Source organism: Copadichromis virginalis, linkage group LG12 (assembly GCF_057382275.1).
Source record: "Copadichromis virginalis isolate Kocher_CV1m ecotype Utaka linkage group LG12, C_Virginalis_male_GT1.1, whole genome shotgun sequence".
Lineage (NCBI taxonomy): Eukaryota > Metazoa > Chordata > Actinopteri > Cichliformes > Cichlidae > Copadichromis > Copadichromis virginalis.
Window position 1 is genome coordinate 39990059 of NC_140629.1, and position 71126 is coordinate 40061184.

General features: G+C 46.9%; 4 protein-coding genes across 8 annotated transcripts in view; all 4 read left to right on the top strand.

Annotated features, from left to right (window-relative positions):
* The first annotated feature begins 5064 nt into the window (after positions 1 to 5064).
* On the top strand, positions 5065 to 41175 carry LOC146697674 (uncharacterized). Of its 2 annotated transcripts, XM_085476522.1 has the most exons (6): positions 5065 to 5144; positions 19492 to 19574; positions 25687 to 25801; positions 27965 to 28009; positions 30757 to 30844; positions 33670 to 41175. In XM_085476522.1, exons 2-6 carry the CDS (start codon positions 19496 to 19498, stop codon positions 40540 to 40542), a joined length of 7200 nt encoding a protein of 2399 aa, XP_085332648.1. In that variant the 5' UTR covers positions 5065 to 5144; positions 19492 to 19495; the 3' UTR covers positions 40543 to 41175. The 2 variants fall into 2 exon arrangements, with proteins under 2 accessions (XP_085332648.1, XP_085332647.1); XM_085476521.1 differs by lacking the exon at positions 5065 to 5144 and having other exon boundaries at positions 19326 to 19574.
* Positions 41176 to 44749: 3574 nt separating this feature from the next.
* On the top strand, positions 44750 to 47946 carry srp19 (signal recognition particle 19). Its single transcript, XM_085476523.1, has 5 exons — positions 44750 to 44993; positions 46457 to 46532; positions 47218 to 47289; positions 47406 to 47514; positions 47599 to 47946. The coding sequence occupies exons 1-5, from the start codon at positions 44956 to 44958 to the stop codon at positions 47727 to 47729; spliced, it is 426 nt and encodes a 141-aa protein (XP_085332649.1). The 5' UTR covers positions 44750 to 44955; the 3' UTR covers positions 47730 to 47946.
* A 3754-nt stretch (positions 47947 to 51700) lies between these two features.
* rsph14 (radial spoke head 14 homolog) lies at positions 51701 to 54552 on the top strand. The gene is made up of 6 exons (XM_085476524.1): positions 51701 to 51996; positions 52276 to 52378; positions 53286 to 53404; positions 53608 to 53830; positions 53912 to 54051; positions 54220 to 54552. The coding sequence occupies exons 1-6, from the start codon at positions 51822 to 51824 to the stop codon at positions 54498 to 54500; spliced, it is 1041 nt and encodes a 346-aa protein (XP_085332650.1). The 5' UTR covers positions 51701 to 51821; the 3' UTR covers positions 54501 to 54552.
* Positions 54553 to 57360: 2808 nt separating this feature from the next.
* The window catches only part of LOC146697677 (dematin-like), a 30202-nt gene continuing 16436 nt past the window's right edge, over positions 57361 to 71126 (top strand). For all 4 annotated transcript variants that reach the window (XM_085476530.1, XM_085476527.1, XM_085476528.1 and 1 more), the window contains exons 1-2: positions 57361 to 57907; positions 69872 to 69929. The gene's annotated coding sequence lies outside the window, so the exon portion shown is untranslated. The remainder of the gene's footprint in view (positions 57908 to 69871; positions 69930 to 71126) is intronic.

The following is a 71126-nucleotide window of genomic DNA, read 5'->3' on the forward strand; positions in this document are numbered from 1 at the left end:
AAACACCCGACCAGGGTGGGCGGAGGGGGCCCAGGACGGAGGGACAGAGTCCAAAAGGCCCAGATGGTCAAGTTCAGGAGGCCGACCATGCGAACGGCAGCGGGGCCGGTCCCGATGCCAGCCACGCAGTAGGCAGTGGCGTGGAAACAGTTCTGGGGGCCGACCGTGCGGACGGCAACAGCGGCGTGGAAACAGTTCTGGGGGCCGACCGTGCGGACGGCAACAGCGGCGTGGAAACAAGTCCGGAGGCCGGCCACGTGGAAGGCAGTGGCGGCGTTCAGGAGGGCGTCCACGGTGGCGGAGATGCCCAACAGGCGGCCAGGCAGATGACCGACGATGTGGAGGTGGTAGTAGGGGACCTGAAGGCTGCGTGGCCCCTGCAGCCCCAGGTGAAGCGGAGGCTGGACCAGACGAGGCGGAAGCTGAAGCGGAGGCTGGACCAGACGAGGCAGCAGCTGATGAGGAGGCTGAAGCCGGGCCAGGCGACGCTGCTGATGAGGAGGCTGAAGCCGGACCAGACGAGGATGAAGACACAGAGGCTGGACCAGACGAGGATGAAGACACAGAGGCTGGACCAGACGAGGATGAAGACGCAGAGGCTGGACCAGACGAGGATGAAGACGCAGAGGCTGGACCAGACGAGGATGAAGACGCAGAGGCTGGACCAGACGATGAGGATGCAGAGGCTGGACCAGACGATGAGGATGCAGAGGCTGGACCAGACGGGGATGCAGAGGCTGGACCAGACGGGGATGCAGAGGCTGGACCAGACGAGGCTGAAGCAGAAGCGGAGGCCGGACCAGGCAAAGCAGCTGATGAGGATGCTGAAGCTGGACCAGGCAAAGCAGCTGATGAGGATGCTGAAGCTGGACCAGGCAAAGCAGCTGATGAGGAAGCTGAAGCTGGACCAGGCAAAGCAGCTGATGAGGAAGCTGAAGAGGAGGCCACTGCAGGTGATGCGGAGGCTGGACCAGGCGAGGATGAAGACACGGAGGCTGGACCAGGCGAGGATGAAGCAGTGGCTGGACCAGGCGAGGATGAAGCAGTGGCTGGACCAGGTGAAGCGGATGAAGCCGAAGCATGCGCTGGACCAGGCGACGCTGAGGATGCTGAATCCGGACCAGGCGACGGCGTGGAGGATGCAGCAGAGGCCGGGCCAGGCAACGGCGTGGAGGATGCAGACGGAGGCGCTGCAGCAGATGGCGGCATGGATGAAACTGCTGCTGCAAGCGTGGATGAGGCTGCTGGTGGAGCAGCTGGTGGCTGGATGGGCTCCTCGGGCCCCCCAGCTGACGAGAAAGGAGGCTGGACGGGCTCCTCGGGCCCCCCAGCTGACGAGGCAGATGGCTGGACGGGCTCCTCGGGCCCCCCAGCAAAAACAGTCTCAGAACCAGTGGGCACTGGAGCCCCTGGCACACACAGAACAGAACCAGCAGGTGCGGAGACCTCTGGCAGGAACGCAACAGGACCAGCAGGCACACGGGCCTCTGGCAGGAACGCAACAGGACCAGCAGGCACACGGGCCTCTGGCAGGGACAGAACAGGACCAGCAGGCACACGGGCCTCTGGCAAACACATAGCGGCCTGCAGCTGCGCAGAGCATTGACCCTGCTCAGACAGCGACAGCTCTGTGCAGTCCTCAGCTGGCTTCTTAAACTCCAGGGGTCCAGAGTCTGATGGGGGCTGAAACCCAGCCTCTGGGGAGGCCCTGGAGTGCATCTCAGTCTCAGAACTGGCCAGCCTTTGAGGAATGTTGACATTGTTCTTGGGTTTGTCTCTCTGCTTAGAGTACGGAGTTGTTGAACTGTCCGTTATGGGTTGGACTGACATGGCTTGCTGTACAGGAGGAGTAGGTGAAGGTGATGGCTGAACAGGTGGTGGAGCAACTGACACAGGATGCAGGGCTGGTGACTGCTGAACAGGAGGCTGAACTGAGGATAAAGCTAATGATTCTTCTGCTAACCGGGCTACTGACTGGGCCATGGATTGTAACAGGGTTTGTAATAAGTCTGGCTGTGACTGTAATTGAGCTATGGATTGTGAGGCTGAATGTGGCGGAGGTGGCGACTGGGCTTCCGGCCGGGCGGCTAACTGAGCTTCCGGCCGGGCGGCTGGCTCAACAAACACAGCCCCGGAATGAACAGTCATTCGAGCTGGCGAAACAGACGGAGTGTCTTTTCCACTCACCACAGCCGGCAGTTCCGAAGTCCTACTCTCCGGCTGTGGGGCGACGCGCCGACGGCGCGATCGTCGCTTCCTCCCGGGCGAAACCTCCGGCGGGCCGGGCAAAACCTCCGGCGGGCCGGGCAAAATCTTCACCGCCAGGCCGGGCAAAATCTTCACCGCCAGGCTGGGTTGGGAAGCGGTAGCGGCTGGAGGGCGAAGGTGCAGCTCATGAAGGAGGAAGTCCCGTGCCAGCGGGTGAAGCGAGTCTAGCAGCCAGGAGTGCGCAGAGAGTAGCTGCTGTAGCCTGGCTTCTACAGTGCGGTGGAACTCTTCTTCCTCCTGCTCGAGCCACAGGTTTACCAACCTTGCGACCGTGTCGGTTACCTCCTCCCGAAACTCCTGGGTAGGTGCGAATGCTGCTGGGTCCATGTTGGCCGGTTCGTACTGTCACGGCTGCCGAGGCGAGCCGTGTGGATATAGAAGGAGGACCCAAGATGCAGGCAGTGGATGAGATACCGGTGGTTTTATTTACAGAGGTGTAGTGGCAAACAAACAGTGGGGCATAACAAACAACTAAAGACACCTAAACTGGGAGAACTAAAATAACAGACCTGGGAGCATATGACAACGGATGATGAATAGCAGAGAGACGCAGACGAGGAACAGGACTCCGTGGAACACAGGGTAACAGACTGACACAGGGTTACACAGACTGACACAGAGGAACACAGACGAACCGGCAACAGGCAGGAGAACACACAGGGCTTAAATACACACACCAGTAATCAGGGGATGAGAGACAGGAGGGCAACACAGCTGGGAGGAATCTGGGCTGACGGGACAGGGGAAACGTAAACTGATCACACTCACATACGACGCGGACCTTCACAATAAAACAGGAAACTCAGATACATGGAACCAGACAAGACATTGAACTAAACAGACAGATTCAGATGCAGACTCAGAGGCAGATCGAAAATATAACACACAGAACTCAAACAATAATAATCATCATCATCATAAACTAGAAAATGATAACTAAAAGCGCTGGGTCACCGACCCAGGACCATGACAGCACGCTCATACTCCATTATTGCTCTGCACACAGCTGTTGTCACGAACGTCGCACTTGCTTACGTCACTGTCGTGAGACATTCTCGCAAAAAAATCACGGTTTTAGTAACGCAGTAACGCAGCGTTCCTACGGGAAAGTAACGGTAATCTAATTACCGTTTTTGCTATAGTAATCCCTTACTTTACTCGTTACTTGAAAAAAGTAATCCGATTACTTTTTTCTCATCTCTGGTCGCCTCTCATCTCTGGTCGCCACCCCTGGGCGGAGTCACCGTGCACTGGCATTTCCACACGCCTGCGGGCGATTGAGCTGCTGACATTTAAGACCAGCATTCACCGCCAAGTGATCTGCCACCCTCAGTCAGTGCTGGCCATCACAATTCTTGTTAAAGTTTAGAGTTTGTCGTAGTAACCATCTCAGCTTTTGTTCTCCTCCATAGCCTCCTGACTTTCACACACCACCATTGCTTATACTCTCCATAAGTCCAGTTTCTCACAAAAATCCTAGTAATTACATTTACCTGGAGAACAGGAGCTTTATGTTTTTCTTCTAGGCTCTGTGCATCATTAGTTCATCGCTCACATTCAGTTGTCTTTGTGAAAATGGTGTAAATAAAGTCTTGTAGTCACGCTCTCCACAGTCTCTGTGTGCGCTCCACTTGTGAGTCTTTTACCGGGTTTGGCCGTGACCATTTCATTTACTCGATGACAGAAATGACAGGACGCTGTTCAAGATGAAAGGAGAAGGTCGCTGTTAATATCGTTACTTTTACAGTTAAGTAATTAAATAGTGAAGATGTTTACTAATTGTGCCTATTTAAGCTTAACTTCTAATTATAAACTACAAATGAAAGACACCAAATATTAAAACTTCCAGTGTGACTCTCACAGAAACACTTGAGCAAACCTGTTCAGCCTTGAACATGTGAAGAAACAATACCAACCATCAAACGTGTGCCACATGGGCACAGCCGGCCTGTGGGAGCCAGAACTGTGGCTGGGTCGTAAGGGAGGACATGAAACATGACATGGAAATAAAATTAAAAGAAACTATCATAAAAACAAGAGACTGTTCATTTATTTGGAAGAGAGCGAAGCTACTAATTCCTGGACTGTATAACCTCTTTACATTTTGACTACAGTGTATTCACTGATATAAGCAAACATATTTGACATAAAACACAAACATCAGAAATAATTTTCTGGCACATTACCTGAACACTGGGTTTATTCAGCTCTGTGCTGCTTTCACTTCATTCCTAGAACCAACTAAGTTTCATTTTTAGAGTTTAACAGAAAGTCCTGACCCCGCTTTCCTGGAACCCACTTCCTTTCTCATGGAGGAAAGTTTGCATGCACTATGTCTGATGTGAAAGCACATGTGATTAGAGGAGCAACAGAGGGTCCATGACCCTCTTGGGGACATTCTCATAGGGCCTAAAAGTTGCTCTTAGAACTGAAGAAGCTTCTTGCATGAAACATCCAGTCCAGACGCTTTTCTTTCCAAGCTCCTTAGACTACGATGACCTGGATGACTGAGAACCTTCACAGACACAAAGCACCACAACATTACAGGTTATAGCAATATTCAAACATCTCAGTATGTAACTGAGATGTTTGAATATTATAAAACATCTTATCTATATAAATATTTATGTTTTTCTTGAATATTGTTTATTTTCCAGTATAGATTGAAGTTTGTGTGTTTGCCTACAAAACTCATGTCTGGCGTCTCTCACAGTCCCAGCCCAAAGGGGCAGGTCTGCTCTGCATGATAAAAAAGAGAACTGAAAGAAAACAACTCACAGAAACTTGTGATGATGTGGAAGGGTGCTACCATCTCACGCATGAACTCACACTCCAGCTGAACTCTAACATCCAAAGACCAGGATTACATTTTACAGGTGAGTAAAGCAAGAGGTAAAAAATGTAATTATGAACTTTTTTATTCCAATTTCCAGCTGTGTGATAAATGTTTTTATCATTTATATGATACATGCATTGTTACACAGCTTAAATGTGCAGGAAACAAAACTTCGGTTAACTTGACAAAGGCTGTCAAGTTAAACACTGACCAAAGGATTATTCTTTAACCGCGGTTGTGTATCCAGGTGAGACTTCTTAAGTGTTTATGACGTCTGTACTGGAAGCAAAAAAGTGACTTCAGCACTGTAAGCATTCTGGCTTCTACATTCAGAAGGAACTGTGTCGTTTTCTTCTTTTACTCAGAGAACTGGAGACAGTCTAGTAGTTCACACTATTTTATCATCAGGCAGTTAAAGATTGGGGTCACACACCTGTGGACGTGTCACACAGAGAAGTGAAGCACAGTTCATAACTCAGAGTAAATATTAACAGGTAATGTTTGTGATTGGCCGTCAACCGGTAGATGCTGTGGTTTAGACTTAGCCTCCCTGATTTGTTCGACCTTTGACCTCCAACCACGGATCTTGTCCCATATGAGAAAACTTCTGCCTTCTCTGCAGTTGTTACTACGCAGCTTTTATTTCCACACTGATGTCAGCTTTAACCAACACCTTAAAGTTTCTATTTCTGGTCAGTTTTCTGTCAGCAGGAACATCCTGTTACACACAAGGCCAAGGCCTCTTCCTATGTAAGGGTGTAGCAGTTTGACTTTCAACACTAAACTCGCCTTATTCTTATTTTTAACCCTCCACACTGTGGGGTTAGTGCTTATATCCGTCTAACAAGGAGTGTATGACTCCTATTATGAACATGCATTGTAATTAATGTTAATAAAAAGTTTTACCCGACCTTGTCCATTCCTCCGATCTTTTCCTGCAAGAGAAGACAGACGATCAACCCCTTCTTTCTACACACACAACTTATTTCCTGTCCTCCTGCCTAACTGGCTGGAAGACCATCCCCCACACACATTCCTGGGAGGGGGGGTATGTTTTGTATTGCACGGATGTCGCATTTTCCTGTAATAATACGTATTTGTGTAGTAAAAGATAAGATAAATGTGTGATGTGGTATAAATATAAAAATAATTCATAATTCATATATATATATATATATATATATATATATATATATATATATATATATGGGTGTTTTTTTTTTTTATATATAAACCAAAAAAAAAAACACCCAGCACGCCCCTGCGGGTGGTTTATCCTTCAAGCTCGGGTCCTCTACCAGAGGCCTGGGAGCTTGAGGGTCCTGCGCAGTATCTTAGCTGTTCCCAGGACTGCGCTCTTCTGGACAGAGATCTCCGATGTTATTCCCGGGATCTGCTGGAGCCACTCGCCTAGCTTGGGAGTCACCGCACCTAGTGCTCCGATTACCACGGGGACCACCGTTACCTTCACCCTCCACATCCTCTCGAGCTCTTCTCTGAGCCCTTGGTATTTCTCCAGCTTCTCGTGTTCCTTCTTCCTGATATTGCTGTCATTCGGAACCGCTACATCGATCACTACGGCCGTCTTCTTCTGTTTGTCTACCACCACCATGTCCGGTTGGTTAGCCACCACCATTTTGTCCGTCTGTATCTGGAAGTCCCACAGGATCTTAGCTCGGTCATTCTCCACCACCCTTGGGGGCATCTCCATTTTGACCTCGGGACTTCCAGATTATACTCGGCACAGATGTTCCTGTACACTATGCCGGCCACTTGGTTATGGCGTTCCATGTATGCCTTGCCTGCTAGCATCTTGCACCCTGCTGTTATGTGCTGGATTGTCTCTGGGGCATCTTTACACAGCCTGCACCTGGGGTCTTGCCTGGTGTGATAGACCCCAGCCTCTATGGATCTTGTGCTCAGAGCTTGTTCTTGTGCTGCCATGATTAGTGCCTCTGTGCTGTCTTTCAGTCCAGCTTTGTCCAGCCACTGGTAGGATTTCTGGATATCAGCCACCTCCTCTATCTGCCGGTGGTACATACCGTGCAGGGGCCTGTCCTTCCATGATGGTTCCTCGTCTCCCTCCTCTTTCTTGGGTTTCTGCTGCCTGAGGTATTCACTGAGCACTCGGTCAGTTGGGGCCATCTTCCCAATGTATTCTTGGATGTTCCTTGTCTCATCCTGGACTGTGGTGCTGACACTCACCAGTCCCCGGCCCCCTTCCTTCCGCTTAGCGTACAGCCTCAGGGTGCTGGACTTGGGGTGAAACCCTCCATGCATGGTAAGGAGCTTTCTTGTCTTTATGTCAGTGGCTTCTATCTCCTCCTTTGGCCAGCCTATTACCCCAGCAGGGTACCTGATCACGGGCAGGGCGTACGTGTTGATGGCCCGGATCTTGTTCTTACCGTTCAGCTGACTCCTCAGGACTTGCCTGACCCTCTGCAGGTACTTGGTGGTTGCAGCTTTTATAGCGGCCTCTTCATTGTTCCCATTCGCCTGCGGGATCCCCAGGTACTTGTAACTGTCCTCTATGTCTGCAATGTTGCCTTCTGGTAGTTCAATCCCCTCAGTTCTGACTACCTTCCCTCTCTTTGTTACCATCCGACTACACTTCTCCAGTCCGAACGACATTCCAATGTCATTGCTGTATAGCCTGGTAGTGTGGATCAGTGAATCGATGTCTCGTTCACTCTTGGCATACAGCTTGATGTCATCCATGTACAGGAGGTGGCTGACAGCTGCTCCGTTCCGTAGTCGGTATCCGTAGCCAGTCTTGTTAATGATCTCACTGAGGGGGTTCAGGCCTATGCAGAACAGCAGTGGGGACAGAGCATCTCCTTGGTAGATCCCGCACTTGATGGTGACTTGTGCTATGGGCTTGGAGTTGGCCTCTAGTGTTGTACGCCACATCCCCATTGAGTTCCTGATGAAGGCTCTTAGGGTCCCATTGATCTTGTACAATTCTAGGCATTCCAGTATCCAGCTGTGGGGCATTGAGTCATAGGCCTTCTTGTAATCAATCCAGGCAGTGCACAGGTTGGTCAGTCTGGTCTTGCAGTCTCGGCTGACTGTTCTGTCTACCAGTAGCTGGTGTTTTGCGCCTCTGGTATTCTTGCCAATTCCTTTCTGTGTCCCGCTCATGTATTGACCCATGTGCCTGTTTATCTTAGCCGATATGATGCCTGACAGGAGCTTCCATGTAGTACTGAGGCAGGTTATTGGTCGGTAGTTGGAGGGGACCGGTCCCTTCTTGGGGTCCTTGGGGATCAGGACCGTCCGACCTTCGGTTAGCCATTCCGGGTGTCTCCCATTAACTAGCAGCTGGTTCATTTGTGCTGCCAGACGCTCGTGGAGTGCAGTCAGCTTCTTCAGCCAGTAGGCGTGAACCATGTCGGGCCCTGGTGCTGTCCAACTCTTCATACTGGAGACCCTTTCTTGGATATCTGCCACTGTGATGGTTACTGGACCCTGTTCAGGGAGGTCGCTGTGGTCTGCCCTCAGATCCTCTAGCCACTGAGCATTGCCGTTATGGATTGCGTCCTTCTCCCATATGCTCTTCCAGTATTGCTCCGTCTCCAGCCTTGGTGGTGCTGTTCTCTTATTGTTCCCTTGACACTGAGAGTACACCTTTGCTGGTTCTGTGGAGAACAGCTGGTTTATTCTCCTGCCTTCTATCTCTCTGGTGTACCTCCTCAAGCGGCTGGCCAAGGCTGTGAGTCTTTGCTTGGCAGTTTCCAAGGCCTCAGGTATGGACAGCTTGCTGTATTTCTTATGCACCTTATTTGTCGCACCTTTCTGCAACTCCGTTAGTTGGCTAACCTCCCTCCGTGCTACTTTGATCTTGCTCTCTAGCCTCCTTCTCCATGGAGGGTACTGCCCCTTGTGGCTGTTCAACTTGTAGCCAAGCATCTCACTGATCACTGCTGCCGTATTGTAGATCAGCTTGTTAGTGTCGGTAATCGTGGTTGTAGGTATTGTCCGTAGTACTACATTAACATCATCTAGCAGACCTTCTGAGGGTACTTCACGTAATCTTGGTAACTGGCTACGGGGGATCCAGGTTTCAAGCTTGGCCATGATCCTATTTTTCAGGTCAGTTCCTCTCGCACTCAACGATCCTTCTCCTATCACACTTGGGGCTATGTACCCAATCTCGGGTGGGGGTGATGATATCTCCCCCCTGACCTGGCGTCCTGACTCCTCCTTGCCGTAGCATTTGTGTTGTACCTCGTCAATCTCTAGCTGTGAGAGCAGTCCCTTCTTTCGAATGTTGGAACACTGAGCTACTAGTTGTTTCGCCGTCATTGTGGATGTTGGGTATCGAAGAATCCATAGGTCCCTCATCCTATTCATGTAGCCCCTTCCGCCGGGGTTACTTGCGTAGTAGCATTCCAACAACGCCCTGTTTTCGTCCCTTGCCCACCGATGCCTTCTTGTTCCAGTAGCCCACTTTTCGTCAGGGTGCCCTGGTTCCTCAACACCTGACGCGGACCTTGTTGATCCGGGCGACGTCCGAGCCGGCATGCCTTCATATTTATCTGTCTCGCTCATGTCTGTGGTAGGCTTGCTTAGCATAGGGGGTCTAGCCTTAGGACCCTTACTGGATACAGACGCCCCAGGCAGGAATCGAACTTGCGATCCTCTGTTCCAAAGGCGTGTAGTCTAACCACTACGCTATCCAGCTGCTTAAGGGTATATATATATATATATATATATATATATACACTGAACAAAAATATAAACGCAACACTTTTGTTTTTGCTCCCATTCCCCATGGGATGGACGTAGAGACCTAAAATTCATTCCAGATACACAATATAATCATCCCTCCCAAACAGTGGTCACAAATCAGTCAAAATGTGTGGTAGTGGGCACACCTGCTATATTAACATAATCCATCCCACCTCACAGGTGTGCCACATCAGGATGCTGATCTGACATCATGAGTAGTGCACAGGTGTACCTCAGACTGCCCACAACAAAAGGCCACCCTGGAATGTGCAGTTTTTTGTCTCACAGCAAAATGCCACAGATGCCACAAGCAATGAGGGAGCGTGCAATTGGCATGCTGACAGCAGGAATGTCAACCAGATCTGTCGCCCGTGCATTGAATGTTCATTTCTCAACCATAAGCCGTCTCCACAGGCGTTTCAGAGAATATGGCAGCACATCCAACCGGCCTCACAATCGCAGACCTCGTGTAACCACACCAGCCCAGGACCTCCACATCCAGCAGGTTCACCTCCAAGATCGTCTGAGACCAGCCACCCAGACAGCTGCTGGAACAATTGGTTTGCACAACCAAACAATTTCTGCACAAACTGTCAGAAACCGTCTCAGGGACGCTCAACTGCATGCCCGTCGTCCTCATCGGGGTCTTGACCTGACTCCAGCTCGTCGCCGTAACAGACTTGTGTGGGCAAATGCTCACATTCGATGGCGTCTGGCACGTTGGAGAGGTGTGCGCTTCACGGATGAATCATGGTTCACATTGTTCAGGGCAGATGGCAGCTGAGAATGTCCCAGTTCTTGCATGGCCAGCATACTCACCGGACATGTCACCCATTGAGCATGTTCGGGATGTGCTTGACCGGCGTATACGACAGCGTGTACCAGTTCCCACGAATATCCAACAACCTCGCACAGCCATTGAAGTGGAGTGGACCAACATTCCACAGGCCACAACTGACAATCTGATAGACTCCATGCGACGATGTGTTGCACTGCATGAGGCAAATGGTGGTCACACCAGATACTGACCGGTTCTGGGTCCCCAGACCCCCAATAGCGCAAAAAACTGCACATTCCAGGGTGGCCTTTTGTTGTGGGCAGTCTGAGGTACACCTGTGCACTACTCATGATGTCAGATCAGCATCCTGATGTGGCACACCTGTGAGGTGGGATGGATTATCTCAATATAGCAGACGTGCCCACTACCACACATTTGGACTGATTTGTGACCACTGTTTGGGAGGGATGGTTATATTGTGTATCTGGAATGAATTTTAGGTCTCTACGTCCATCCCATGGGGAATGGGAGCAGTAACAAAGGTGTTGTGTTTATATTTTTGTTGAGTATATATATATATATATATATATATATATATATATATATATATATATATATATATATATTATGCAGCTGGAAGCTGATCTACAATACGGCAGCAGTGATCAGTGAGATGCTTGGCTACAAGTTGAACAGCCACAAGGGGCAGTACCCTCCATGGAGAAGGAGGCTAGAGGGCAAGATCAAAGTAGCACGGAGAGAGGTTAGCCAACTAACGGAGTTGCAGAAAGGTGCGACGAATAAGGTGCCTAAGAAATACAGCAAGCTGTCCATACCTGAGGCCTTGGAAACTGCCAAGCAAAGACTCACAGCCTTGGCCAGCCGCTTGAGGAGGTACACCAGAGAGATAGAAGGCAGGAGAATAAACCAGCTGTTCTCCACAGAACCAGCAAAGGTGTACTCTCAGTGGCAAGGGAACAATAAGAGAACAGCACCACCAAGGCTGGAGACGGAGCAATACTGGAAGAGCATATGGGAGAAGGATGCAACCCATAACGGCAATGCTCAGTGGCTAGAGGATCTGAGGGCAGACCACAGCGACCTCCCTGAACAGGGTCCAGTAACCATCACAGTGGCAGATATCCAAGAAAGGGTCTCCAGTATGAAGAGTTGGACAGCACCAGGGCCCGACATGGTTCACGCCTACTGGCTGAAGAAGCTAACTGCACTCCACGAGCGTCTGGCAGCACAAATGAACCAGCTGCTAGTTAACGAGAGACACCCGGAATGGCTAACTGAAGGCCGGACGGTCCTGATCCCCAAGGACCCCAAGAAGGGACCGGTCCCCTCCAACTACCGACCAATAACCTGCCTCAGTACTACATGGAAGCTCCTGTCAGGCATCATATTGGCTAAGATGAACAGGCACATGGGTCAATACATGAGCGGGACACAGAAAGGAATTGGCAAGAATACCAGAGGCGCAAAACACCAGCTACTGGTAGACAGAACAATCAGCCGAGACTGCAAGACCAGACTGACCAACCTGTGCACTGCCTGGATTGATTACAAGAAGGCCTATGACTCAATGCCCCACAGCTGGATACTGGAATGCCTAGAATTGTACAAGATCAATGGGACCCTAAGAGCCTTCATCAGGAACTCAATGGGGATGTGGCGTACAACACTAGAGGCCAACTCCAAGCCCATAGCACAAGTCACCATCAAGTGCGGGATCTACCAAGGAGATGCTCTGTCCCCACTGCTGTTCTGCATAGGCCTGAGCCCCCTCAGTGAGATCATTAACAAGACTGGCTATGGATACCGACTACGGAACGGAGCAGTTGTCAGCCACCTCCTGTACATGGATGACATCAAGCTGTATGCCAAGAGTGAACGAGACATCGATTCACTGATCCACACTACCAGGCTATACAGCAATGACATTGGAATGTCATTCGGACTGGAGAAGTGTAGTCGGATGGTAACAAAGAGAGGGAAGGTAGTCAGAACTGAGGGGATTGAACTACCAGAAGGCAACATTGCAGACATAGAGGACAGTTACAAGTACTTGGGGATCCCGCAGGCGAATGGGAACCATGAAGAGGCCGCTAGAAAAGCTGCAACCACCAAGTACCTGCAGAGGGTCAGGCAAGTCCTGAGGAGTCAGCTGAATGGTAAGAACAAGATCCGGGCCATCAACACGTACGCCCTGCCCGTGATCAGGTACCCTGCTGGGGTAATAGGCTGGCCAAAGGAGGAGATAGAAGCCACTGACATAAAGACAAGAAAGCTCCTTACCATGCATGGAGGGTTTCACCCCAAGTCCAGCACCCTGAGGCTGTACGCTAAGCGGAAGGAAGGGGGACTGGTGAGTGTCAGCACCACAGTCCAGGATGAGACAAGGAACATCCAAGAATACATTGGGAAGATGGCCCCAACTGACCGAGTGCTCAGTGAATACCTCAGGCAGCAGAAACCCAAGAAAGAGGAGGGAGACGAGGAACCATCATGGAAGGACAGGCCCCTGCACGGTATGTACCACCGGCAGATAGAGGAGGTGGCTGATATCCAGAAATCCTACCAGTGGCTGGACAAAGCTGGACTGAAAGACAGCACAGAGGCACTAATCATGGCAGCACAAGAACAAGCTCTGAGCACAAGATCCATAGAGGCTGGGGTCTATCACACCAGGCAAGACCCCAGGTGCAGGCTGTGTAAAGATGCCCCAGAGACAATCCAGCACATAACAGCAGGGTGCAAGATGCTAGCAGGCAAGGCATACATGGAACGCCATAACCAAGTGGCCGGCATAGTGTACAGGAACATCTGTGCCGAGTATAACCTGGAAGTCCCGAGGTCAAAATGGGAGATGCCCCCAAGGGTGGTGGAGAATGACCGAGCTAAGATCCTGTGGGACTTCCAGATACAGACGGACAAAATGGTGGTGGCTAACCAACCGGACATAGTGGTGGTAGACAAACAGAAGAAGACGGCCGTAGTGATCGATGTAGCGGTTCCGAATGACAGCAATATCAGGAAGAAGGAACACGAGAAGCTGGAGAAATACCAAGGGCTCAGAGAAGAGCTCGAGAGGATGTGGAGGGTGAAGGTAACGGTGGTCCCCGTGGTAATCGGAGCACTAGGTGCGGTGACTCCCAAGCTAGGCGAGTGGCTCCAGCAGATCCCGGGAACAACATCGGAGATCTCTGTCCAGAAGAGCGCAGTCCTGGGAACAGCTAAGATACTGCGCAGGACCCTCAAGCTCCCAGGCCTCTGGTAGAGGACCCGAGCTTGAAGGATAAACCGCCCGCAGGGGCGTGCTGGGTGTTTTTTTTTTTATATATATATACACGTATACATATATTATGAAACTTTATAGTACAGGCATCTAAGGAACCTCTGATTAAATCTATATGTCTAAACTTTCATTTTCCATTGCGGCCCACGTACTGCCCACTTTGACCTTCCTGTCACTGTAAGTTTCAGACATGATAAAGACAGAGAACTCTGTCAGCACGACTCTTTGGACTTAAACTGTAAGAAATAAAATTACAGAAAAGTTTCTGCTAGCTCATTGCCCACACTGTCAGTTTTTGTTGTTTTATTCTATTTAATATTTAATATTCATAACTGTAGTCATAACTCCTCTCCATTAATCTCTAAGGTAGAAATTGATACACAGATTTTTTCTGTTTTTCACAAAGTTACACAGGTTTTATTGGAGATAGAGCTAAGCGTTTTACAATTTCACAAAATTCATGAAGCTGAAATTTCTTCGATGTTGAACAGCGGTACACTTTCCTGTCAAAGGTTTTGTTTTTGTTTTTTTAAAACTGTCCGACATCACTGAACACAACGGTAGACTGGTGCTTGATCAGCAGTTGAATAATGCAGGTAAAATGGTCTCTGAGTACACTGAGAGGGAGAGTGCAGGAAGTAAAAGCCAAAGTCAGAGGGAATTCATGACGATATTTATCAAACATCAACAGAGTTTGGCTCTTGTTTTGAGTGATGAAACCTGCAGCTTCAGGATCTGTGAGCTGTCGGGTTTCAGCACCAACAGCATGTCTTGAGTACATGCCGTCGGGAGAATGATCCACGCTTTGTGTTTAGGAATCAGTTTGCCTGCTCTGTAATCATTTTATCTGTTTTACCTGTTTAGTGTTGCTGAAATTCTGATATTTCCATGGAAACCACACGTTTATATTTAAGTAACAGATCACCTCGAGTCCCAGGGCACTGGGGTTCAACAGGTTAATTTTGTTATTGCTAATGACTTTGTGTAGTATGAATAGCCATGAGGGAGGTTTTCATCTGTAGTAAAAGCTGTAAAACGTATAAAAATACAGTCCAAACCCTTTTCTTGCACTTGTTTGCGGTGTATGGGTGAGCAGCAGATCAAACACGTTAAGAATAATAAATGACTTGAAGCACATTCAGGTCTGTGAGACTCACTCAGAGATGGTGTCACGGCGAGTAGAGTGAGCCATGTGGAAGAAATAAAGGAGGATCCAAACACAGGCAGTCGTGAAGGAGTGAAGGTGATTTATTGAATACAAAGCTCAGGGAGAAAATGGCAAATGAAGATAAACTAAACTACTGAGCATGAACAAAAACGCGAACATGAATATTCAATTCAATCCAATCCAATCAATCGATCTTTATTCGTCACATGCAGGTTGCCCTGCAGTGAAATGGAACCCCCCCCCCCCCAGACCTTACACACACAACACAGACATCACATGGGGATACAAGTCGGAGATCGGTCACGTTACAGAAAAACACTGAAATGTACACTACAATGGGAAAGTACAAGAGGAAAGACAGAGACCTCTACTCATGCTGGGCTACAGGAGGACAGCATGAGAGCAGGAAACAAAAACTCCTCTGCACAGAAAAGCACATAAATGTCCACAGCACAACATTATGAAAGACTTGACAAGCCACAGGGTTGGGTGGTTGGTGAGGAGTAATACGAAGCGAACTCAGCAGCCGCCCTGCACAGCGGTATCATTCCAGCGCAGCACACAGACCCGCCGTGTTCCCAGGAGGGAACAAGTATCGAAGGCGTTTGGAAAGGCAGGGGGATCAGTGTGTGCATATCAGTATGTGTGTATGTGTGTGCGTGTCCAGAGTCAAGCTGAGACAGTGTCCTTCGCCCTAAGTAAAACAGTCTTCCAGCCAACTCAGGTGGCCTTGCATAGGATGGGAGGAACAGTCACAACACAGTCGTTATCAGGGTGTTTTTTGTTCGGCTCCAGCCTTGAGCCCACAGCTGGCGCCGAATGGGTAGCCGCATGAAGTGATGGTGGTTTTTCTTTTATGCGAACAACTCATGATAATTTAAGAGCTGTTCTTTAACACTCCGACACCGACATAGGTCTCTCAATTTCCCGTTGGAGAGCCGCGAGCTTTTCCATGATGTTATCAAGCTTACGCTCCATGGTGTTGTCATTCTTGTGCCCAGAGAGCAGATTCTGAGACCTCACGACCACAGTGAGGTCTCAGAAAAAAAAATTTTTTTTCTGCCTGTTCCATTTGGTTCTTTAGCCGTCAGAATTGTTGTCTGAAGACCAACAAGGATACCCAATGGATTTACTTTGCCAAATGGATCATCGTGGCATTGCCGTATTGGTCCATTTGGTCGATCTTTGTTTTTATTATTTATTATATTTTATTTTCAGATGTTACAGACGGGACAGACATGAGTGAGAGATAGGAAAGGGAGAAAGAAAGAGGAAGGAAAGGAAAAACAGAAGGGGAGAGGGACAGTGAGAAAGGGGGGGAGAAAAAAAATAAAAATCTCCTGGATCACCTGTTGAGAGAAGAATAGAAAACAAGCAAAAAAAAAAACAAAAAACAAAGCAACATACTAAACACAACACCATCGCATTAATCTAGCTAAGTGTAAACAGCAGTAAATACTAAATATTCAATGTTACAGTGAGCTGATCTAATATACGCTCAGAGGTGTTGGACTGAGTATTCACTGCAGCCGTAAGCTTCTCCAAGATCTTAACCATGCTGCACTCAGTGGGCCCGTTCTGAAAAGTCGCGTCTCGTCCCAGCGTTTCAATCCCAGCGGGCAGCCTTGGGGGGGTTTGAATAGCCGGTTCTGCTTTCTTAATTCTCCGATAAGTCAGGGCCAAGCCAGCTCCGATCAGTAAGAACCCTGTTATCATGGTTCCGAATAGGTAGATATCTTCAGCGTCCTCGATCGACAGTCCCACCAGGCACACGACCCTCCAGTTATGCCACCCGTCCATCGTGTATCTGGCAGGGAAAGTCCGTCCAGGGTACTCGGGCTCTCCCGACGCGGGGCTTCTCGTTGATAAGAGCGTGTCAATTGCATTCAGAGACCAGTTGATCAAATCCATAATTCTCTTTAGGCTTTAGAAACAGACTGTGAGAGTGTTCCAGGGAAAGTGAGAAAAGCACGAGACAAGACAAGGACATAAGAAGCTAAGCAGGGAAGATAAGGGAGAGGAGAGGAGAAAAAGTGCGACCGCCTTCGCTGAGAGCCAAACGAGAAGGGCAAGCAGAGGCAGACGACGGTAGACAGCAGGGAGACACACGAGTGGAACATGGTAGATACACAGACGGACCAGCAACTACAAGGACAGAAGACGCGACTTAACTTACCTGGACTGACCATACCGGCCATTTGCCCAGTGGGCTGATGAGTTTGTTTGGTTTTTTTTGTAACGACATGAACAATGAGAGGTGGTGGCTGACTGCCAGCTGACTGTATTTCATCATCAGCCAGTGTTGTTCTTTATCAATATTACCAACGTTTACCATAAGGCAGCATAGAAAGTATTTACTTGCTTTCAGGTTTTATTCAAATGTTAGTCTTTTCAGTTGTTTCTCCACTTTTTTCCTGTTTCAAAATCAAACACCAGTTTGTGAGAAGATTATCTTCTTTTTTTAACAGGCAGATAAAGTTTTACATTGGCATATTTGCCAATTGTATGTTAAAAATGTTCGTATTTTAATATTCAAAAATGTTTTTGCCCAAAACATATGTGCACTATATGTCAGTAAAAATACTATGCAAATATTGATGTCCTTGAATGCTGAATAAACACTGACTGATTGTATCTCTTGTACTTTATCAACGCAGTATCTAAAAACTTTGCACCGTAGTGGTTAAAATCTCATTCTAATAAGAGTTAAAAGCACATTCGGTTATTAGGTTTACAGGGTTATTAAATTATGGTTAACGGTTGGTAGAATTTTTTTTAACATTATCTGCCAATTACATCTGCCACCCTTCTCCAAATCTGTGCCCCTACCTGCCCCCCCCCCAACAAAAAATTTCCTGACATGCCACTGTGCAGGCCTACTTGTTGTTCCTAGAGTATTTAAAAGTAGAATGGGAGGCAGAGCCTTCAGTTTTCAGGCCCCTCTTCTGTGGAACCAGCTTCCAGTTTGGATTCAGGAGACAGACACTATCTCTACTTTTAAGATTAGGCTTAAAACTTTCCTTTTTGCTAAAGCATATAGTTAGGGCTGGACCAGGTGACCCTGAATCCTCCCTTAGTTATGCTGCAATAGACGTAGGCTGCCGGGGATTCCCATGATGCATTGAGTTTTTCCTTTCCTGTCACGGGTTGCTCTGAGGATCCACTCGCAGGACTCCGGAGTTGTGTTTTAACAGAGATGGTTTATTTACAAGATCTTCACCAAGGTCACCAAGATCTTCGCACAGACAGTGCGAGGATAGTGCTATATACAAGATGTGAGAGGCAGGGTTCCAGGGAAAACAAGGGAATCACACACGCGCGCACTCCAACCTCTCTCTCTGCTAGTAAATGGTAAATGGCCTGCATTTGTATAGCGCTTTTCTAGTCCATAGGACCCCAAAGCACTTTATACTACATTCAGTCATCCACACATTCACACACTGGTGATGGCAGCTACATTGTAACCACAGCCACCCTGGGGCGCACTGACGGAGGCGAGGCTGCCGGACACTGGCGCCACCGGGCCCTCTGACCACCACCAGTAGGCAAACACGGGGTTAGTATCTTGCCCAAGGATATTTGGCATGCAGCCAGGATGCAGCCTGGGATCGAACCACCGACCTTCTGATTAGTGGCTGACCTGCTCTGCCACCTGAGCTACAGCCACCCCTGTGACCAGTCACTCCTTCCACACTCCACACGGGGAAACATGGGGACAGGTCCGGGGAATCTAGAACACAGAGACACACGTTAACTTTCTGAGACGGAAGCATGCGAAACTTGGGCTTGACGTGTACTGACTAGAGTCTTCACAACAATCCAGCGTTGAACAGCTGATCTCCTCCTTCTAATATACCAGCTGGTCTGATGAGGCCCAGGTGTGCACGATCCGGGAAGGCGTGGACTGAGGGCGTGAACCCGCCATGAGTTCCGCCCCGGCAAAACAGGGGAGAAGGAGAGGAAAAAGAGAAGAGAAGGAGGGCTAGGAGTGAAGAGATGCTGATCAGCGCCTTGCCGATCCCGCAGGTCGTGACATTTCCAGTCACGTTTCTCACTCACTATGTGTTCACAGACCTCTCTGCACTGAATCATATCTGTTATTAACCTCTGTCTCTCTTCCACAGCATGTCTTTATCCTGTCTTCCTTCTCTCACCCCAACCAATCACAGCAGATGGCCCCGCCCCTCCCTGAGCCTGGTTCTGCCGGAGGTTTCTTCCTGTTAAAAGGGAGTTTTTCCTTCCCACTGTCGCCAAAGTGCTGCTCATAGAGGGTCATATGATTGTTGGGTTTTTCTCTGTTATTGTACGATCTACTGTACAATATAAATCGCCTTGGGGGCAACTGTTGTTGTGATTTGGCGCTATATAAATAAAATTGAATTGAATTGAATGTTAATCATATTTTGCAGGGCCATGCCAGGACAGAGGCAGGGCTGCTGGAGTTGGAAGCTCCTGGTCATCTTCAGCCTCCTCGGCCTCACTGAAGAGTTCGGTAAGAGACTTCCTCCTTATTCTGGTGACCTGTTCATGGTGTCCCCTGCCCCATGACAGCTGGGATAGGCTCCAGCAACCCTGATAAGGATAAACAGACCAGAATGGATGGATAGATGTCTATATTGTAACATCTTGGAGCTGACATCACTGGATGAGAATCCTGAATACTGCAACTAACATTCGGCTTCTCTTCAGAACATAATTTTTTATGATGGAGAAGCTGGATCGATTGTGAGAAAAGACGTTTAGAGTAAAATCCCTGATGCTCGCAGGTTCTTCACTAACATCAAACAAAGTTTAGAGTCTGGATCACTGTATCGTGTTCTGTTTGTTGCTGCTGTTTTATTTCATTGTTTGTTGCAGTACCTGGACCACAAGACATTTCTGATAGTCATGTTAACCACGCACGTTAATCATACCCATGGTGAGGATACAGTCTTTGTTCGGCTGGTTGGAGTGAAGTTCTCACCCTCGTGTTGAGCTGAGCTTCATAATGAAGCGTGTCGTGACCCGGAGCAAAGCTTACACTTGTTTCCCGTCTTTATTTGTACAAGAAAGTTACAATTACATATCAGCAGTACACAAAGGTTAGATAAAACACAAATTTTGTATCACACTTCATTGATGGAAGCCACAGGAACAGCGTACAAAAACTCATTCAAGGCAGAAACCAGGAACTTACACACTAGGAACTACAAAGACGCACGAGGCACGCAGCAACAAGAGACTCAGACAAAGTTGTTGCTCAATACCCAAGTAAGCAGGTCTGTGCTTGTGTTCTTGCTAGTTTGTACTTCAAACATTTGTACAGCAGTCCAGACTTTCCAAGAACAGGAGGACACCATCACTCTACCATCATCATGGTCCTCTGGTCTCATGGCTCGCTCTCACTTTTGCACTCTCCTCTCTCTGTCTGTTTAATCACACTTTGCTTTGTCGCGGCGTGTCTGTACCTGGGCTGATTATCACACCAGTCATTCAACACCAGATTGTTGACTAAGATGGGCTTAAAGTGACTGTTCTGAGCTGTGAGTAGTTTGTTTCTGTTGTTGCTGCCGGTCAAACCTTCATGAGCCCTGTTACAGTCGTCACTTTAAATAAACACACTGAACTGTGGATGAGTGAGTCGGCTGACAGTAACCATGACAACCACTGGAATGACAGCGTACTTGAAGACTACTTCATTTCATAGATTAATATTTACAATGGAAATCGCCCATCATACACGTAATAACAAGATTTCTAATAATTCTTCTAACAGCCATCGATCGATCTGATCTGTTTTACCTTACAATATAAGGCGACTGTTGTTCTGATTTGGCGCTATATAAATAAAATTGAATTGAATTTTATAATATCTAACAAGCTTTATGCAGTTAGGCACCAAAACCAAAAATATAAAATTAAACTTCACTTTAAACATAAATTAAAAACACAATGTGAGCAGTCTTTACGAGCTCTGTGTTGTTTCTGGTAATGTTCGTTCTTCTTGGCCAGTCTGTGCCAGGACTTGTGTTGTGTGTGGATGCAAGGAAAGGAGGACCCAAACGCTGGACTCACAGATAGGTGAAGGCTAGTGTTTGTTATGATGAGCGGATGAACAGGACATAAAACGGAGGACCTACTGAGCTGAAATAGCTGAACTGGCTGGAGTGGATCACGTATGGCGTAGACACATTCAAAGACATGATGTTGAACGAGTGGAAACAGAAGACTTAAACACACAGACTGATGAGAGACACAGCTGAACATAATCTGGCTAACGACACGTGAGACGAGCTGACAGGAAAAACAGGAAGTGAGAACAACATTGATGTGGAAAAATAAACTAAAATGACAAAACTGAAAACACTGGGTCAACGAGCCAGGAACCCCGACAGTCTGTCTCTGCTCCATGTTCTGTCTTCAGTGTCCCTGTTTTAATTCACCTCCGACCTCTCCGGTCATGTTCGCGTCTCTCTTTGCTCTCTCCGTGAACATCACCTCTTGTCTCTGTCTCTTGTTCTGTTCTTGCCCAGCTTAGATAGTGTATTTTGGGGTTTCTTGGTCACTTTGTTATCTGCAATGAAGTTCTGACTTTGAGTTTTACATTCTGCAATAAAGTGGCAGAGGTAGGATAACAAGACAGAAACAATCCTGTAATAATGATTAGAGATTGGATAAAACTGTATTAATCGCTCGGGTGGGTTCCCCCAGGAAAGTCAGTTGTTGTCATTTCAAAGTTATTACCACTCAATTATAACATAGTAACCAGTTAATATTCAAGTAAACTCATGGTGGCCGTCAGTAATAATAGTGTAATACCTTTGTAACAATACAAAAATGAGTTTGAATTTTCACATTTTTATACAGTTTCAATTGGAATAATAATCGAATAATAATAATAATTGCTACCTTATCGTGGTGGAGGGGTTTGTGTGTCCCAGGGATCTCAGGGGCTATGTTGTCTGGGGGCTTTTGCCCCCTGGTAGGGTCTCCCATGGCAAATTGGCCCTGGGTGAGGGACCAGACAAAGAGCGATTCAGAAGACCCTTATGAAGAGAACATCGAGGGAACAGTTTACCCTGCCCGGGATAGGGTTACTGGGGCCCCGCCCTGGAGCCAGGCCCGGGGAGGGTGCCCGAGGACGAGCGTCTGGTTGCCGGGCCTTAGTCCATGGGGCCCGGCCGGGCATAGCCCGAAGAGGAGACATGGGCCCATCCTCCCGCAGGCCCACCACCCGCAGGAGGCGCCATAGGGGTCGGGTGCATTGTGTGTCGGGTGGCGGCCAGGAGCGGAGGCCCTGGCGGACTGACCCCCAGCTGCCAAGACTGGCAATAGGGACATGGAATGTCACCTCTCTGGTGGGGAAGGAGCCTGAGTTAGTGCGTGAGGTTGAGAGGTACCGGCTAGATATAGTCGGGCTCACCTCTACACATGGCTTGGGCTCTGGAACCAGTCTCCTGGAGAGGGGCTGGACTCTGTCTCAGTCTGGAGTTGGCCCTGGTGAGAGGCGGCGGGCTGGGGTGGGTATTCTAATATCCCCTCGGCTTGCTGCCGGTACGTTGGGGTTTTTCCCGGTGGACGAGAGGGTTTGTTCCCTGCGCCTTAGGGTCGGGGAACGGGTCCTGACTGTCATCCGCGCTTATGCGCCAAGTGGCAGTTCAGAGTACCCAGCCTTCTTAGAGTCCCTGGGGGGGGGGAGGTTGATGATCGATTTTGTAATCGTATCACCAGACCTGCGACCATATGTTCTGGACACTCGGGTAAAGAGAGGGGCTGAGCTGTCAACTGATCACCACCTGGTGGTGAGTTGGATCAGGTGGCGGGGGAGGACACTGGACAGACCCGGTGCACCTAAACGCGTAGTGAGGGTGTGCTGGGAACGTCTAGCAGAGGCCCCAGTCCGCGAGATCTTCAACGCACACCTCCGGCAGAGCTTCAACAGCATTCCGAGGGAGACTGGGGACATTGAGTCCGAATGGACCATGTTCAGCGTCTCCATTGCCGAAGCTGCTGCATTGAGCTGCGGCCGCAAGGTGGTTGGTGCCTGCCGTGGTGGTAATCCCCGAACCAAATGGTGGACACCAGAGGTGAAGGGAGCCACCAGGCTGAAGAAGGAGTCCTATCGGGCTTGGTTAGCCTGTGGGACTCCGGAGGCAGCCGACAGGTATCGACAGGCCAAGCGGAATGTGGCTCGGGCAGTGGCTGAAGCAAAAACTCGGGTGTGGGAGGAGTTCGGAGAGGCCATGGAAAAAGACTTTCGGACTGCCTCGAAGAGATTCTGGCAAACCGTCAGGCGTCTCAGGAGGGGAAAGCGGTGCTCTACCTGCACTGTGTATAGTGCTGGCGGAGCGCTGCTGACGTCGACTGAGAAAATTGTCAGGCGGTGGAAGGAATACTTCGAGGACCTCCTTAATCCCACTGACACGTCTTCCGAGGAGGAAGCAGAGTCTGGGGATGAGGGGAATGACCCGCCAATTTCCGGGGGCGAGGTCACTGAGGCAGTTAAACAACTCCTTGGCGGAAGAGCCCCTGGTGTTGATGAGGTCCGCCCCGAGTTCCTGAAGGCTCTGGACGTTGTAGGGCTGTCCTGGTTGACACGCCTCTGCAATGTTGCGTGGAGATCAGGGGCAGTACCTGTGGACTGGCAGACCGGGGTGGTGGTCCCCATCTTTAAGAAGGGGGACCGGAGGGTGTGTTCCAACTACAGGGGGATCACACTCCTCAGCCTCCCTGGGAAAGTCTATGCCAGGGTGCTGGAAAGGAGAGTTCGTCCGCTAGTCGAACCTCGGATACAGGAGGAACAATGCGGTTTTCGTCCTGGTCGCGGAACACTGGACCAGCTCTTTATCCTCTCCAGGATACTTGAGGGTGCATGGGAGTTTGCCCAACCAGTCTACATGTGTTTTGTGGACTTGGAGAAGGCATTCGACCATGTCCCTCGGGGTGTCCTGTGGGAGGTGTTGCGGGAGTATGGGGTGTCTGGCCCATTGCTACGGGCCATTCGATCCCTATACAACCGTTGCAAGAGCTTGGTTCGCATTGCCGGCAATAAGTCGGACTCGTTCCCGGTGGGTGATGGGCTCCGCCAGGGCTGCCCTTTGTCTCCGGTTCTGTTCATAATTTTTATGGACAGGATTTCTAGGCGCAGCCAAGTGGCGGAGGGCTTTCGCTTTGGTGGCCGTTTCTGTGTAATAACCTGAACCTTAATAAAATGGTAATTATAACTGATTGAAACAACATTAGTGTTTCTCACTAATGCAAAATGCTGAGAATTAAATTTAAAAGAATGCTACATGAATGCATTAGAGTTGCATGGGAGCGTAGAAGACCCTCTTTCACAGCGTATTTTATATTTGGATTATATATTTTATGTAGGAAAGAAAGTAGGAGTAGTAATAGAACAATGGAAATGTGCAGTACACAAAAGTAAGATACCAAGATGTCCTCTAATTTGTCCACTACAGTGTTATGGGGCCACAACTCCACTGTCCTGCACCACCTTCATCATAAATTGACCCCTAACCATCCAATGATCCAGCCTCTCCTGTAGCTATAGCACCAAGCGGCCTGCTTGCATACACATGGCTGTAGTGTTGATCACCTGGTTGGTTTCGGTGATGGTCGCAGTGATGATTGCTTGTAATGCTGCTTTCACATCTTCTAGTTGATACGTCATGTAGTCTTGGTGACTGAAGGCTCCAGGTTTCCAGCTTCGCCATCATCCTGTCTCTCTGGTCAGCTTCTGTCGCACTCTGCGCTCCTTTCTTTGTACTTGGAGCTTGGTACCCAATCTCACTGGTATTATCACCCACCTGACCTGATGTCACAGGTCACAGGTTAGCCCTTAGGCAAGGTACAAACAAGAACGTAGAGTATTTTAGAGCCAGGTGTACACTGACGCATACAACGACCGAGTGGTGTCTATTTACACCTACAGGCCAGTGGACACTCTTTCAATGATGAGGATGTCCACATCCTGGACAGGGAGGAACGCTGGTTTGAGGGCGGAGTCAAGGAGGCCATTTACGTGAAAAGGGAAAGACCATCTCTGAATCGAGGAGGGGGCCTAAGGGTCCATCTGTCACCATCTTACAATGCTGTGATTGCAGCCATTCCCCAACGGTCATTGTTTCTGTCATTATGCAAATGTGCTGTTTATAAGGTTGCCACTTGTTGTCAGCTGAGACTGAAGGAGTCACCTGATGATGATGATGAAACGTTTCTCCCACTGAAAACGTCCAGATGAACAGGATCAAACTTTGGAGAGTGACTTATCTGGATGATTGAGCATGGATCACTTTACAGGCACACAGCAGAGACACATTTCTATGTTTTTCAGCGTTCTGTTTTTACTCTCGGTTGCCGTCACTTTACACGCACACACGTGAACACTTCCCCAACAACAACGACGACGACAGGACGTCAGTCACCCTTTTAATTCAGGCGCAGTGTGATCATTGATGCCGCTCAGGTGCGTGCACCTCGCTGCAGCCGCGCCACAATCACTTATAAAATGTCTGTTATAGTTGATTAGGGGCATACAAATCCAGTGTAGGAGTGGTTCTTAACTGGAACCAGCACTTAGTTCCCCTTAACTAATTTAAACTGTGTTTCAATGTTTTCAGAGGTGAAAGAAGATGAGTGGGAGGAGCTCGGCTCTGACATCGCTGCACTGCATCGACTCCAAGGACTGTCTAAACACATGTTTGATGAAAGCTTTATGAACACCTCAACAACCAGGTATCTTATGACTGGAACAGCTATTACTACATTACAGCTCCTGTGGGTATCATAGACATTGGTTATCAGAAGCACTGTGGGGCTCTGCCACTGTGACTGGAATTGTATAGATGTAATGTAATCCTGTGCAGCAGGCAGATACTGACCCGGCGTGCCGCAGACAGCACTTAAGCTTTAATGCCAAAGTCTTTTCAAAAACACGGAAGTGGACCCAGGAGTAAATGATAACAAGCAGAACTCGAGCGAAACCACAGAATGAGGGAGGACAAGCCAAAGGACAGGAGTTAGACTCAGACAATAAACGCACAGCAGGTAAGGAGGGCATACCAACGATGGGTCGAACACTTCCGCGATACTCTGAACCAACCTGAGCCACCCCAACGGTTCAAGGCCGAAGACCTGGCACCTTCCATGGATCTTCTTCCTGTCGATATCGGACAAATCAGCATCACTGAAGTCAAGACAGCGATCCGACTCCTCAAGAGTGGAAAGGCCGCAGGCCTGGACGAAATCCTCGCCGAAATGCTGAAGCATGGCGGACCCCATCTTGAAGCCGCCCTTACAAGACTCCTAAACGCCTGCTGGTCAACATCACATGTACCCGATGATTGGACAAAAGCCACCATCATCAAACTTCCAAAAAAAGGTGATTTGGGTGACTGTAACAACTGGCGGGGCATCACGTTGCTGTCGGTACCCGGGAAAGTGTTTTGCCTCACTCTTTTGAATCGGCTACGACACGCAGTGAACGAACGATTGCGAGAAGAGCAGGCTGGGTTTCGGAGTGGCCGGTCATGCGTCGAGCAAATCTTCACCCTCCGCATGATCATTGAACAAACATTGGAATACCAAAGGAAGATTTCTATTAGATTCATTGACTTCGAGAAGGCTTTTGACAGCGTCCACCGGCCGACTCTATGGGCTATCCTACGCCACTATGGAGTCCCTCAGCAGTTTGTAGATGCCTTTCGTTGTCTCTACTCCAACTCCCGTTGCTGCGTCCGGACGGATGACGGCTGCACAGATTTCTTCAAGATCAATACTGGCGTCCGACAAGGATGTGTGCTATCCCCTTTCCTCTTCCTGTTGGTAATTGACTTCATCATGCGACGATCAGTTGACCAAGCTGGCATCGGTGTGCCCTGGCACGAAGCACGTAATCTCAATGACTTGGACTTCGCAGATGACATCGCCCTGCTGGGCTCGACTCAGGAAGACCTCCAAAAGTTGACCGCGGCCCTGCAGAGGGAGGCGACGAAAGTTGGATTAAGAATCAGCGCCAAAACAACCAAGGTACTCCGAGTTGGCTTTGCACGTGCCCGCATTCCTGTCATGATCAACCAACAACGTGCTGAAGAGGTGGAGAATTTTACATATCTTGGCAGCATCATCTCGAATGACGGGGTCTCTGATCGGGATGTCGACGCCAGAGTAGGGAAGGCAGTTGGTGTCCTGCGACGTCTCCAACCTATTTGGAACTCGACCTCCCTGAATGTAAGGGTCAAGATCAGACTACTGAACTCTATCGTCTTCCTTACTGCACTTTACACTAATGAAACCTGGCGCTCAACAAGTGCAATTATTCAACACCTGAACGTGCTTCAACAACGTGGCCTGCGGCGAATCCTGAGAATTTCCTACCGGGACCGAATAACAAATGAGGAGGTCCTAGGAAGAGCAGGCACCCGCCCATTAGCCGATGTTGTTGCAGAAAGGCGCTTCCGCTTTGCGGGCCATATTTTACGCCTACCCCCTCATCGCCCAGCTAAGATTGCCATGGCATGGCGTCCACGCACTGGCAAGCAAAAGCAAGGCCGACCAAAGACCACATGGCGTCGAACATTCATGGACAATCTGAGAACTGTCGACATTGCCTGGGACGAAGCTGAAGCAGTCACTGCTGACCGACATCAATGGAGATCACTAGCTGCCCGATGCGCCGCCCGGCGTAGGAGGAACTAAGTCTAAGTCAAAGGTAAGGCAGAGGAAACAGGTGGGAGCTAATCAGAAGACGAAATGAGGAACCAGACAAAGACCCAGTGACCATGACAGAAGAATGCACCTAAAGATTTCAGACTTCACTTTGAGATTTTACCACTTGTACAAAATAAAATTAAGTAAAAAGTAATCTATAACAAATAATGCAGGATGTGTTTCGTTTAGGGGAAACGACTACCACCAATCAAGATTTGGAAGATCTGTGAAAAGGTAAAGAAGCTTTCAGTCATTTACATTTTTTAAATGGTGTTTAGCAGGTTTAACATCTGGATATTTCATGTCCTTTGCAAGTATTTGTAAAAGAATTTGGACAGTGCTTCACAATACACTGAAATTTTCTATTAATAGTTGGTTATTAATGAGCCAAAAAGCCCGTTAGGATTTATCACAGCAGATCATCTGCCTCCTCTGCACTTCCTCCTTCACTACATCCATGGATCTTCTCTGAGGATTTCCTGTTTTCCTGCTGCCTGGCTCCATCTTCACATCCTTAGTCCAGTGTATCCACCCTGCCTCCTCTGCATGTCTCTAACTTTGTCTCCAGCCTGCTCAGCAGCAGCTGTCCCTCTGATGTACAATCAACTCTGTCCAACGTGGATTTAGTTTGTTTTATTTATTTATTTTAAAGATAGGGTCCACAAACGGCACTTAGCTTGTTTATGGTACTTTGCAGTATTTTAAAGAAGTGAATAAACAACACGTCGCCACTGTCACATCCTGGTTCTTTATTTGCTGCTGAGGTTTTTGTTCTGGGCTATGACCTGGTGTTTTGTGCTGATTGAATTTTGAATCTTGTCACTCATCATTGTTTTGATCTTGAATTTGGATTTATGTTCAAGTTCAAAGTGTTTATTGTCATGTGCACAAAGAAAGGCATTTCTCTGTTCAATGAAATTCTTTCTCTGCTGTCCACACACAGATGCTGGTTAATATGTACAAATAGATAAAATACAAATAGCATGAATAAATAAATGGAGACAAAAAAAATAAAGTATTAAATAGATTTATGTACAAAGGAGCTGTGAGCTTAATATACTGCTTTGACATGTGAGATGACCAGAAGTGCAAAAAAATTATTATTTCTGTTCAAAAATGGGTCAGCTGTTCAAGAGTCTGATATCAGTGGGGAAGAAGGAGTTGTTGAGTCTGGATGTTCTGAACCTTCGTCTCGAGGGCAGAAGTGTGAACAGTGCGTGTTGGGGGTGTGTGGGGTCTTTGAGGATGGAGGCAGCTCTCCTCTGGACTCTGTAGATGCTCTGCAGAGACGACAGCGGGGTCCTGGGGATCTTCTCCGTGGTTGTTAGGGTTCTCTCTGCAGGCGTTTGCCGTCCATAGCAGTAGTGCTGCCGTACCATGCAGTGATGCAGCTGGTCAGGGTGCCCTCCACGATGCAGCTGTAGAAGCTGCTGGCATACCAGGTTTCCTCAGCCTCCTCAGGAAATGCAGCCGCTGCTGAGCCTTCTTGACCAGCTGTGTGGTGTTCAGTGTCCAGGTGAGGTCCTCCGAGATGTAGATGCCCAGGTACCTAAAGCTGCTCACCCTCTCCACTTCAAGGCCCCGGACAAACAGGGGTGGGTGAGGCCTCCTCTTCTCCCTCGTGTCCACTATCATCTCCTTTGTCTTGTCAGTGTTGAGGGTGAGGTTGTTGTCCTCACACGATGACACCAGACCGGCCTCCTCTCTCCTGTAAGCTGCCTCGTCCCCTCAGTGATGCGACCGATCACTGCAGTGTCGTCAGCGAAATTCAAAATGATGTCATCTTTGTTGGAGGCGACACAGTGACAGGTGTACGGCGTGTAGAGGATGGGGGCTGAGGACACAGCCTTGTGGGACACCAGTGTTTGTAATAATGCCGGCTGAAGTCCTGTTACCCATCCTGATGGACTGGGGCCTGCCAGTCAAAAAGCCCTGTAGCCAGTCACAGAGGGTGAGCTGCAGGCCGAGTGCTGCCAGCTTGTGAGTGAGTTTGTGTAGGATGACAGTATTGAAAGTGGAGCTGTAATCAACAAAAAGTACCCTGATGTATGAGTCTTCGTTTTCCAGGTGGGAGAGGGAATAGTGAAGGCAGCAGTGATGGTGTCTGACGTGGACCTATTGGGCCGGTAGGATTTCTGCAGGGGGTCCAGAGTTGCTTAATTTTTATAGTTAGTTTCCTTGTGCTCATGAGCGTCCTGATTGTATTGTTTCTCTGGTGTAATTTAGACGTCTTTAGGTTATCTAGTTTCCTTTAGCAGTCCCCTCTTGTTCCTTGCTCTCCCTCTCTCTCCTGCTGTCTCTCTAGCTCTCTCTGGTCTGCCATGTGTGCTATTGTCTTCACTCATCTTAGTCTGCCTGGAACTGGATGCTTAGCTTCTCCAAGAGATAGTGTAAGCAATGAGAATGTCTAAGTTGTGGAATTAAATTCAGACACAGGTGGCCAGGAGGAGACAGAGAAGGAATACCTGTCCTCATTGATGCACCTGCACCCCCCAAGGCCCTGCATGTGTGAGGGTGTGATGGAGCAGGAGGAGGGACGTAGTTGGGGATGGAGAGGAAAGGGGACAAAGTACCCACCACCACTTGTCGGAGTTTGTAAACGGACTCAGGCGCAGACCAGGGATCCTTGCAGAAAAGACAGTGAGTTTACAAATAACAACTCACAGATTCGGAGAGAGAAAGAACAAAACAACACATGTTGCCTAACACTGGGTCAGCCGGTGAGGCACAGGTACCACCTTCTTCACTGACCCCAACAGCTACCCATATTCCCCAAATCCACTGAGAACAGGGGTCCCAGGCCCATCCTGATAGACGCCCTCCAGCTCAGCTCTAGTATCATTTTGAGGAGCCCATGTTTGAGCCTCTGACTGTTGTATAAGATCCAAGAATCATGTTTTTAAAATATATTTTGTCATTTCGTTTATTTCACAGGGTTATGAGATCACTTCAGTTATGCTAATATGTTAATTTTCCATCAGGCTGGACACTGAAGAAAACCCACTGACTTTGCTGGATGGATTTCAGGACTGTGAAAACGTCACAGCTCATGTCATTACGAAGGAGAAGGTCAGTAAACATGAGACAGAAAGTGAACACACATTTAGATTTAAGAGATTAAACAGTGCTGAAAACACAGAGATTGTTTCTAATGATGAAAGTCATTAGATCTAAACTAGAACTTGATTGGGCTGATAAAGATCAGCATTTCCTTCCACTGAATATCTGCACCTTTTCTTCTTCTAAAATGGGACAAAATGTGAATTCAACATGAACATACACAACAAAGAAAAAGACTTACAAACAGCATTAAAACAGCTCATAGTGGTAGCTGGGTTAGCTCGAGGACTTGTGCTTCATACCTGGTGAGGTTTGCATTTGGCACACTTACGTACAGATCGACACATCACATCAGAGCAGTATTAACTTAGTTATTACAACACGCACACGGCTCAGTCAGGCCTGGTTTTGAACCCGGTCTTCATTGAAGCAGAGTGTTGTACTTCTTCCTGTTTGCACTTTCTTCAGCTGTCTGGGAATTTGGGATAAGACAGAATGAATAGTTTTGCATTAAAATGTCCCACCTCACTCCTCACACACAAACATCACAGACGTTAGTGTAGCTGCTGCACGTTTATCTTCTAACCTGAGCAAATGTATGACAGTAAATGTCTTTAACATCCGGGTGAGGAAATCCCCAAAAAGCCGACTGTGTTCATGTGGACGTCGCGTTTTCAGTGGGAGAAACATTTTGTCATCATCCCAGTCGGATGACAGGAAAACATTCCCTTTTACATCCACCCTGGAATGCTCAGTCACTATCTTCTCCTAATAGAAACACACGAGGGATGTTTGAGTTTGTGTTATTATAGTTTTGTAATTTCTAATAAATGTTTCTTTATGTTTCACTTTTCTTTATACAATTTAATTTAGCTTCAGGCAGTTTGAACATGTTTAGTTTTAGTCTATTTAATTATTAGTATAATAATCAAAGTTGTGACATGACAGGGAACACTGTCACAGATAGTAAGATCTGAAACTTTATTTCACAGCAGACATTTTAAAATGGGGACTTTGAACAAGGGCTGAGAGGAGGCAGCCCACGGTCCCAAGAAGAGATCAATCAATCAGCTTCCATCCAGCAATAAAACACTACAAATGAGACTGAAAAGGAAAAACTAAACTTGCATGAACACCAGAGCCTTCCTCAGGGTCAGGCCTAGCAGCATCCTCTGCTTCCCCTGAAGAATATTCTCAAAGGAGATGTTGTTAATGAACATGACACGAGCGTCTGGAAAAAAGCAGCTCAAGCTTGCGAGGAAATGGAGGCGATGGTGTTCTGCATTCCTATTCCCAGCCTCACGGGAAGGCAACTTGCTTCCTCTCTCACGCTGGAACACGAACAACCCTCGCTGTATATTTTTGCTGCGAGCAGCTTTAATCAGCTCCCATCAAAAAGCAAGTCCAACATGTCTGTAACTTACTCTGCCTGTTACTGCTTTTTAATCAAGTCCTGCCATCTGGCTTTTTAGTTAGAGTCACCTGTTGTCCATCAGTCAGGGTTCCAATCACATAATTATACTGATAATTATATAGACTAAAAATAAATATTTGCCTGAAACTAAATTAAATTGTAAAAGGTAAAGTGAAATATAAAGAAATGTTAATTAGAAATTGCAAAACTATAATAACACAAACCTCAGAAAATAAAACTGAGGTTATTGTGCTCGGCCCTGAAAATCTTAGAAATATGGTCTCTAAGCAGATTCTTACTCTGGATGGCATTACCTTGGCCTCCAGTAACGCTGTGAGGAACCTTGGAGTCATGTTTGACCAGGACATGTCCTTCAACGCACATATTAAACAAATATGTAAGACTGCTTTCTTCCATTTGTGCAACATCTCTAAAGTTAGAAATATCCTGTCTCAGAGTGACGCTGAAAAACTAGTTCATGCATTTATTACTTCCAGGCTGGACGACTGTAATTCATTATTATCAGGATGTCCTACAAACTCCCTGAAAAGCCTTCAGCTGATCCAAAATGCTGCAGCAAGAGTCCTGACAGGGACTAGAAAGAGAGAGCAGATTTCTCCTGTTTTGGCTTCCTGTTAAATCCAGAATTCAAAATCCTGCTCCTCACATACAAGGTCTTAAATAATCAGGCCCCATCTTATCTTAATGACCTTGTAGTACCATATCACCCTATTAGAGCACTTGGCTCTCGCTCTGCAGGCCTACTTGTTGTTCCTAGAGTATTTTTCTTTTTGCTAAAGCACATAGTTAGGGCTGGATCAGGTGACCCTGAATCATGGGCTCATATGATTGTTGGGTTTTTCTCTGTATGTATTATTGTACGATCTACTGTACAACATAAAGCACCCTGAGGCGACTCTTTGGCGAAATATAAATAACATTGAATTGAAAAATTGAAAATTGAATTATATTATTATGTGTAAGGCATATAAGAAACACTATGTGTGTGTGTGTGTGTGTGTGTGTGTGTGTGTGTGTGTGTGTGTGTGTGTGTGTGTGTGTGTGACAGCTGCAGAGAGGAAGGACCTGCAGAAACGCTCCTTCATGCATCCAGGATCTAGTTCTTAGTTTAGTTTACATTAACTATAACTAGCCTGGTGTGTGTGTTGTGTACATTTTCTTACAAACGGGGGTCACTTATGTTACCTGTTGGTGGTCTTCACTGATGAGACCATAACAGCTGATCAGGGCCAACTGAGCGTCAGGCTCAAACTGCAGGTTTACTTCAGCAGAACAGATTCTTCACATTATAACCAAAGATCCAAAAAATACTCAGAAATTTCACCTTATAGAAATTAACTGAGACCAAAACAGTTATCCTGGAGCTCTCTCTCATTTCACTCTTTGCTTCATTTTTCAGGACTTTAACACCTTCTTGGTACATATCGAGAAACAGAAGGTACAAGACTGGCTGCTGGGTGGTTCAGAGATCTCACACAGCTACAACCAAAAGCTTCTGATCATGACCGACACAGAGAAATCCACCAGTGACAGAGTCCAGCAGGAATACAGCAAGGATCCTCATTACTCCGTGAAAGTCACCAAGGACTGCCTGTTCAACGACTCCTGTGTACCAGCAGCAGACAGATACACTGTGGTCAAAATATTTGGAAGTGTTTCAGAAGATGGACAAACTGTGTCTGGACTTGATGGATCTTCACTTGCAAAGCTGATGTTGAAACCATCTCTGGAAGCAGCTCCAGTTTTCTCTCTCGATGGAAACACAACCACACAGTTCCACCAGAACTTCATTCGGGTTTTTATGCTCCGCGGCCTCCAAACAGTCTTAGAAACCAACCAGAACAATCAGCAGATTTACCAGGTGATGGATCGACCTGACTCCGTTTCCAGCTACAAAATCCCACAAAGACCAGCTGATCACACCACACAGTATGACCACCAGCAGATCGTAATGATGGAAAATGACCCTGTGGTCAGAAGAGCTGCTGAATATTTGTATGAGAAACATCCAGCAGTTAGTTCTGTCTATGTTCTTGATGAAAACCAAAGACCCAAACTGATCCACGGTGAACCAGTGTCTCTGTCAGAGGACAGCAGACTGGTGCTGGTAGGTCATGGTAAAAGAGACAACGCAGGAGAAATGAGACTGTCTGGATACAGTTCAGGAGAGGTGGCACAAATCATCGAAAGGACAAACAGAGGCAGCGATAAAATCAAAACAACGAGTGTGGTGGCCTGTGAGGTTGGATCAGACCAACGATTCATGGAAACTCTGCTGAGGGACCTCCATGAAAATAACATCAAGACAGAGCTTCATGTGAGGGACGCTCTCATCCAAGTCACACACATAGGAAAGAAAATCACTCAGGAAATCTCTCCAGAGGGGCTGCAATGGAGACATAAAGACAACAGCAAGAAAGTGGTGGCAATACTTGATCGCAATGGAGATGTAATAATGAGAAACGAGCCTGGAAGTAAAGGAGAGGCTGTTTTTACCAATGAAAGAAACTTTCTGGGTGGAGGAGAAAACTGGGGAAACAAAAAACCAGCAAAACATTTTATAAGAGAAGACAGCTGGCCAGATGAACCAAAGAGGTTTGTTAACCCAGAGGTTTTTAAGAAGATTGACCAAAATAAAGTTAAGATGAAATCTGCCATTGATGACCTCGAGGCTCTGTCTTGGGGAATCTTTCACTCAGATCAACCAGCACCAGAGAAAATCAGTGTCAACAATCCAGGAGAAATAAGAGATTATGAAATAGGGAAAAGAGAAAAAAAGATTATAAATGGGAAACCTGAAACAACTATTACTTGGATAGATAATGAAGGTGAAAAAAGACAAGTCCTTAATGAATGTTATGAGATTAAATCAGGAGAAGATGTTAAAAATATAATACGTCATTATGCAAAGGATGGAGAAGAAAAGACTACATACCTGAAGATCAATGACTGGATATATGAAGTTGACCCTAAGAGTCTGTATGTGTATCCAGTTGGAAAAAAGCTTGACAACAATCAAATATTAAACAATAATGTAATTGATGATATTAAGAAATGTATTAATGAACAGGCGGGGAACGAAAGATACCCAGACATGCGAGACAAGATTTTTAGAAATGTAAAGAATGAGGAAGAAAAAAACCAACAAAAACAAAGATATGCTGAATATGTAGAAAATACTTTTCTTGGGGAGCACCCAGATGTTTTTAAAGGACATCTGACAGGTCACGAAAGACTGTCCATGGAGGCCTGGTTCACCACGTATTTCACTGCAACAGTTATATCTGAATCTGCGAGAAATTTCCGAACATTCCCTCTGACTCTTATGGCCCTGGATCTGGTTCGAAACAATAACGATAATACCCGAAAGAAAGGTCGGAATTTTTTCTTTGACAATCATCCAATGACAAGAGGAGGCAGTTGGATTGACCCGAGCAGACGAGGATTCGCAGGCTCAGCAACACATGAAGATTCCAGCAAATTAACAAATCATAAAGAAGAATTCCGAAAAACCGAGGAGCAGCTCATGGGTGACCTTGTTAAACTTGTAGAACGAGAGGGTAACTTCTTTACAGAATGGAAGAAAACCGTTGGTAATGGTGAAAGTGATGTGGTGAAACGCATGACTGAACTTTCAAACACCTACAAAACAATGACGGATAATTCAGACTTTCAAAAAAAATACAATGATTTCAAAACAGACACCAAGATTACACAACCTGAAGATCACAGACAACCTTCCACATCTGGAACACTGGGAGGATACGATGATGGCTACGTCACAATGCGAGACCTGAATTCAGCCTCAGAATTAGAAAATACCTTCAAACATGAATCTTATTTCTCGAGATCATCTGCATCGTTGGCTGAAGACGTCCATGCTGCACTACAGCACAAATATGGTGAAACTCTGGCAGGAATGCACCTTCAGGAGGGAACAGCCCGAATAGAAAACGGACAGTTTGTATGTAAGCTCGTGTCAGAGAGACCTGGTGCTGAGCCCGAGGAGTTCAGGGCTGATTTATCACCACAGAGTCAACATTACAGTGAAAAGATGTTGGAGAACATTGAGACATCAGTGCATGAGATGGAGCAGCACAGTTCAGCAGCCTCCCATCAGGTCAACAAGTATGTAGAGAGGACTGGAACTGCTGTTGGAGCTCTGGGTCTCATGCTGGGACTGAAAGGAGCTGCTCGTGCCTTTGAAGAGGGAAACATCAAAGATGGTGTGGTGGGGTCTTTGCAGACGGCTCATGGAGTGACGGCTATGACAACATCTGCTATTGCAAGCAAAGCTTTGACCTCAGAGTCAAGAATCGCAAAAGCAATCATGAGGAGTCCTGCAATGAAGCGTTTTATGACAGTTATACCAATAGTGGGAATTGGATTTGGGATCTACAATGTAGAACAAGATTTGGAGAGAGGAGATGCTCTGGGATACATTGATGCTGCGTTCGATTTATACATGGTTGAGTTAGATGTTGTTGAGCTTGTTCAGCCTGAACTGGCACCTTTCATCGCACCTATAAATCTGGCTCTATCAGTAGTGCGGATGGCCATTGATGATGTTTATATGGGCATCCAGAATGAACTGAAGAGCCTCAAAGCAGACGCTGGAGTTTTGGACAAAATAGCTGCTGTTTTTGTTGGCTTTGGAAAAGGGATCATGCACTTTGCTATACATGTGGCTAGTGTGTTTTATGACTGGCGTTATGATGAAATTGAGGAGGGACGAAGACTTGTTGCAGAGATCTCAGATTATCACCAATATTATAAAGTCACAAAGCAACAGGATGGAACGACAGCCATTGATTTTGCTGCTGGCGCCTCCTCCTGGAATGGAGGCGGTATTAACTTCTGCCTCGCTGATGAGGGTCAGTCTGAGCTCTGCATGGACTATTTTGTTTCTCATGATGAGAGTCCAAGAAGACAATGCTGGAACATTAACACAGATGGAAGCAAAGATATAATTCTTGGTCTGGGAGAGTCACATGGATTAGAGCACACAACATATGAAAAAAAAGTATTCATGTTCATACCAGCTGGATCTGTGACAGTGGTTTCAGGTTATGAAGCTGTTTCCTATTCGAGGTACGGGACATACAGGGGAAACAGAGACTCTAATCGATTTTTTGCAGTTCAGAAATCACAGGACGAACATATGATTGAAGTCATGTTGAGCTACTATTACAGACTTCATGGGGAACCAGGGGATGACACATTCTTCCTCGGTCCACAGAGAAGTTATGTCGAAGGCTCAGGAGGAAGGGACACCTACATCATTCCTGAGAATGGAGGGAAAACGATCATTAACAACTACGATCCCTCCAGAGCACAAGACAATCTGCATTTCAGAGTCGCCTACAGCCACATTTCTGTGTCTAAATCAGGAAACGATGTTGTGCTGATGTATGAGGGCAGTCATACTGTAAGAATACAAAACTGGTTTTTAGGAGAAGATTATCGTCACATGGACATGATGTCAGGAGACGGAGTCTTATTTGAGATTTCCTCCACGGTGGTTTCTTCAGTTCAGCTGGTGGCCAGAGGAATTAACAAGATGTTCGAGGCACGCGGTGCAGTTGTTGATGCATCACAGCCACTATTACGCACAGTTACAAACATCTTTGGGTCTCAGTATAATGATGAACTCATTGGAAATGGAGAAAGGAACCTGATAGATGGGGGAGGAGGGCGAGATCTTCTGATTGGTGCTGAAGGAGAAGACATTTACATGGTGAAAGGCAGAAACTTTTCCTTTGTGCTCATTGAAAATTACTCCAGAGACGAGAAAATTGACCTGGCCATCATAGAAGCAAATCTTCATACGTTTGGAGTCAGAGTAGAAGGTGATGATGTTCATCTGGAGGCTCACCATGGCAGCACAGCGTTTCATGTTACTGTAGTGAACTGGTTCAGGTCATCAGCACACAGACACTTACTGTTCATTACAAAGGATCTGATCACCTTCACAGTGTCAGATAACAAAGCTGACTGCCTGCAGAGGAACATCTTCACCACATGTATAAAGAGCCTCAGCATTGACTACAGCAGCTCCCCGTCTCCTCTGAGGGTGGACCTTGAGAAGGATGAGGCTTTGGACAGCGTGACAGAGATCCGCGGGTCAAACTATAGTGATGTCATCAAAGGAAACAAAGAACACAACGTTCTTGTCCCTGGATTAGGAGATGATTTCATTGAGGGGAGAGGAGGAGAGGACTGGTACGTTATCACAGCAGGACAAGGAGTGAAAACCATCAACAATCTATCACCAGATCTAAACTTGGACCTGCTCTTCCTTAAAGAACAATATCAGGATATAACATGTAGATGTGCAGGTCAGAGCATCATCGTTCAGGTACACGGCAGAAGAACTGTTATTTTACAGAACTGGTTTAAATCAAAGAAATATCAGCACCTGCAGATCAAGACCAGTGATGGAGTAACAGCTGAACTGAAGCCCAGCATCAGCAGCTGTGGATGGGATTTAATGCTGCCTTTAACCATCGACTACAGAAACCTGAGTCCTGAACTACTTCCAGTAAACTATGACAATCTATGCATGTATTTTTATAAAAAGATAGTTTACTCAGATCAAAAAGCAAGGATTTATTTTGATAGAGGCAACTGCATGCACTGGGGGAAAGTGATCATTATGAATGATGTTGAATCAGTGAAAGAAATGTACGGCTCCTCAGGATTTGACATCATGGATGAGTATTTATTTCATCCACACACCGGGAGGGGCACTGATGATAGGAGGAAACTCAGTGACTCAGTGAAAGAAATGTACGGCTCCTCAGGATTTGACATCATGGTTGGAAACAGCAATGAGAATTTACTGGATCCACACACCGGGGGGGCACTGATGATAGGAGGGGAAGGCAAAGACACCTACATAATCAAACATAGGGATGAAAACATGGTAATCATTGATAACTTTGCAGAAGATCAGAAAACTGACACTGTGCTGGTAGATATGGATTTCCTTGATGGAAGTCGAGTCATACTGGACTCAACAGTTTTAATGGAACCAACAAGACATGATGTTCATGTTAGAATCATGAAAAATGAGGAAAGATTAGAATTCATTCTCCGTAATTATGCTAAAGGTGAAAAACATCAGCATCTAGAATTTCAGAGCTCTGATGGCGTCCATTTCAAACTCAAGTCTCTAAACTCATCTGGAGACGACTCTTTCTATCAGGTAGAAGCTTTCAAAGTGACTCTCACACAGTCTCAGGTGGACTGTCGTTTGGACCTCAGCGCTCAGAGAAATCTGTCAGAGGTTCACACAGTGCAAGGCTGCCCCTCCCAGTCGAATGTTATAATAGGCAACAACCGAGACAACGCTCTGATTGGTGGGTGGAAGGACGACGCCTTGGATGGAGGTGATGGAGATGACACGCTGGTAGGAGGAAATGGAGCTGACATCCTGATTGGTGGGAGAGGAGACGACACTCTTTATGGTGAAGATGGAAATGACACACTGATGGGAAACTCTGGCCGGGACGTCTTCCTTCCTGGACCAGGAGCTGATCTGGTGGACGGAGGTCCAGGCAGAGACTCGGTTCTCTATCGGGGTGATCATGAGAAGGGTGAAGGGGTTTATGTTAACCTGCTGACGGGCCAAGGCCACCATGCTGACGCTGAGGGCGACGTGTTGAAGGATGTGGAAACTGTGATCGGCACCATCTATTCGGACATCTTAGTGTCTGGTTATGAAAGTTCTCTTCTCAAAGGCTCAGATGGTAACGACATCTTGGTGTCCACCGGTGGAGATTATCTGGTTGGAGGTGATGGAAATGACATTTACATGTTCACTTTCAGCAACGGCTCAGTCACCATAGACAACTGTGCAACAGACAACGCCACAGATGTTTTGTACCTGAGCTCAAACTCAAGTCCAGAGTTTGACTGCCAACTATTATCTGACCGAGTCCTGCTGACCTTCTTTGGATTCGATCAATCAACTGTAAGAATTGCACTGCGAGGCTGGATTAGTGATGATGATGAATGTGGCCATTTGGTGCTGGTGTTCAGGGAGGTGGAGGCGTCGGTGGACATGCTGCTGCAAGAGTGCCAGTATAGAAAGAAGGAATCACTTTGGTCATCGATCATAACCTGGGCTATCTGCATCACTCTTCTTGTCTTCCACTTGGCTTTTGCTTTACAAGGGTCTCGAAAATTAATCAGAAAAGCACAAAAACCAAAAAGACAAAAAGAAGATGAAACTAATGTTGAAGCAGAGTCAGCACCAACAGTAAAGTAGACTGCTGCTGCTGCTGCTGCTGCTGCTGCTGCTGCTGCAGGTCACACATTCTTTAAACATGTGATTTCACAAATAATTTCTTTTTATACTTATAATTATACTCACTTTGCTAGTTACTCTAAATGTTGAGCTAATCATGAGTATTCTTGCTTTCTAAAGTCTAAATCTGTCACGTTTATTAATCAACTGCAAACTAAAGGAAAGTTCCTGTAATCATAGATCCTGAATGTGTCTGGTTCAGTTACCCAGAGTAACCGAGGAGTCGTTCAGCTTCAAACATCTTTAAATTACACAAAGTCGACAAACTGTGGACAAACGTGCCAAATACCAAAGAAAAGAACTGCACTTGGTGTCGTTGGGATTTACCACCGTGGATCATTAGACACTGTGTGAATTTCACAGCTTGAACAAGCTAGTCGAGTTCTTACCAAACATGTACCTGACATAACACTGATCGTCTTTTATTGCTTTTATTTACTGTAACGGCTGCAAATTTCTGAGCTTATTCAGAGGTGGAGAGTGTGAGCTGTTTTGTAATGTGGACTCATCTCCCCACACCATTAAAATTGATTTTTCATGCTATATACACATATATTTTGTAATAGTTGAACAATAAACATTTACTGTCACTGATTTGTGCTGTATGGTGATGTTAAGTGTAACCACCACTCTGATCCATCCATCTATTCACTTCCACTTATCCTTTTCAGGGTCGCGGGGTCACTGGAGCCTATCCCAGCCATCTTAGGGCGAGAGGCGGGGCACAGCCTGGACAGGCCGCAGTTGTATTATGTATTATTTTAATATTAATGTCAAGTGAATGGGATTTTTTTTCTTAGTCCATTGTGAAATGTAGAAAATCACATAGTAATTTAATTCAATTCAGCTTTATTTAGACAGCACCAAATCACAACAACAGTCCCCTCAAGGTGCTTTATACTGTAAAGTAGACCCTACAATGATACAATCATATGACGTCCAATGAGCAAGCACATCCAAGATGACAGAGTCCCCGGGTGGAGCGCCCTCAACCATCCTACCCACGGACTCCAAGACTCTGACTGTTGCTCGGTGCAGAAGCACAGGCAAAGTCAGGACCCGTTCCCTAACCAGAAGGCGCAGGGAACACACTCTCTCGTACAGAGCAGCAAGCTGAGGGGACACTCAGCCCAGCACACTGCCTCTCACCCGGGCAACTCCAGCCTGAGACAGTCCTGGCCGCTGCAGCACACGTTAACCCAGTAAACCTATCCCAGGCAGGGGGAACTGTTCCCTGATGTTCATCAGCAGCTGTTCTCACAGGACAACATCTGCAACATGATTTATAAAATATGGTCCTGGACATGTAAAGTATTTAAAAAGTAATTAAACAACCCCAGCCTGAAACAAACACAACAATAATACTGAGGGGGAATATTTGTCCTCAGAGGAATTATGTTTACTTGCAGCACTTTTACATCCACTGAGGTGTTTTCATTGTGTTTTATTGCCTAAAGCTGGCTAATAATAAATGTTTATGTAGCTGTAAATGTGATAATATTTTACAATTCTTCAGCCATAAAGGAGTGTAGAAAGTGAATGACTGATAACATGTGAAGTGGCTGGCAGAGTGCAGACAGCTGCACATTTACAGTTTTTCTGCATCGCTTTAACAATAATAATAATAATAACTTTATTTATAAAGCACTTTCAAACAAAGTGCTGAACAGTTACATCAACAGCCACTTTATTAGGTACATCTGTTCAACTGCTCGTTAATGCAAATATCATTTAATCAGCCTGTAATGAATCAGCAACGTTAAAGCATGTCGACATGGTCAGAACAGCCTGTTGGAGTCAAACTGAGCATCAGGAGGATGACTGGACGAGGCTCTTGATACGGGCCGAGTATTTCAGACGCTGCTGGACTTTTCCCTGCTGTGGTCAGTGTTGGGAAGGTTACTTTTAAAATGTATTCCATTACAGAATACAGAATACATGCCCCAAAATGTATTCTGTAACCTATTCCGTTACGTTACTCAATGACAGTAACGTATTCTGAATACTTTGGATTACTTAATATATTGTGGCGAGTTCAGACAAGGAGGAGACGGAGGTATCGTTTGGTCTTGCTTCCCGTGAGCTAGCCAGGGAGCACAGCCGTTTATTACATTTGCAGAAGAACACACTGCCACTAGCTAACTGCTCAGCGCGGCAACCACAACACACATAGGGCGCCCTCTGACCCCGGAAGGACACACCGTCGCAGCGAGAGGGCGTCACCCGTCACCATGGCAACATACACAAAACATAACTGTACAAACAGAACCCCGAACAGCCCTGACCCGCTACAATATTATCATGCTTTTTACAACAACGTGAATGTACTGTTGCTGTGTGATTTATTACTATTACTGAAGGTCCGCGACTCCGAACTGTAGTAAAGGGACCTCTGACTAATGCTGGGCTCACACTGTGCGATTTTTGGCCCATTTTGAGCCGATTTTTGAGTCGTGCGATCGTTTTGGCGATCGGCCCGATTTTGGCCTTCATCGTGCGTCGTGTAGTATACGTGGGGTAACGAGAAGCGATTGACACCTCACGACCAGCTCCCGATCATCAATCGCTTGGTCGTGAGGGTGTCACCGCAGTTTGCCACACTGCGCACGCGCAAACACAAATGTCAGCGAAAAAGACGGCGTAGCACGGCAGTGCAGCGTGTGATCTGGACACAAGCGATGGAGGCACAACCTGTAGAACCATCCGAGCCCTTTCGATGTGGCCTCACAAAATTATCACGACCACAACAACCGTGAAAATAGTTGGATCTACACTGCTGCTCAATCACAGCTGCCTGACCAATGTTTTTCATTAGCAATTTAGCAAAGTTGATGGTGGTGGTGTGTCTGCGTGAGTGAAAGACGGAGAGGGAGAGCGAGCGACAGAATTTCTATTATAACCTTCATTTTATGGACGCACAGTGTGAGCACTCAGGTCGCATCAGAGCATCGGGCCGTATAGTGTGAGACCCTGCATCGTGACCTATGAACTTCTAACCCCTGCGAGTCAATCGTACAGTTTGAGCAGGAGCTGAATCGCGCGACTGAAAAAATCGCACAGTGTAAGCCCAGCATAATACGGCGGGGTCCCTGTCGGCTCGTAGCCAAAAAATAGCTCTACTTTGTTGTGTGGGTCAACTTTTCTTGCGACAGACAGAGAGAGGCGTTGAAAGGCTGCTCCAACGGAACTTGTTGTTTTCGGAGGAAAACACGAACACGGTGTACAGTCGAGTCTTAATAGCTTACTTACAGCTGGGCTCGTCAGGCTCTCTTCTTGGCTGCAGTGGTTATTATTATATTTACATGTTTCCAGCTCCCGTTTTTCCTCGATGACAACTCGTACCTTTCCACTCCCCTTTTTCTCCCTCCTCGCGCTCACAGACACATAACGTGTATGGCAGTCCATTCTCCCTGCAGCACGGACTACACTGCCCATGATGCTACATTCTTTAGAGCTATGCTTGTAGCATTCTGCCTGTTAGCTTAGCACAACAACAACAACAACGAAAAGGCGCTCTCTCACCCAGGAAACACACAGTCGCAGAGAGAGAGAGCGTCGCCCTGTAACCATGGCAACCGTAACGCTGCCGCCTGGAACAACAGAACGTAGCTGTCAAACAAAACCCAAACAGTCCTGACCCGCGACAATATGAAACAGGAAAGTACCGCAGTGTAATCCATTTATTTCAACAAAGTAACTGTATTCTGAATACCACCTTTTTAAACGGTAACTGTAACGGAATACAGTTACTCATATTTTGTATTCTAAATACGTAACGGCGGTACATGCATTCCGTTACTCCCCAACACTGGCTGTGGTTTACAGAGAGCGGCTGAGACAGGAAACATCCAGTGAGGAGCAGTTCTCTGGGTGAAACTGGCTCGTAGAATGAGCTCGAGACAGGTGATAGGAAGGCAACAGTAACTCAAACAACCGCTCGTTATACACAAGTTATGCAGATGCGCATCTCTGAAAGCACAACACATCAGACCATGAAGCAGAATGGCTACAGCAGCAGAAGACCACACTGTGGGCCACACCTGTCAGCTAACAACAAGAAACTGAGGCTACAGCTCACATGTGACATAAGCCTTAGAGTCTACGGCTTCTTTCTTCACTGACAGGTTTCATATTCATGTCAAAACGGAACTGACAAACAAACAGTAGAGGGCAGCAACATCCCAGCGCTGTGTGTATTCTGCCTAAATACAGAAGCCGAAGAAGAGAAGCGGCTGTTGTCAACAGTGTGGCCGTATGGCTGCGTTATCTTTACGGTAGCCTGTGTGTATGTGAGGTGATACTACAAACATATTAGTGTCCATTACTGAGAGGCTCGGATCAGACGGTGCGTTTAGTCCCCGAGCAGCGACAGCCATGGCTCATCTCACCCAGAACCCCGCGGATAAAGAGCGGTAAGTCCAGGACCCTGGCTAAGCTACAGCTAACAGAGCTAGCCGGTTTCTCGTGCGAACTCTTGTGGAGAATTTTAAACATTTAAGGAAACAATGCACCTACAAACGACACGTGCTTATTTTAAGATGTTGAAGCACACATGTGGATCCTGGGAGGCTGATCTTCAGTTCGGCATACAGTCCCGCAGCTTTTAACTGAAGCTCCACGGAAAAAGGTTGTTTTAAGGGTTTAAATGTTCACTTCAGAGCCGAACCTCGACGATGAAACGCCGGTGAAACGAGGACATTAGGATAAGCTGACACTGAGTTTTTAAAGGACTTTTAGTGAAATGTCTTTCATGCCGATATTTAAATCGTTTTGTACTGAGCTGTGTGTAAAGTCACGGGGAACAGAGGGAAAGTTAAATTGCGCATTTTCTACATGAAGTTTGGCCTGTGGTCCTCATCCTTAAGCATGACGTGTGATTAGAAGCTTAAGCTTGATGTTTACAGACCGCCTTATTTTTAAAGCTAAAGGGACGAAATGTGATCAGAGTCACATTAATGTGCAGAAAGTTTGCTGAACGTTCCGGTTCGGAGAGTTTGATCAGATCTGTGGAGCTTACAGGATGTTTCCCTCCTCAGTCAGAGGAGCTGGTACCACAGAGATCTGAGTGAAGAGCGGAGAAACCAAACTGGAAGACAAAGGTCTCATGTCTTTGTTTTGTTTACAAGCAGACAGACGTTCTTGTAACTTTTAAAGTGCTCTTGAGCAACAGTTCTCCAGAAGGCCTCCATTGTCTTCCCTCATTTTTAGCCCAGTCCTTGTTCCTGACCGTTTTTATAGTGTGTGTTTGTTAGTTTGTTTTGATGAAGCCTCTGAACTCTGACCTACGAATCACTGAAACGTTAAAAACAGCTCCCAGCTGAAGGCATGAACCCGCGCCGTGCCGACACATAGCAGACCATTTCTTTAGTCGAGTCTGTGAAAAATGCCAAAAACATCACATTTTGACATAAAATAATATTTTTGATCCAACACGCTGATTCCCAAAGAGCTGATAACGTGGCATATCTCAGCGTGGTGTGGAGCGTTTATTTAGAAGTCTAATGAAAAACTGTACAGAAGAAGAAGTGTGAGGCCTAAAAAACTCTACAGTGGATCAACAGGATCTGAAAGACCTGACAGAGGCAGGGCGCACTGACAGCTCGCCTCTGTCAGTGCGCCCCAGGCCAGCTGTGGCTACAACGTAGCTGCCATTGCCAGTGTGTGAATGTGTGGATGACTGGATGTAGTGTGAAGTGCTTTGGGGTCCTTACAGACTGAGTAAAGCGCTGTACAAATGCAGGCCATTTACCATTTTTACCATTTGGTGAGTGATTCCAGCCGAGCGATTATTGGATAAGGAGTTCTTACTTAGCGCGCTCGGCTTCATGCATGAGGACGGCCGTCAGTCACTGAGTCGCTGCGTCGTCTGTTTCAGGTTCGTCTGCCTCTATCCCATCTACATCAACAGTAAGAAGACGCTGGCTGAAGGACGAAGGATCTCCGCGGAGAAGGTGACGGTTTAACGTTCACGTGTTTGATGACTACGTACGCTCGCAGCCTGTGTGACATGCTTTTGTAGATGAAAACGGCATAAAGATCATTAGAGCTCGTGCTGTGCGTCTACAGGAGACGCACGACTGCTGGAAGATTCGTTTTTTTAAATAAGTAAAAATCATGAGGCACAAGTGTTTGTAGCATAACATGGAAACAGCCTCTGATAAGCCTGAATGATCGTGTTTGATGTTACCTCTGAAACCTGAGCTGTGATCTTTGAACTTAACTCATCTTCTTTTAAAGCATTTTACAGTCGACTGAAACGCGAGATAAAAGTGAAGAAACTCTTGGATTAAAAAAAAAAAAAAAGACCAGATGGAGAAAAAAACCCTGAAACAAAAAGTTTCACTGTGAAAAGGTTGATTCTGTCCATGAGCAGTGGGCTGGAGGTCAGCTTATCATCAATGATATGCAAATTCTCATGACCATTGATCAAAGATCAGGGTCATTGATCAGCAGCTGTTAGTCATCATGATACGTTTCTCCCACTGAAAACATCCAGATGAACAGAATCAACCTTTTGGGATTTCTTTACCTGGATGACTGATCGGGCATCAGGACATCTGCTGCTCGCTCAAATGTACTAAAGTAAAATAGACAGGAAGTGGCGTGCTGAGTGTGAACGTGCTGCTGTGTCTGCAGGCGGTGGAGAATCCGTCCTGCACTGAGATCAGAGACGTGCTGGCGGCTGCAGGGATGAACGTCTACATGGAGGTAACACCTGAGAACGCACACACACACACACACACACACACACACACACACACACACACACACACACACACTCTCTGTAAAACACAGCGTGGTCGGACTCTGTGTGTCTCTTCCAGAACAAAATCCACCCCCGGGAGTGGAACAGGGACGGCCAGTTCAAAGGTCGGGTCAGAGTTCAGATTAAGCAGGCGGACGGCAGCCCGTGTCAGGAGAAGTTCAGCTCACGTGAGTGCTTTTATTTTGAAAGGACACTGCTGCACGTAGACGACATTAGCCGAGGTAAAGGTGTGCCGTTTGTGGTGATCGCAGGTAAAGACGTGATGATCTACGTCGCAGAGATGATCCCCAAACTCAAGACTCGGACCCAGAAGAGCGGAGGAGGCGACACCAGCTCTCAGCAGGGAGAGGGAGGGAAGAAGAGCAAGAAGAAGAAGAAATAGACACAAAATGATTTTGGTTTGTCTTTAAATGTTTTTTTGTTGGTTATTGATTTGATTGGATGAGAATCGGATGGAGGCAGGTTTTTGTTTTTCTTATTCTGCTTCCAAAATGAAAACCTGAATGTTTTTCATGTTCTCATGTTTCATTTATGTTTGAACTGAGGGCTCCGTTCACCTCGTCCAACAGCTTCACACAATAAACGTTTCATTTTCTCTCCTTTTTTTTGTTGCCTTCGTGTGTCGACCTCAGAACGAATCCAACAGTGACGTCAGCATCGGCGCGTTCTGATGTTCTCCAGTAATTTCAATACGTGTTTTTCAGGTTTAAGAGAACCTAAGTTCTTTTTTTCCCACAGGTTTGACCAATGACTGTAGAAAACATGGACGACCTAATAGCTCCCAAAAAATGAAGCCCAGACGTCTCTATCGCCCCCTGGTGTCTGACTGCAGTATAGGTCATAAACCCGCCTCCTCCATGTCAGCAGATGGGACTGGGCTCAGACTAAAATAAAGTCCTCAGATAAAGATGCTTCCTTTCATCATCAGTAGTTCTCATCACGCTGATTTGTGTTCAGTGGGCTCTTTTCTCACAGGGTGGATTAGTTTTGACTGTCTTAGCACTTTCTCAGTCTCTGCAGCTCACAGCGGGTAAAATAAGTCTTGAACACGTTACCGGTTTTCTAAATATGTTTGTAAAAGTGATGTTGCAATGAAATTCTCTTTCTGTAACAACTCATCCGGTCGACACATGCAAAGAAACCAAAGCAGAGAGAGCTTATGTGTAATAATGAGAAATGTCACAGGAGAAGAGTTGAACACATGAGGAGGACGGAGGTCGTGACCCCAGCTGACATCAGCTGGTTCAGTCCCAGCGGACGGCCGATACAGAGGTGTGTCACACTGTGAGGTGAATGTTAACTGGTAACCACTCAAAGCATAGAAGAGCGCACTTGTGTGAATGAGGGTCCAGAGTCCAAACCTCGTCCAGCATTAACAGCACAGACGTTTGTCTGTGAAGGTTCTCAGTCATCCAGGTCATCATAGTCTAAGGAGCTTGGAAAGAAAAGCGTCTGGACTTCTTTGGGTTGCTTGAAGACCCTACACCACCGGGCAGAACATGTTCCCTCTAAGCCTGAAGGGGAAAAGAAGGAACACACACATGTAAAGGAAGCACTGAAAACATGGTTATCGTAATTGGGCGTTCTTAAAGTCAGCAAAGATGCACCAAAAAGAAGATCAGACACCAGCGAGGGAGGATAAGAAGGACAGACGCAACAACATTGTATGTAGCCGGTGTATCAGAGAAACTCAGGAGCGTTTTCTCCAAGCATGACATCCCAGTGTACTTCTTTCATAAACTGTTTATGCTGAGTCTGAGTCTGCAGAGGGTCCCAGTGATGTGGAAGACATCATGCCTCGTCCCTGTACCAAAGACGCCACGTCCCAGTGGCCCCCAGGATTACAGGCTCGTGGCACTGACCTCCCACATCATGAAGACCCTGGAAAGGCTCATCCTGGACCAGCTGCGACCCATAGTAAGACCACATCTGGATCAGCCTCGTCTCGGAACAGAGGACGCCATCATCTACCTGCTCAATCGTGTCTACACCCATCTGGACCAGCCGGCGAGCACTGTGAGGGTCATGTTTGTTGACTTTCCCAGTACTTTCAACACCATCAGGCCGACCCTCCTGGGTGATAAGTTAGCAGCGATGCAGGTGGATGCTTCTCTGGTGTCCTGGATTGTTGATTACCTGACAGGAAGACCACAATATGTACGTCTCCCACAGTGTGTGTCTGACAAGGTGATTAGCAACACAGGGGCACCACAGGGGACTGTCCTCTCCCCCTTCCTCTTCACCCTCTACACCACAGACTTCAGCCACTGCACAGAGACCTCCATCTTCAGAAGTTTTCTGATGACTCTGCGGTGGTTGGATGCATCAGCAGGGATGATGAGACAGAGTACCGGGCTGTGGTCGACTCCTTTGTCACGTGGTGTGAGCAGAATCATCTGCAGCTCAACGTGGCAAAGACCAAGGAACTGATCGTGGACTTCAGGAAGACCAGGAAACACTTGACCCCTGTTTCAATCCAGGGGGTCAGTGTTGACATTGTGGAGGACTATAAATACCTTGGAGTACACATTGACAATAAACTGGACTGGGCTAAAAACACCACAGCACTTTACAGGAAGGGCCAGAGTCGTCTCTATTTTTTGAGGCGACTGAGGTCCTTCAACATCTGCCAGAAAATGCTGAGGATTTTCTATGAGTCTGTGGTGGCCAGTGCGATCCTCTATGCTGTTGCATGCTGGGGGAGCAGGCTGAGGGTCGCAGATGCCAACAGACTTAATAAACTGATCCGTAAGGCCAGAAATGTTGTGGGGATGGAGCTGGACTCCCTCAAGGTGGTGTCGGAGAGGCGGATGCTGTCCAAGATAAAGACAATGTTGGATAACACCTCCCACCCACTCCATGACATGTTGGTCAGTCACAGGAGCTCGTTCAGTGAGAGACTGAGATTACCCATGATGCACCACTGAACGACACAGGAAATCATTCCTGCCTGTGGCTCCCTGTACAACGCATCCACTTAACACACTGGTTACTGCAACAGCTACATGTTTCTTTTTCAGCTATTTATTAATAAGTGACTTTTATGCATATATATGGTGCTATTCTTAGTTAGTGTATTGTCTGTCTTGTTAATGTTTGTTTATAATGGAGCACTGTAACAAAAAATAATTTCCCCCATGGATCAGTAAAGTATTCTGATTCTGACACTTCAGACCCAGCAACACACTCAGACACAAACTGGTTCATCACAAAGACAAAACCCCAAAACACAGACTTAACAATGTGGTGTATGCTGTACAGTGCAGCGAGGAATGCTCAGACCTCTACATTGGAGAGACCAAACAGCCACTTCACAAGCGCATGGCACAACACAGAAGAGCCACCTCCACAGGACAAGACTCAGCAGTCCATCTGCATCTTAAGGATAAAGGTCACTCTTTCGAGGATGCCAATGTTCACATTTTGGACAGAGAGGACAGATGGTTTGAAAGAGGAGTGAAAGAAGCATCTATGTCCACTGCGAGCGACCATCTTTGAACAGAGGCGGGGCTTACGACACCAACTCTCTGCCATCTATAATCCAGTTTTGAGATCCTTCCCAGACGCCTTAACGCCCACTCACATCCTGGGCCATCTGACCTCAGGAATTCGCATGATAAGGTGGGGCCAGGTTTCACAATGAACACACCTGAAACTCTGGCTGATTGGGACCCACGCCCAGTTTCCCACCTTGGCTCAGGCGATTAGAGGATCATCAGGGGTCCTTTTGTCCCTCTGTGGGGGGAAACTCCCACTAGGTTTATATCTGGGACTCTCCACCATTTGACCTTAGAACTGAAGAAGCTTCTCGGATGAGAGGTGAAACGTCTTCAAGCAACTTAAAGAAGTCCAGACGCTTTTCTTTCCAAGCTCCTTTGACCAAACAGCACAGAAGCTACACCGGGACCCTCACTGGATGGTTTCCGTGGCAGCAGCTCCTTCGGGTGTCGCTTCCGCTTTATTTTTTGCGATTGTTTGATTTGATGATTGTGTTTCTATTCGATTTAAACAAACGATCACGGAATAACAGGACCAGTCAGGAGGTCACCAAGGACCACAGCCACCCGTCATATTTCTTTTCAAGATTTTCTTATTTAATCACTAGTGTACATATATTTATATTTATAGATAAATATATATTTAGTCATCTCTTCTCTTTTGCCACGTCTCTCTAATATTTTGCTCCTTACTATTTTTCTATTTTCTTTATTATTTTATTATATTTTCTCCTACTGCTCGTCAAACACATTTCATTGCAATGTTGACCCTGTGCTAACTTGCATATGACATATAAAACTGAAAACTGAGGTTTCCATAAGTCCTACAGGCCTGAAACGCATCACCACAGTGGCCTGATGTTTATATGCGGTTACTAGGCAACAGGTGAGCGTTGATCGGCTGACCAGCGGACCCGGTGTGCTCCTGATCGATTAACCTGCCCCCTCTCTCACCTCTACGCGGAGTTTCGTCCCGGATGGCCGGGGCGCTCACGGACCCGACCCGGGCTCCGGTGGCCTTCGGGCGGCGGGCCGTGCCGCAGCTGTTCGGGGAGCTGCTGCGGGCCGGGGCTGCGGCGAGGCTCCGGGCTCTGACGTCACTCTGCGACCTGGTGCACGAGCCGGAGCGACTGTACCAGGCTGTTACCGGAGGTAAGAGCTCAGAGGGTCACCGTAAGGTCCGCCCTCTGCACAGGGAGGACAGGTGTGCAGTTCAGGGGAAATCAGGGAGAGAAGGGAGGAGCCGTGACACTGTGCTGAACATCTGCTTTTGAAAACTATAAAACATAACCTGAGGACTTCAGGTGTTTCACTAGCTGTTATTGGCGTGTTTGAAGGTGGGACTTGGGGTGGCACCGGCCCACTCTGAAGTCTGCTGTGACTAAAATGGAGGAAAGTTGGGAAAAGTACAAACTGGTTCTTCTTCTGCAGGTTATCTGAAGCAGCTGAAGGTTTTGTTCAGGGATGAAGATCCATCAGTCAGAGCAAAAACCTGTGAGCTTCTTCACCTGCTGACCTCACACAGCATCGGCAGGTACGTGCACCGAGACAAACAGGCACGGCACCGGGAGGAAGACGGGGTCATCGGGTCATTCTGTTTAAAACGGAAAAGCAGGAAAGCAAAACACTCACAATTGCAATAAAGAGGCAAACAGATCAAACAACCACATAATGCAAAACAACAGATACACAAAAATGACAACCAAAAACTACCAAAACTAGTAAATAAAGCTTCTCGTGTCTTTAAGACAAACGTGTTTGGAGTCGATCACAGACCAAAGATCCGCTCAAACACTCGAGTTCATCACGAAGAAGCAAACAGAATCTTGTTTTGGAGTTTTTCAGACAGGAGAGAAAATGTTGAGCCTGAAAAGTTGACAAACGGCTGTTCTGGAAAACAGGATGCGACGTGTGAGCAGAATGAAAGAACGATGAAGAGAAAATCTGAACTGCTGGGCTCTCAGTTTCTGCTGTGCTGCGGCCCCACCAGCAGGTGGCGCTGTGTCCCAGCTGTGAGGTCCAGGTGAAGCTGAAGCTTGGCTCTATTTGTGTTATGGAGCTTTTAAACATGACATTGAAATAAATGTCCGACACAAATGAACAAACACTTTTTAAAATTATTTGACAATAAATAAACCACCAAATTACACAAAATACTTTTTTTTATTAACGCTGTGAAATAACTTTTCAATTTTATTTAATAACCTATTAAAAACAAAGAATTTACCTTTTTTAAAATTATTACGATAAATAAAGCATCACATAAGAGCTAAATCATGAGAGTTGCGTCTGCCTGTGGAACATTAACTAGCAGAGTTTCTTTTATAAATTTAGGATATTTGTTGGGATCCGTTTGTGTCATTTTTTGAATCTTTCTGAAAGTTCAGGAGCTTTAAAGCTGTTCAGGGTTCATGCGTGTGTCCTGTCGCCTCCTCCTGCAGGCAGGCCGTCCTCGCCTCCTCCCTGCTCCCTCCTCTCTGTCAGCTGTTGGACGACTCCTCGTTCTCCTGCAGGAGGAACGTCCACCGAGTGCTGAGCCGCCTCGCTCTGCTGCCTGCAGGTAAGCTCGGATTCTCAGCATCAACCTAACCCTAACCCTGAACTCAAACCTGGAGTTTAATGATTGAGGACTAAGCTGATGTTTGAGGGGTCAGGGGGCGTGTCCTCAGGGCAGCAGGTCACATGCTGCAGCACTCGTACGTCTGTAGGCGTTCATGAGGACAGTTCAGGGCTTAATTGTGGGTTTTCCATGCCGCCCTGCAGGAGCAGAGGCTCTCCTCTCTCTGGTGCCTAAACTGATGCTGAAACTCACAAAGGAGGAAGATGAGGAGGTGCAGTTGCTGCTCCTCTCCACCCTCACCCACTGCTCCAGGCTGGACGCCCTGCCGGGGTTGGCCTCCGATGGCGTCTCACTGCTGGGACGCAAACTGTCCCACCGATCCTCGATCATCCGCCGAGAGGCGGCCGCAGCAATGATGGCACTCAGGTAGATCAGCTCGCTCTGATCCAGGCTGTGCTTTTGTTTCCTCGCCGTGCGCTGGTTTAACCGACTGTTTGCTGGTTACAGCGTTCCCATGGACGGGAAGCGACAGGTCTGCGAGGATGCCGAGGTCCTTCCTGTCCTCGTCGGTCTTCTACGGGACAAAGACGTGGAGGTTCAAGCCAACGCTGCAGGAGTCATCATGAACACCGTCATCATCACCACAGGTACAAACGCACACACCGGCTTCCACAACCCTCAACTCAGAAACTCCAAACTTTGAATCAGGATCAGTTTAAGTAAAATCGGTTTTTACATCCACGATCAGTCTGAAGGTATCGACCCAGCTTCAGTTTAGTTCCATGTTTCAAACACAGAAGTATCTGTGACTGCAGGTAAGCAGCGGTGCCTGGACCTGGACGTCCTCCCCGTCCTCCTCGGCCTGCTGTCTGAGAAGCACGGGGACGATGACGAGGAGGAGATGAAGAAGAGGAGGAAGGCCCTCATCATGTACGTCCTTCGTGCGCTCACCTCATTGGCTGAGGCTCCTAACGGCCGCCGCCTCCTCCTGGAGCAGCTCCCCCTGCTGGAGAAGAAGGCTGAGGCTGCGGAGGCGGACCAGGACATCCGGCGGGCCACTCAGACCGCCATCCAGGTCATCACCTGGACTCCATGACCTCTGACCTCCAGAGGTCTCATGGAGTAAGAAAATAAAAAAGCAAAACTCATCACACATTTTCTGATGTCATTGTTAAACATCACATGACCAGCCCAATCAAATCTGGGTGCATCATGGGATATTTCTATAAATGTGTTATAAGAGTAGGTTGTTTACTTTAACTGCTGAGGACATTTACTCTAAAGTGTTCTGCTCATAAATGCCAGCATGTGTTCACTGTGCGTTTTCTGACTGAAGAGCTTAAACCTGCATTTGTTCTAATGTCCAGCAGGGGGCGACACCTCCGGCTGAGTAAAGAAGTCTGACGTGTATCGTTAATGTCCGTGAATGTTACAGATTTGTAAGCGATGTGTTTTAGTGGGAACTATGTTTACTGTCTGTCCAATAGAGAGGCGTTACCACGGCAACTAAGAAGGGGACAAAGCTTCAAAAGGCGTCGCGTTTTAACCCGAACTAAAGTCTTACTAACATTAACCAAGTGACACCGTTTAAATGTATTTGAAAAACGAGAAATAAAAAACGTCTCTCACACACGCGATAACATCACCAACACCTCCCAACTCCAAATTTGAACTTTTGTTTTATAAGAGGCGTGGCTACATGGGCGTGAATCAGTACATGCGGGTGAAACGCCGTGTTCAGGGACATGAAATAATGTTCGGAAATTTTGATGGACTCTTAAAAAATAATCACATCATCACATCTCACAGGTGTAGGCCGCACAGCTCATCAGTGCAGAGTACTGCCCCTCAGCAGGCTTCCTGAAGTCATCCAATCAGAAGACAGGGGGCTTAAATTGTGAGTGAGGTGTTAAAGAGACAGAAGCTAAAGCAGCTTATTTCAGACAGCTCCATGAAAGCTCAGATAAAGGATTACTTTGAACTGTTATTCATGGAAAGCCACTTTAGTCATCTCCAGAACACATTTAGAAGAACAGCGAACGTGAAATGAGCCAAATACGCCCACTTTCTACTTAACCTGAAAGGTTTAGGTACAAGTACGTCCCCCAGTATCCCAAATGTAAAGTTTAAATATAATCTGACCTGACCTGTGCAGCGTGTTTCGGATACAAATCAAACTAATTCAGTTTTTAGTCTAAAACAAAGTCATTGATGACAGACTTTATATAAAACCTCTTTGATTTAACTATTGTAGTTTAAATAAATATTTAATATTTAAGTGATATTCAGTATTATGTATTAGCATTATTAGCAGATGAGCAGGGTGATACACACTCTAGAAAACAACCAGAGACGTCTGTGACCCCCTCAGGGTCACGCACCAGAGTTTGAGCCCCTGTGAGCGGGATCGCCTTGTTCGTACTGAATGGCGTTTCCTCTCAGACCTGCTGCTCTGAACAAAACTGAGAGCCTGACGCTGCAGGTGGTGACATGAAGCCAAACAAACTGCATGAACGAAACAAAAGAGGGAGCCGGAGAGGCCAGCGCTGTTCAAAAGTGTGAAACATGAGTCTGCGCAAGGAAACGTGATTTATATCAGACGAGTTTCCAATGTCTGTCCCTTTATACATAAGAAAATAGCTGAGAACAGAACAAACACAACAGCAGATTATTGACACACTAAGACTGTCTCAGGTCGTCTGTACAGGGAGCTCAGTCAGGTCCAAATAATGGGCGACACGCACTTTAACAAAAATATACAAATGTGTTAAATATAAAGAAGGAAAAATTAATCATAATTAACTGTAATTGATGTGCTGCATAAACAGAGAGAGGGCAGAGACTGACACAGGGAGGCTGGACAGGTGCTCACCGTCACTGACTCCGCCTACTAGGAACCTGCAAGACGACACAGAGGGACAAACACGCATTGCACTAGAACGTGGCAGTGTGGTCAAACAAACACATTAATATCACAAAGATGGAGCATGTGGAGGTTGGTGGCGGCACGGACGGTACTATCCTCAGCAAACACGCTGTGAACGCCTCAAAAATGAAGGACGGAGCTTCAGCCTGAATGGATCACATGATGAACAAGTGCCATGACACTGGACGTTGATATTATGGATATGTAACTGGCAGTGATGGGAATAACAGTGTTACAAGTAACAGCGTTACTAACGCCGTTATTTTTTTCAGTAACGACTAATCTAGCTAATTACTATTCCTATCGTTACAACGCCGTTACCGTTACTAACAAGAAAATGTGGTCGCGTTACTATTTTTCAACAAACAGACGGTTGAAGCTGTGTTCAGCTTACAGCATCTTATATCAGCTGCAGGAAGTAGCTGTAAGTAATCTGGACGCTACAGCTTTAAGCAGCTGCGCTGCCGCGGACGGTGATCACGATCACTGTCTAGCACAACACCTGGAGCTCAGGGGGCAAAACAATCACATACGTGTGTTTTTTTCCTCAATAGTTTCGTCACGTTTATGAGGCGACTGCTGTCTCCGGGTAGAAACAGGAGTGACACACCTGCTGCTGTCAGACCTGCAGGCTGTGATGTTTCCTTTATAGTGGACAGAAATTATTTTTTTGGAGTGGCATAAATAATTTGTGTGACATCTTATTGAAGAACAGCTGATTGTTCTGTAAGTAGTTTGAAGAAATTGTTTAAAAAAGGTAAATGGCTGCAAATCACTTTGTTGTTTGCAAAACTTGAGCATATGATTTTAAAATTGACAATTTATATTTGTTATGAAATATGATTCATTAAACATGTTTGTCGTTGTTACAGTAAAAATATAACTTTTTCTACTCGCATTTTATGTTTTTTTTAGATCAATTATGTTAATACAGTAGTCAAAATGAAAACATGACTGTAAATTCAGACACGTGAGGTTGTGCTGAAAAGGATGAGACCAAACAAGGCAAATAAACAGTTTTGAGACTTTAATGAGTTTCTTAAAGTAATAGACACACCCAACCCGACCCCCAGTACAGCTGACAGTCGCCTCACAGCTGGGGAGCTCTTACTGACTGAGTTTGGGGACAGACTATCCAATCAGGAGCCCCCTTTAAGCTCAAAGGGTGGTCCCTTTCTTCTCCTCTCGTTGGCTCCGGTTGCTTCGAAGCTCGTTCATGCGTTGATCCACAGCCTCCGCTGGCTGCGATGAAACTCCCAGTTTTTTCTTTCTAGTTCAGCAGAAGCCACTGCCACACACACACACACACACACACACACACACACACACACACACAGGTTGGCTCTGCTTTGTGCCACCTCGCTTTAAAAACGCTGCATACGCCCCTGCACAGGCATGTTGCAGAGTTATGTTTAACCCCCCCGCTGCTGTGAATGGACCAGTCCAGAGAGAGAGAGTGGTAGAGAGACTTAGAGGGGTAGTGGGCAGAGATAGTGAGAGGCGCAGTGCCGCTATCACCCAGAGCAGGTGGTGACGAGCTGCTGGATGTTTCTGACCAGCAGCGCTGACGCTCGCAGGTAAGATTCACCTTCGTGCTTGCCGTGACGAGTTACACGCTGTGATCGTGGGAGTTTCGGTGCTTCCTCCTGAGCAGCAGCTGTTTCAGCCTCAGCGTGAAGCTGATCCTGAGAGTCCGAGTCGCTCTCAGAGCTCAGGCGGATGCTGTTGGGTTAAAATGCGGAGTTTTTAGCGGGACGTTGGCCAGCTCTCTCGCCGGTTGAGGTCGACCTTGTCCGGGGGAGCAGCCGCTGATCACGCCGGGCTGCGGTGCGCCTCCGCCGGACACAGAGACAAGCTCCTCCCGGTGTTCAGTTATCTTTAAAGTCAGGATGATGAATACTGATGATGATGATGATGATGACGGTGTGAAATTATGTAAGAGGCTGCTGGAGAGCGAGCACGCGGAGGAGAGGAGGAGGAGGGTTTATGTAACACCTCCTCCTCATCCAGCATCGCTCCGCCGGCCGGCCTCCACCCTGAAGTCCTCCACACATCCCTGTCTTCTCCTCTCTGAGCTTCTGCAACTTTCTTCTCACCAGAGACTCAAAAGTGTTTCTATTCGTTTCTCTGATTTATGTCTCCGGGATTTCTCACTTCTGCTGGTTTGTTCCCACTGGTTTTGGTTTATTCACGTGTCTTTATCTTTGCTCTGTCTCCGTGTCTCCTGATCTGTCTCGTCTTGTATTTCTTCTGTTCCTTCCTGTCCTCTTGTCCAGCTGGATTTCTCTGCATGTCCGGTCTCATTCCTGTGGTTTGCTCTCTGGATCTCAGCTTCTATCAGTTTCTCTTGATTGATCCTGATCGGTTTATGTCGCTCCTTTATCTCAGTTTTTATCTCTGGTGATTTCTCTTCTTCTTTATCCTCAAAGCCAGATTCTGTCTCGGTCTTTATAAATCTGTCAGTGAGGTCACCCCACACAGTATCTCAGTTTATCTCTGTGTCTTTCTGTTTCTGGCTGTACCTTTACCTCCCTCCATGTCTCTCTGTCCACATTTTAATCTGTTTTCACGCTCGATGGCTCGTGTGTGTGTTTCTGCAGTAAGAACTCAGCGATCGCCGCCTTCAGCCTCTGAGTACATATTCATATTCATCTGTGTTTACACAGCCTGGTCTCTAAGAAATCACCATGGCAACTACAAAACGCTAACAGTAAGGCTTCAACATGCAACCAATCGGTGACCTCGCCTTAGCTATGTCCATCTTTTATGTACAGTCTTTAAGACGGAGGACAGACCTGAGGAGGTGCGTTTGATTGTGGAGGTGGAGTGTCCCTGTGTCTGTTCATGTGCAGAACGATGATGGATGACTGTTTGATCACGTGACCTCAGCAGAGGTGTGGGAAAGACGCGTAGTCATGGAAACAACAGGAAAACAGATAGATGGATTTGAATCGACTTGTTTAAAATCTGAGCTTTTTTAACTGTGTGTGATGCTGAATCTAGCAGTGGTGAGGTTAAAGGTCAGAGGTCACAGCGCGCTGACGTGTCCGGCCCTCGCTGAACAGAGTGTGTGATGTAAACTGCATCAGCTCTCTGTGCTGCTGTGAATGATGAGCCTGCAGTCCTGAGAGAGCAGGAGAACACTGTGTGTGTGTGTGCGTGTGTGTGTGTGTGTGTGTGCGTGTGTGTGTGTGTGTGTGCGTGTGTGTGTGTGTGTGTGCGTGTGTGTGTGTGTGTGTGTGTGTGTGTGTGCGCGCGCGCGCGTGTGTGCATGTGCGTGTGTGCGCGTGTGTGTGTGCGTGTGTGTGCCAGTGTGTGTGTTCATGTGTGTGTGTGTGTGTGTGTGTGTGCGCGTGTGTGTGTGTGTGTGCGCACGCATGTGTGTGTGTGTGCAGACCTCTGAGGGCTTCGTGAGGAGCTTCAAACCTGATGTTTGAAGCTCTGAGTTAAAGTGATGTTTGGGGTGTTTTGCACGCGTCTGAAATCCGAGCGCTCGTGTTTGCTGTGTCAGCGTGATCATCAGGGTCAGTGGGCGTGGGGAAGGTTCATTCACGGTGTGTCTGTTTACGCCGTTCTTTGGCTACATGGAGTGAAGGATTCTGGGTAAGCAATAATATGACGTGGTCTCTGTAGAGCTCCAAAGAAACAACAGCACATGGCCTGACTGTGATGACTGCATGTGATGTGCAGGCTGGATTCTGATTGGTTTAAAAGTGAAACATGAAGAATCACCTTTTGTTTATTTTGAGTTCAGGCACCATCAGTGTTTCTTTAGCTCCTGTCAATGAAAATCATTCATATGTCAGAGTTTCTGTCAGGGTTCAAACCTGGTGTCTCTGATGTCACATGTGCAGAGCTTCAGGCTGCTCTGAAGAAGCTTCCAGTGTTCTTCAGCTGACCTTTTGCATATGAATCTAAAAACAATTAAAATCATCTGAATGCTGCTTTTCACTTGCCCTGCTGGATGTTTGCAGGAAGAGGGATCTGCATGAGGTGGCAACATATTACGGGATCAGTGTCTCCACTGGTCTACGCAAAGCGGAGTTGAAGGCCGCTCTGGTGTCTGGGTTATTGGAGAAGGGGGTGGTTGTAAGTAGTGATGGGCAGATGAAGCTTCATGAAGCACTGAAGCTTTTCATCCAATTGGTTCACCCCAGCGCAAAGCTTCTTGAAGCTTCATTTGCTCTAGCAGGACACCTACTGGACGTAAAAATATTAGTTGGCATGAATTTGAAGAGTGTGGCATTTTGCACACAGCCTGTAAATGTCAACAACAAAAGGAGTGTGTAAAACATGTATATTGTAGTGATGCAGTATACTGTGTATATTTATAGTGGCAGTATGGAAAATGATTATTTGGAAATGCTTGAAATGGAAATGATCATTTACTGTGAGGTGAGGTGTGGTTGGGGTGTGGACAGTAGTTGTGCTTTTGTAACGTTGAGGTATGGACAGCTACACACTGAGGCGTCAGTCCTGCCCATATTTTATTCAGTAAAAACTAAATTTTCACTGCTTCTATAACCTTTAGTGGGGAGAACATAGCTGGGATTTAATGATTTAACAAATCTTTTACATCCTTTGTCCTCCACAATGCTAAATGGCTCAATCACCATGCTAACCAGGTCTTCATCTATTTGAGATTGTTCTCCTGAGGAAAGACAATAAAGACAAAGCACAAATATAAATATCACACACGTAACTTATAACAGTTGTATAATATTGTTATATCATTTAGTAACATTACTGCATGCTATATTATCATTGCATTTGATGGCTCACCTGGTCTTGCTCCACAATCGGTGTTCCTCTTATTCTCATGCAAAGCTCTGTAGTGCCTAAGCATGGATGAGGTGTTGTTGTTATATCCCAGCTCCCTGGCACATAGCAAACACTTCACCTTGTACAAAAGTACAGACAGCTTAACATAAGTTTTATTGCACCATCAGTATTATGAAAATGCATCTTCTGTAGAAATTTACATACCTTGTTGGGAAGAATAAGCTCAAAATGTTCCCACACAGGGGAGGACATCCTCCTCTTCTTAGCTGGCTCCATTCTCTCCTGACTTTCTCTCCTCACTCTCATAAACCTCCAAACTGTCTCCAAACTCTCACTAACCGCAACTCTCCATCAAACACCTACATTTTGAATGAAGTCTGAGGGGTTTATATCTGTCATAGCTCGTGGCAAAGTTCGAACCACTTCATGAACCAGTCACGTGGTACAGCCGGGCAGCGAGGCTTCGGACGTCATCATTTTCAGCTCCTCCCATAAATGAAGCAAGCCTCGATACGCGCATCGCGGAAACGCCCCCTCCATTACTCGACACACGCTTCGAAGCCTCGATACAGAACGTCACATCACTAGTTGTAAGGCGAGAACCCCCGAGCACACCCAGTCCGGCTGGACGAAGTGCAGCGCCTCAGGTTCCAAGCCAGGCCATAGATCTGTCAGTGTCTACACCTGTGGGCCAGGGGCTGCCCGAGGGCGGGCCAATGACGCTGCCCCGTTTTGATCTGCTCTCCACCCAGTCATCAGAGGGTTCTAAGCAGGATGCTAGGCTCAAAGTCCATCTGGCTCGTCTCCAGCTGGAAAAGGAGGGGCTTGAGAGATAGTTCCAGCTGAAAAGGGAGATAGAGCTTAGGCGTTTGGACGCGGAACTGGCTAGGGCTAGGGAGGTTGAGCTGAAGAAGGTGGAGGCGGAGACTAAGGTCTAGCTACGACAGCTGGAACTCCAGCAGGCCTCCTCCCCTCCTGTGGCGGCTTTGCTGTCACAGACAGACGTACAGTTTGATGTAGGAATGAATAGTCGTCTGGTCCCTGTATTTTGTGACACGGAGGTGGAGATTTATTTTGAATCATTTGAGCGGATAGCGACAGCCTTGCGTTGGCCGCGGGATGCGTTGGTCATCCTGCTGCAGTGCAAGCTGGTGGGCAAGGCACAAGAAGTTTGTTCCTCGTTGTCCGCTGAGTGCAGTTTGGATTACGACAAACTGAAAAGTGCAATCCTGTTGGCCTACGAACTAGTCCCCGAGGCTTATAGGCAGCGATTTCGGGGGTTGGAAAAAGCTGCAGGGTCAATCCTTCCTGGATTTTGCGAGGGAAAAGAGTGTCCTCTTTGGCCGAAGGTGTATCCTGTAAATCTGCAGACCTAGTTTCGGTACGGGAGTTAATTCTCATTGAGGAATTTAAAAACTGCATCTCCGAGCGGATGGCAGTATATCTGAACGAACAGAAAGTCTCCACTTTGCAGCAGGCCGCGACACTGGCTGACGAGTTCGCACTCGTCCATAAAGCCAGTGTCGTTAAGCAAGAGCGACGCGACACACTAGCGAAGGCTAGCGGTGCTAGTGGTGAACAAGGCACGAGGGGGGAGGTGCCTGGGCCTCGTCCCAGGTCAGACCGGAAATGTTTTTACTGTTTTAAATCTGGCCATTTAGTAGCAAATTGTAAGACCTACAAACAGAAACAGACAGTCTCGAGGGCTGGAGTGTGCCTGCTAACGAAGTTAATACAGGCATGGTTTCAAGATCCAGAATAAAGCTGTTTCTTTTGCCACAAGCCTGGCCACCTGATTGCTCACTGTTCAAAAGCAAAATCGATCTGCTTTCAAAAGAGTGAACTGTGGTTCACAAACGGGCAAAGTTGCCAGTCCTAGGCAACAATTGGAGCATAATCGCTCAGTGGTGTCATTTGGTGAATGTCAGAGGTCACCTAATTATGAGATGCCACCTGTTGACAATCTTTCAGGTCCAGATGACCTGCAGTGTGACACACTGTGTACAACACAAACATTCAAACCTGCACCTCTGGCTAACCAGCATACCTGTCGCCCTGACCTAGCGAAGAAGCGTCTGAAAAGTGAAAGGCCTTTTAGCTATTCGCTGGGTTCTCCATATGTGAAGGCTCAAAACACACCTGGCTGTCGCTTTGGACACTATTTTGAGGGACTTGAGCCATCGACCCATCAAAAAGGTCAGATTTGGCAGGCTATGCCTAACCGTTATTATGGTGCATGGTAAGTGATATGTTTAAAAGTTGGGTAGGACATTCTGTGACAGACCACTGGTTTGTATTTATGGAGGGGCTGTTACGGCCCTAGCTGGGCCCCCTGATACTGCCCTTGTGTGGGCGTGGTGTTTTTCTCCGCCTCCTCCTCTCTTGCTCTTTTTTATACACATATATCCTGTCGCAGATCATTTGAATAACAAAGAAATTAAGACATAAGATTTGTATTATTTTATAATTGATTAAATTCAATATCTCAAACCAAGCACTGCATCTTTTTATGGGTGCTGCAAATATAAACAAAGCTTATATGCAGTGAATGTGTTTTTGCTATTACAACAATTATACAAACATATAAAGAACATTTAGCTTTTTTTCTCCCCCTCAAAATAGTCCTCATAAACACAAAAACCCTCCAGTTTACATAAGGTGACTGGGTAACGTGAACAAAAAATCCCAGCCTCGGATGTGGTCGCTCTTCTCGGTCAGGAAAAGCTTCACAGAAGACTTCCACATCCTCCAATCAACATTATGGAATCCCAATAAAATCAACTGTTCTGAGCTCCCGCTCGGAGGTCAGCATTTTCTTCTTCTGGAGTCACCTTGATGACTCTTCTAGCTTTCATGTGGGGACGTAACACTGTGTTTCAGTCATACACGACCGTGTGTGCGCTGAGCGTGGCTGCTCGTGTGTGTCTCGTGCAGTTAACATTCTCCTGCTGTCGTGGTTTTTGGGCTCTTGGTGGAAAATCATCTGCGTCTGTAAATCTTTCACATATCCAGAGGCGCACGCTAGTCTGTGGAGTCCTCAGAGGCGTCCCGTATGCTCGTAGAGTCCCTGAACGCCTCGCCGTGCTGCGTGGGCGCTCTTCTTCTCTATTTCTGGACACATGAGTCATCTTCACTCATGTTATACAACAGAAAGTTTGGGGCTTTGCTGCAGCGCGTACAGGAACCTGCTGGAGGTGCAGCTGTGAGCTAACGGCTGCGTTCGCTCTAATCTGAAGGTTTGTGTTGCAGCTTCAGCTCCTCCCCTGCGTCTGCCGCAGAGACGCTGGACGCCGGTCTGTTCAGTGATGGTGAGGAGTTTGATTCATTGTCTTCTTGTTGCTTCGCGGCGTGAGGCCGTCGCCTTGAGCGCAGACAAACACTGCAGAGCTGTCACTGTCAGCGCGCTGAGGTCTGAGGGAGCCTTCGATTTTCCAGAGATCTGATTGGTCAGCCGGCGGTGGTTTTGTACCTGCTGACCTCTGACCTCAGATCAGAGCAGGTTAGGTGTGCAGCATGACCCTGAACCTGTCACAGCAGATGGCCCCGCCCCTCCCTGAGCATGCTCCAGTTTTTTGTTCCTACTCTCACCAAGTGCTCGCTCTCGGGAGCTCGTCTGATTGTCTCGTTGTATTACTGTGAAGCAGCAGCTTCCAGCTGTCACCCTCTGAGGGTCTGAGTCAGGGGGCGGGGCTCCTGACGCCTAATGTGACTTCAGGGACGTGTTGTGGTGTTCTGGGCTCCAGTTTAATCCTCGGGTTGTAAAAGTGCAGCCTGGTCCTTTAATACCACGACGGAGGCCTCGGCTCTTATCTGCGAGTGCAGCAGGGGGCCGAGGAGGCGACGGGGGGCTGTCGATGCTGTGAGGATGAGGCAGGGGGCGGAGCTGCAGGCCTTTAGGCTGCAGGAATTTTAAGTGTCGGCTGATATCCTGCAGCCGGGCGAGCTTCAGAACAACACGTTCAGAACGACCCCGACGCTTCACAGTGACCTGTTTTTATTCCACACAGCTGCAAATCAAACCTGTCACATGATCAAATAAAATATGGCTTCCTTAAAACAGCGAGAGAGAAGGACAGAAGGAACGAGTTAATGTTAAAGGAAAGGAAACTAGGACAGGAGGGATGGAAACAGGAAGCATGGAGAAGAAGGGAGATAAGCAAGGCAAGGGAAAAGAAAGGAAGGAGGTAGGAAATGGATAAAGGTGACAAAGAAGGAAATAAGAGAGTAGAGAGGGAAGGAAACAGTTAAAGAATCAAAGAAGGAGAGAGGGAACAGGGTGGAAAAAAGAGAATGGAAGGAAAGGTGGTAAGGAAAGAATGAGAGATATAACGAAGGAAACAGAAGTTTGGAAAGGAAATAGAAAACTTTAAGGAAGAGATTAAAAGGAAAGGAGGGAGGAAGGTAGCGAGAGAAGGAAGTGAGGAAAAAAGAGACACTAGCAAGGAAGCAAGGAAGGAAGGACAGAGCCTGCATAAAGACACATGAATAGATCTGACAGAAGAAGGGATGAAAGGAGGTGGTAGGGAATAAGTAAAGGATATGAAGCAAGGAAAGAAAGGGGACAAAAACAAAATGTTGGAGAAGGGAGAAAGGATGTAGGAAATAAAAAGGAAGCATGAATGGTAGAGATTTGGCAAAAAACAAGAAGATGAAATGAAGAAGGGAATAGGAAAGGGAGGGAGGAAGGAAGGATGAGTCTGGGTCTGGGTCTGTTCGGGGCAGAGTGTCAAATCTCCGCCTCAGAAACCTCACGAGGATCGGAGGCGAGACAGACGCTGGCGGGGCGCCGTAAAAACCAGCGTTTCCTGTTTGGTTTTATTAGTTTATCAGGAAAACGAATCCAAACTTTGACGTGAAGACGCAACAAAAACAGCTGATTTCATCTCTTCTTCTGCTGGAAATAAAGAAACGTTTAAACTTCCTGTCAGATCAAACACGCCACAGACACTGTGATGTCATCCGCATCGGCCAATGAGAGCAGCCGTTACATAAACGATGATAGGCTGGGTGTGGTCACGTCTCTGTGAGCGGAGATAAGACGCTGCCAACACACACACACACACACACAAGCCTGTTCAGCTATCTTAGTGAGGACCTTCATTGACAGCTTGCCATCCCCAGTGTGTGAATGACTGAATGTGTAAAGCGCTGTACAAATACAGGTTATTTACCATAATGCTTTCCCTAGCCCCTTACCCTAACCATTAAAAATGAATGGCTAACCATAAACCTGACCATAACTTAACTGTAACACTAAAACCACATTCTGAGCCTCAAAAAGGCTTCAAACTTGTGTCCTCACAAGTGACTGTTGGTTCTGGTTAGAGATGGCACGATACCACTTTTTTATGTCCGACACCGATATCATAAATTTGGATATCTGCCGCTGCCGATATGAATCCAATTTAGTGTGTTTTTTAATCAATAAAACTGTTTTTTTTTTAATATCTAGCCACATTTTGTATAAGTTCAAACTCAAGTTAAAAAAAACACTAAAGCTATTCTGTTATACCTGCATGTAAAAAATACACTGCACCCAAAATATTTCATAGTTCAGCAAAACTGATCAATCTAATAAACTTAAACCTGCTCCATCCTCCCTATTCTGGTGTTTTAAAGAGTACTTAGCAGAAATATTAAACAACCTGACTAATAGGGTTCCAACTCCCAGCAAAAAACTCCACCTCATGATGCTTAATCGATGTAATCAACTTTAATTTGATGCAGTGTGGAAAAATGCACAGAAATCAATTATTTTTCAAGAATAATTAAATAGATTCAACATCTTTCTTCAACAGAATTGCAGACTGCACAGATGGTACCTTCCCAAAGGAAAAAGTACTATAGCTTACTAGAGTATATTAGACTTAACAGTTACTATATACAGTAATGGACTTCTATACATCAGATTAAAACTTTGGGTGTAAGATTCAGATAATTATTTATTAAAAGCTCGACATTTTAAATGAGAATAAGAAAGAAAAGTATGTCTTTGTGCCCCCTTTTCCCTGTTCATGCCCTATCGGCCCCCCTGGCTAAACTTTGCTAGATCCGCCCCTGCACAGTTACCAGCGTCAGCTACGTAGAAAAAGATCCTGGAGTAGAAAGTAATATTAAATACATTCTAACAACAGCTGATCAAGCTTAAACGTGCTGCTGTTGTTCAGCCGCTGGTTTCCTCTTTCTGGTGCAAAGTGAGACAAAAACAATGAAGAGAGACGATCAGCTGATCATTGATCAGTTTCATGATTGAAGTAGCAGCAAGAAGAGGCAGTCGCTCCATATATCGGTTGTTAAGCTTTACGTGGGAATGCTTTACAAACATTCAGAGACGAACTTACACACTTGCTTTACTTCTCTCTGGGAAAACTTCCTCGGAGATGAAATGCTGGTTTGAGGCTACAAACACACACAGCCGCTCTATCACGTGAGCACACTGCTCCCACGTGCTACGGTTATGAGCCGAGTTACGCCGTGTCGCAAGTTTTGTGAGGTGTTTTTTTAGAGAGACCAGTCTGTGTATCAGGCTGTTTAACATGGGAGTCTATGGGACTGACTCGCTGCTGCCCCTGCTGCACGTCAGAGGAACTGCAGGTTTTGGTGCTTCAGTGTTGGTTTCATTCTTTAGCCCTGAAGTTGCTGCTCAGTCTCTGAATCCTCTTTAAACACGTCTTCTTCTCTGTTAGATGAGTTGGTGTATCTGCTGACGTGTAGAGTCCGACTTCTTTCACTGAGAGCTCAGTGGATGTTTGAGGACCGTGAAGCTGTGACTCGGCACTTTTCAGTGTCTGACCCACTTCCTGCATCACGACTCGACACGAGGAGGGTCGTCGGTGTGGCTCTGAAACTGCAGCTTTCGATTGGATTGTTTTGTGCACCAAATGCATGGGACTCTTCATGTGGTTCTTTTACACATTTATTTGTGTCATTGCCTTAAAAGTTCAGACAGGAAGTACTTCCTTTGAGTTGTTTGTAGTTGGTGGATGTGTTTGTTGTTTATTTCTGACTGCACAGCTCAAAATAAGCCTGCCAGTGGTCTTCTGTCTGAAACAAGCTGTTTTAGCTCCTCCCCCTTTAAGCCACATTTCTGCTGATTGGCCACCACTCTCAAACAGATTTGAGCAGCAGGTGAGTGCATCACGTGCCTTCATAAGAATATGCTTTTCTTTAAGACCAACAACAGAAATGCAGGATTCTGATGGAGGAAGCCGGAGAACCAACGCAGAGTCCACAGTGTTGGATTCATACCTGTGTTCATGTTAAACACACGCATGTCAAACTGCAGCCTTCAGTGTCCACATATTTGTGGTCCTGGCTGTATGAACAGTCACTAACAGGTCATTGATAATTAGCATCACTGAGACGATCCTCTGCAGCTCTGGGCTTAAAAATGGCTCCAGTGACATAAAGAGATGCTGTAGAAACATTTATTCCATTAAATATTACAGACGCGCTTCTGTGCACTCGTTTCTTCTTTCTCGCGCTCTGCAGACGTTTAACGATTTGTCTGGAAATGAGAAACAAAGTCACCGGCTCGCTGACCTCAGCGGTCGTCTCTTCTTCTCTGACTCTTTGTGTTTGGATGTAAATTATTGGGCTGATTTCTCTGAGAGGGTCGTTAGTGCCGGTCACCGGCTTATTACAAACAAACTGGGCCCCGGAGAACAAGCGGTCCTCCGATGCACATCTAAACCTGCCATTTGTGCCGACAGCATCTTTTATGTGAGCCGGGTTGCTGCTCGGTGCTGCATTCACCTAAAAGTCCTCAGTAAGACAAGCAGAAGTTTTCCTACAGTCTGAATTCTTCTGTTGCCTCGTTGCTTCGAGGCGTCTCACAGCTCCGACGCCGCCACATTTAGCGCCAGCTCACAGTCCTGCGGCGGCCCGCTCAGGTCGCTGATGTTGACGAGAGGACAGCTAACGTTCGTATCTGTGGATTAATGCGATTGTTTCGGTGTCAGTAACGAGTGTGACATCCTGCTGTGCCAGTCTCTGGTGCGAGCTGAGGAGCGTGTGCTCCCCTTCCTCTCGTCGTGTTTTCCATCCAGATGAAGGGAAGTAAAGACAAACAGATGCAGGAGGCGGTTTTCTTGGACTCTCTGCAGGAACTTAGTTTAAGCTCTCAGGCAGAGCGGCCGGGTGGGGTTTACCTGAGGCCGTGACCCCTGCTGTGTCCCGGTGGTCTGATGGTGGGCGGTCCGCGTTGGTGCAGCATCTCTTTGTTTCTCTCTCCCACATTTGTGCCAGACGATTGGACAGCCATGTGCGGTAACCTAGCAACCCCTAGATATCTCCCAGCATTCCTCTGAGTTATCTCCTGTGTGTCCCGGCAGACCTGCAGAGCAAAAGAAACTCCCCCTCAGCCCGCAGGAGGCTGCGTTCGCTGTCTGCACCCACGGTAGGACAGCAGGCCGTCTTCGAGGATTTCATTTCAAAGTTCATCACCTGCCCGCATCATCGCTTAGCAACGACACAACGTGAGTCTGAAAATAGATGCAGAGCCTCAGCGTGAAGCTCCGCCTCTGCTCAGAGGTCCATTCAGATATTCGGAGGACTTTCCCCCGATGATGGGTCACACATGAACTGGCTGCATTTCTATTTTTAGCCCCTCACCTGCCGCCAGGCCTGCGCTCACCTGTCTGCTGCAAACACGTGAATCTGAAGGAGGCTGTCCGTCCTCGGAGCTCTCAGGCTCATTTGTGTCGTTCTCTCTTGTTTCTGCTGCTTCTTCTGAAATCACATCTTTGGTTTTGTTCCAGGAGACGCTGAGCTGATGGATTCGTGGTCCTGAGAAGGAAATCGGCAGAAATCGAACATGTAAGTTGATGTTTTTTAATAAAGATCTTTAAATTGTTGCTGGTCTGACGTGTCTGGCAGTTTATTACAGAGGTGATCCATCACAGTGATCAGCACGCACTGACTGAGCTGATACCTGACTCCTTCACCTTATTGATCACAGTATTGATCACCAGGAGTCCTAGACTGTAATTAAACTCTCTCCAGAGACACTGATCTCTTTCTTGCCTTGAATTTGCTTTTTAATAAATGAAGGTCAGAGAGTGAACAACAAGCAACAGCTTGGTTATCAAACTGCTTCCAGCTTTGAATGGGAGCATCACACAGACTCAGATACCCTCTAAACACCAACATCCAATGAAAATCCTAGAATTTATGTCAAAGGAACCAGAGCTCCGCCTTCCTGGACGCTCTGTTAGCAGCCATATTATTGGTCACATGATGTCATTAAAAAGCTCCAAAAGGCTCCAACAGCACGAACACAGTCCACAGGTCCAGTTCAGGTGAAGCTAGCAGACAGCTAGCAGCTACAGCCACCTGTCAGCCAAAGAGGCCACGCCCCTAACTTTAAGCCTCAGTACGATTCAAACAGGTGAGTCAAACAGGTGTCACGAAGGAGGAAACTGTCCACAGAGACAAACAGTTTGTGTATCCAGCTGTAAACATGTTTGTTTCTGCTGTAAAGTTTTAACATGAGTATGGGACTGACTCACTGCCGCCCCTGCTGGATGCTGGAGGAACTGCAGGATTTGATGCTCCAGCGTTAGCTTCATTCAGGCCCAGAGGTCCCTGCCTGGTTTCACTCTGCTTATTCATCATCATCAGTGATACTGGACACCAGCAGAGATCAATACTGGGAGGGAGGATGGGTCAGAGATCGCCCTGTCTGAACAAAATCTGTGAATCCCATCATAGAGACACACGATACGTCTTTATTGATTCAGCTCAAAGTCTCGTTCACATCACAAACCTCCTTTCAACAGAGACCCAAGAGTGCAGCAGCACTGTAACAGGTATACAAATGATACATGTTGTAACGTGGAGACACAAATGTAGAGACAACAGCTGGATGGTCACACAGACCGTGACGTGGGCTTAAAACGGGCTTCAAATCCTCCATCGTCAACACTGCTGTGGATTATCCCAGGAACCAGGGCAGCGTCTGGAACAGCTCTTTGTACCTGATTCTGTTCTGACTTTAAACCCAACTTCAGCTGA

Bases quoted from the DNA above. Each gene is read 5' to 3' on its own strand.
- rsph14 (XM_085476524.1), top strand. From the start codon at position 51,822: ATGGCCGGGGCGCTCACGGACCCGACCCGGGCTCCGGTGGCCTTCGGG. The intron at 51,997-52,275 runs GTAAGAGCTCAG...CTTCTTCTGCAG, and splicing joins GTACCAGGCTGTTACCGGAG to GTTATCTGAAGCAGCTGAAG. The intron at 53,405-53,607 runs GTAAGCTCGGAT...GCCGCCCTGCAG, and splicing joins CCTCGCTCTGCTGCCTGCAG to GAGCAGAGGCTCTCCTCTCT.
- srp19 (XM_085476523.1), top strand. From the start codon at position 44,956: ATGGCTCATCTCACCCAGAACCCCGCGGATAAAGAGCG. The intron at 46,533-47,217 runs GTGACGGTTTAA...CTGTGTCTGCAG, and splicing joins GAAGGATCTCCGCGGAGAAG to GCGGTGGAGAATCCGTCCTG. The intron at 47,515-47,598 runs GTGAGTGCTTTT...TGGTGATCGCAG, and splicing joins TCAGGAGAAGTTCAGCTCAC to GTAAAGACGTGATGATCTAC.
- LOC146697674 (XM_085476521.1), top strand. From the start codon at position 19,472: ATGTTAATCATATTTTGCAGGGCCATGCCAGGACAGAGGCAGGGCTGC. The intron at 28,010-30,756 runs GTAAAGAAGCTT...ATTTTCCATCAG, and splicing joins TTTGGAAGATCTGTGAAAAG to GCTGGACACTGAAGAAAACC. The intron at 30,845-33,669 runs GTCAGTAAACAT...TTCATTTTTCAG, and splicing joins ATGTCATTACGAAGGAGAAG to GACTTTAACACCTTCTTGGT.